We start from the raw sequence: 72,089 nt of genomic DNA, 5'->3' as shown, positions 1-72,089 counted from the left end.
TTAACCTTCTATAACTATCATATACATAATTACTTTTTATAGCTACAATTCAATTGTTACAATAGTGTATTCACATGTATTCGCGATGATGTATTCATGAATACATCAGCACAACGCGCCTAAAATCAGAGTTGTCCAGATGTACGCGCATATATTCACATGTATTCGCGCTGCTGTATTCATCAATACAGCAGTAAAAAGCGCCTAAATCAGGTTAGTCCAGCTGTACGCGCATGTATTCACATGTATTCGCGCCATGTATTCATGAATACAGCAGAAAAAAACGCTTAAAATCAGGGCAGTCCAGCTGTACGCGCATGTATTCACATGTATTCGCGCCATGTATTCATGTATACAGGTGTACGCACATGTATTCACATGTATTCGCGCCATGTATTCATGAATACAGTAACGGCAATCCCTTAAAAATAGGTATGTCCAGCTGTCTAAGAGAGAGGAAAAACATAAATAGCGTATTTCATGCCTCAATGGTAGTATACTAGTATATACCATAAATACTTATTTTTTTATAAAATATAAAAGGTAGCTATAGAAAATAATATTTTAAAATAATTTTGATTTATAATAAATAGGGTATGAGGTAAAATTTCCTTTATTCTTCGCCATCTTAATATCTTTATTTGCACATCTGTAGTAAACAATTTTCCCGAAGGTCGATAATTTTCCCAAAAAGTGTATTTTCACAAGAACGTAAAGTTTTAGTTAACTATGACTATTACTAATAGTTGACTCAGTATTTGCAAAATATTTGAAAACGCAAGAAACATCATCATGGCTCTTGCGTGTTTTAACCGCGAGCATAATTACTTTATGGATCTGTTGAACTGAGACAAAACCTGAATTTTAAGGCTCTAAAGAAAGCATGTGGGAGGGCCAAAAGCGAAAAGAAAAGCTTGAGGTTTTCGTGATTGATTCTGGACTGCCAAGTGCCAAGGCCCTCTTCATTAAGATGAGGGAAACAAACCCATTAAAAAGGGTTAGGGTGTAAAAATGAAACCGATAAATCGCACCAATCCGATAATTCGAGTCAAACCGAGAAAAAAAATTCGATTATGATTTGGTTTGATTGGTCTGGTGTTGGGAAAAAAATCCCGACGATATTTGGTTTGGTTTGGTTTTAACTAAAAAAAGTCGAACCGAAACTAAACCAACCCGACATTATATGTATAAAAGTTTTAAATATATTTAATACATAAAAATATTTATTGTAGTGTAGTTTATAAATATTTCTTAAGCTTTTTCATAATTTTATCATTTAACGTATTATTTCAAGCTTGGACTTATAATTTTTGGATGCTCCAATAAGTTTTATAGTCCATAAATGTTAGTAACTCAAATAAATCTTAAACCAGAATCAAATCAATACTAATGATAATAAAAGACATTCAATTCAATTGTACAATGAATGAAAATAGTGTTTGATATCTATTTTTTAGTTTTTCCATAGTTTAGATAAAATGCATAACTTATTTTTCTTTTAGTGTTTAGTCATGTAAATAATAGTACTTATTAGTCGTACTTATTTTAGCAATTTATTAGTAATTTTAAATTATGTTTGTTTTCATTATGGCTTATAAATAATATTTATTTTATGTGATTTTCTCATCTTTATTGTTGAATATTTTAGTACAATGCCATGAATCGTCTCATATTTATGTTATTTTATTTAAAAAACACCTTATATAGTTCTGTCTTACTAGGATTAAAGAAATATTTGGAGCACAAATTCTATATTTTGTGCTATGAAAACTTTATGAAAAAAAAACTCGAAACAACCCGAAAACCCGAAACACTCGAGATTTAAAAATCCGACTTTTATTGGTTTGGTTTGGTCTTTAGATTTAATAACCCGATATAATTGATTTGATTTGGTAATTAAAAAATCCAAACCAATCCGACCTATGCACACCCCTAAAAAGAGTGAAGTATACAAATAACCCTTAAAGTAGATGGTCTTGAATTTTTGTCTCCGCTTCTCTTATGGGTAGAACTTTAAATTTAACAAGTGTTGCTCTCTCGCTTGCCCCATGGATAATAATTTAAACTTTTAACCTTAAAGTTCTACTCACGAGTCAAATGGGGTCAAAAGTTAAAGATCACGCTACTAAGTGCCATGTCTCAGGATTAAGTGTAATGGAGGCTCGATAGAATTTCCTTAGAATTTCATTTTCTGCACTCACTAGGAAATCTTCTTTGTACCTGTAACATAAAAAGTACAAACGTTATAGTTCAAACTGAAGGAGGTTACACGTATAGAACTGTTAAGCTATGATCTTCACTTTCAAAAACTTCTTTTTTCGAGTGAAATTAATGCCCAAACACTACTAGAACTTTCACAAACTTATCTTTTACTTAAACATCGAATACTTTTTTCCCCCTCAATATCAACTCATACTGTCCAAATGAATGCGTGTGGGAGGGCCTAAACCGAAAAGAATATGTTGACAGAAAGTAAAGTAAAAACTAGTAAATAATTTCAGTTGAATAGACAAAATTAGACATGAAAAAAGTAAAGCTTTGAAGATTAACATTTATTCAATCAACATTGTAGTGGCAACTGGAGGAGAAGGGAGCAAACCCATTCCAAGTAGGACTAACTATTCTTCAAGGCCCAACAGAGTGTTCTTAGGCAATCCATTTATTGTAGTACTACTTATTGATTGATCACTCATTTAGGTCGGACAAAAGAATATCATATGGTGCTTTATGCAACAAAAAACATTTAGTTGCGAATTCCCAAATTATTATTAAGGTTTCACAAAAACAAAAAACCAAAAAAACAAAGCACAAACAAACAAGATTTTGGATAAAGTTTTCAACTTTTCTACTAGGAAAACTTGAAGAGTACCTTTTTCACGATCCAATTTTATAATAGGTCGTGATGGCGCCTAACGCTGCCACTAGGCAAGTCAACTATGAACTAGTCACGTGATTTTCTCTTTTTAACAAGTTCTTTTCCAAGTAATTAAACTTTTCTTAAATTAAAAAGAATTTGAGAAATAACATATTTAAAATAAATAACACGAAAGCAATTGTGTGCAATCATAATCATAGAACAAAACCAAAACCGCAAGTCTACTAATGTGTGTCAAAACTTGGTGTCACAAGTGTATGAGCATCTAGTAGAATGTACAAAAGAATACTAGTCTATTGTCCGAAGTGAAATAGACAGAAAAATACAATCAAAAGAAAGATTCTGGCTGCTGCAGAACGGGCTTAAAAGGCAGCTCACAGTGAAGCCTCAAAGTGGTAATCAAGTGTGCGGCTGGACCGATATCCAGATGCACCTACCTCAGATCCTACACATTTAAGTGCAAGAGTGTAGCGTGAGTACATAAACAACATGTACCCAATAAGTATCCAGTCTAACCTCGAAGAAGTAGTGACGAGGGGTCGACCTTGAAGTAGTGTCAAAATTTTAATTAAGCATGGATTACATGAAAAATACTGAAAATCCAATAACAGGAAACAGTAAATAATCCCTTCGCGAATATTAAGTCCCAAATTTATTTTTCATCATTTAACAATTTATATCTCAAGCCAAAGAAGCAATATCAATTATAATTGGTTCGAGAGATTTATCATGCGCAAATTATGCTGAGGTCGTACGGCCCGATCCAATATAATATTTAAACTGTGCACTGTCGAGGGTCGAACGGCACGAACCATAGATGCATCTATTTGTTACCGAGGCGTTCGGCCCGCTCCACAAATAGAAAATATTTTAAGAAAAACACAAATTCTCAATAACAATCAAGTGTTCCATTCACAATTTCAAGTAAGTGAAATTTAATTCATTTATCAGGTTTCAAAAGACTTAAGCAATTAAGTTAACAAGTAGGGTACAAACATTGTAAGTATAGCATGATATGGGTCCTAGACTACCCGGACAATAGCATAATTAGTAGCTGCGTACGGACTCTCGTCACCTCGTGCGTACGTAGCTCCCATGAATGGAAGCACATTTTAATTCAATTCACCTATTTGGTTAATTCCCTCTTACAAGGTTAGAAAAGAGACTTATCTCGCCTCAAAACCTACTTTTCGGTCCAAGATTACGCTCAAACCCTCAATTTGGTGCCGAAAAATCCAAAACTAATCAAATGGTATATAAACTAATCAATACATGTTCAAAAGTTCATATTCCAACTATTAAAGTGATTACCCAACCTTAAATGTAAGATTCCTAAAATTTACCCCCGGGCCCACGTGCCCGGATTCCGAAAAATTCCAAAGAAAATTGTTACCCGTAACCTTACGAACTCAAATATATAATTTTTATTAAATTCCATAACAAATTTCGTGGTAAAATCTAATTTTTATCAAAAATCTATGTTTTCACCTAAAGCCATGATTTTCACAAATTTACATGTTATAATCTACTCATAAGCTATGTATTTAACTCATGTTGTGTAGAAATTACTTACCTTAAAGTGCTAGGTGAAAAACCTCTTTCAAGAGCTCCAAATATCGCCCAAGAGATGAAAGAAAATGAGCTAAATGGCCTAAGTCCCGCATTTAATAAGGTTGTGTACAGGTCGCACATGTCGCATTTGTGACACCTGGTTCGCAAATGCGACAAACTCATCGCAAATGCGAACTTGGGCTCCCACTGCCAAGGTCGCAAATGCGACCAAAGTGTCGCAAATGCGAACACTGCCCAGCTCAAGCTTCTTCGCAATTGCAAAGCCTTCCTCGCAAATGCAAGATTCGCAAATGCGAATAAATTCTCGCATTTGCGAGACCTGTAACAGCTGCCAAGAAACACCAGAAAAACTGAAGTTTTTCTCATCCTCCCGAACATCCGAAACTCACCCGAGCCCTCGGGACTCCACACCAAACACACACAAAAGTCTAACAACATCATACAAACTCGCTCGAGCGATCGAAACACTAAAATAATATCAAAAACCACGAATCGGACGCCAAAACGCATGGATTAACTCATGAACTCAAAAACTTCTAAAAGTACTTCCGCGCGTCCGATTTCTATCAAATCAACTCGGAATGACACCAATTTTTGCGTGCAGGTCTTAAATCATATTATGTACTTACTCCAACTTCCGGAACCGGAATCCAAATATGATATCAAAAAGTCCACCCTCGGTCAACTTTCCAAAAACTTCAAATTTCTATTTTTTACCATATGACCCCGAAACGACCTACGGACCTGCAAATCCACTTTCGGACGCGCCCCTAAGTCCTGAATCACCATACGGAGATATTCCCATGCTCGGAAACCCAAATGGACGTCTATAATGTAAAGATCCACTTTAACCCAAACTTAAGAAATTCACCCAAAATGCCAACTTTCACTATTAGGCGCTGAAACGCTCCCGAGTCATCCAAAACCCGATACGAGCATACGCCCAAGTTCGAAAACATCATACAAACCTATTGGAACCATCAAATCCCGATTCCGAGGTCGTTTACTTAAAATATTGACCGAAGTCAAACTTAACCTTTTAAGGCCAACTTAAGGAACCAAGTATTTCGATTTCAGCCCGAACCCTTCCAAATCCCGAACTAACTATCCCTGCAAGTCATAAAAGAGTAAAAGCACGTACAGGGAGTCTTATTTAGGAGAACGGGGTTCTAAAAAGCAAAATGACATGTCGGGTCGTTACATTTTCCACCTCTTAAACAAACGTTCGTCCTAGAACGGGTCTAGAATCATACCTGGAGTGCTGAAAAAGTGTGGATATATGCTCTGCATGTCTTCCTCGACCTCTCAAGTCGTTTCCCCGACTGGTTGGCTCCTCTACTGGACTTTTACCGTAGAAATATTCTTGGACCTCAACTAGTGAACATGTCTATCAACAATGGCAACTGGTTCCTCTTTATAACCCAAGCTCTTATCTAGCTGAACTGTGCTGAACTCTAACACATGTGACAAGTCGGCATGATACCTTCGGAGCATAGACACGTGAAAAACGGGATGAACTCCCGATAGACTGGGAGGCAAGGCAAGCTCGTAAGCAATCTCCCCAACTCGTCTCAACACCTTAAATGGGACTATAAACCTTGGGCTCAACTTGCCCTTCTTCCCGAATGTCATGATTCCCTTCATCGGCGAAACATTCAAGAGAACTTTCTCACCCACCATAAATGATAAATAACGCGCTTTCTGATCCACGTAACTCTTCTGTCTGGACTGTGCTGTACGAAGTCGCTCCTGAATCAACTTTAACTTTTCTAAGGCATCCTTCACCAAATCAGTACCATATAACTTAGCCTCACCGGGCTCAAGCCATCCGATGGGCGAACGACATCGCTAACCATACAAAGCCTCAAATGGAGCCATCTCGATACTGGATTGGTAACTATTGTTATAAGCAAACTCGGCCAAAGGCAAGAAATGATCCCACTGACCTCCGAAGTCAATCACACATGTCCTAAGCATATCCTCCAAAATATGAATTGTCCGCTCCGACTGCCCGTCAGTCTGCGGATGAAAGGCTGTGCTGAGCTCTACACGGGTCCCCAATTCACTTTGTATTGCTCTCCAGAAATGTGAAGTAAACTGAGGGCCTCTATCTGATATGATGGAAATTGGCACACTGTGCAACCGAACTATCTCCTGAATATAAATCTGGGCCAACCTCTTTAAAGTATACGTAGTCACAACCGGAATAAAGTGTGCCGACTTGGTCAATCTGTCAACAATGACCCAAACTGCATCGAACTTCCGCAAGGTCCGCGACAACCCAACTACAAAATCCATAGTAATGTGCTCCCACTTCAACTCAGGTATAGTCATCTGCTGGAGTAGGCCACCTGGCCTCTGGTGCTCATACTTAACCTGCTGGCAATTTAGGCACCTAGCTACATACTTGACTATGTATTTCTTCATCCTCCGCCACCAATAATGTTGCCTCAGGTCGCGATACATCTTTGTAGTACCTGGGTGAATGGAATATTGAGAACTGTGTGCCTCATCTAAAATCCTCTCCCTTAAGCCATCGACATTAGGAACATATAGACGACCCTGGAGTCGCAGAACACCATCCTCGCCGATAGTAACCTCTTTGGCACCACCCTGTAGTACCGTCTCTCTGAGGACCAATAAATGCGGATCATCAAGTTGTCGAGGCTTGATCTGTTCCAATAGTGAAGACTGGGCAACGATGCATGCAAGAACTCAGCTGGGCTCTGAAATATCTAACCTCACAAGACTGTTAGCCAAGGACTGAATGTCAAAGCTAGTGGTTGCTCCTCTGCTGAAATGAAGGCCAAGCTACCCATACTCTCTGCCTTTCTGCTCAAGGTATCCGCGACTACATTCGCCTTGCCTGGATGATAAAGAATGATGATATCATAATCCTTCAGTAACTCAAGCCATCTGCGCTGCCTCAAATTGAGATCCTTTTATTTGAACAAATGCTGCAAGCTGTGATGATCAGTGTAAACCTCACAGGACACCCTATAAAGATAATGCCTCCAGATCTTAAGAGCATGAACAATCGCGGCCAACTCCAAATCGTGCACAAGATAATTATTCTCATGGGGCTTCAGCTGACGTGAAGAATATGCAATAACTCGCCCCTCCTGCATCAATACACAACCTAAACCAACGCGTGAAGCGTCGCAATAGTATACATCCCCGAGCCGGAAGGTAACACTAGAATTGGTGTTGTAGTCAAAGCTGTCTTAAGCTTCTGGAAGCTCGCCTCACAATCATCGGACCAACAAAACGGAGCACCCTTCTGGGTCAATCTAGACAAAGGTGCTGCAATAGATGAGAAGCCCTCCACAAATCGGCGATAATAACCTGCTAACCCCAAGAAGCTCCTGATCTCAGTCGCCGTAGTAGGACGAGGCCAACTGTGAACTGGCTCAATCTTCTTCGGATCCACCTTAATACCCTCGCCTGATACAACATGCCCCAAGAATGCTACAGAATCTAGCCAAAACTCACACTTGGAGAACTTAGCATATAGCTTCTGTTCCCGCAAGGTCTGAAGCACCACTCTCAAATGCTGCCCGTGCTCCTCCATGCTACGTGAGTAGATCAACATGTATCAATGAAGACAATGGCAAACGAATCAATATATGGCATGAACACCCTGTTCATCAAATCCATAAATGTCGCTGGGGAGTTAGTCAAGCCGAAGGACATCACTAGAAACTCATAATGGCCATATCTAGTACGGAAAGCAGTCTTCGGAACATCCGAGTCCCGAATCTTCAACTGATGGTACCCTGATCTCAAGTCTATCTTAGAGAATACCCTAGCACCCTGCAACTGGTCAAACAAATCATCAATACGCGACAACAGGTACTTGTTCTTGATGGTGACCTTGTTCAACTGGCGGTAATCAATGCGCATCTACATATGCCCCTCTTTCTTCTTCACAAATAAAACTGGTGCACCCCAAAGAGATACACTTGGTTTGACGAACCCCTTTGCTAGCAACTCCTCAAGTTGTTCTTTCAACTCCTTCAACTCTTTCGGCACCATACGGTACGGTGTGATAGATATAGGCTGGGTACCTAGAGCCAAGTCAATACAAAAATCAATATCACGATCCGGTGGTATGCCTGGAAGATCAGAAGGAAACACATCGGAGAACTCCCGGACTACTGGCACCGAATCAATCGCCGAGGTCTCTGCGGTAGTATCCCGAACATAAGCTAGATAAGCCAAACAAGCCTTCTTGACCATATGTCTAGCCTTCAGAAAAGAGATAACCCGACTAGATATACTGACATACGAACCCTTCCACTCCAATCTAGGCAACTCTAGCATCGCCAAGTTAACAGTCTTGGCATGGCAATCAATGATGGCGTGATATGGGGATAGGCAGTCTATGACCAGGATGACCTCAAAGTCGGTCATATCAAGCAATAGAAGATCCGCTCTAGTCTTATATCCATAGAATGTGACCACACAAGATCGATAGATATGATCCACAATAACAGAATCGCCCACACGAGTAGACATATAAAAAGGAGTGCCCAAGGACTCACGAGGAATATCCAGGAAATGAGCAAACAGAGATAAAACATATGAATAGGTAGACCTTGGATCAAATAATATTGAAGCATCCCTACCACACACAGAAATAATATTTGTGATCATGGTATCTGAGGCAACTGCATCTGGTCTGGCTGGAAAAGCATAGAACCTAGCCGGGGCGCTGACTAGCTGGACCCCACCTGTCTGGGCTGCAGCTGGCTTTCCTCTACCTGCCTGGACCCCACCTCTAGGACTCCCATACCCTCCTATCCTCCGCCTCTGGGCGGCCGGACTACTCGTGCTATAATCATGAGCTGCTGGCCCTGTTGCACTGCCTTGCCCCGAAGCCTAGGGAAGAATCTCCGCACATGACTGAAATCCCCGCACTCGAAACAACCTATCGGTACGGTGATCTGTTGACCTGAAGTCTGACCTTAATGGCCTGAATACCCACTGGAAGAACCTTGAATGGTCGGTGGGCGGTATGAACTCTCCGGCATGGCACTAAAGTAGGCACTAGAAGAACCATGATGGCCTGAGTACCCACTGGAAAAACCCTGAATAGTTGGTGGGCGGTAAGAACTCTCCGGCATGGCACTAAAGTAGGGTCTCGCCGGAGCACCCCGAAGAGGCGGTGGTGCTGGATATGTGGGCCTGCTAGGCTGACCCCTCCCAAACTGGCCTCAACCCCCTGCCGGGGCACCTCTAAACTCCCCAGAATAACGGACCCCCGTGTCCCTCTGCATCTGTTTTCTACCTCTCTGACGGTAACCCTCAATCCTCCGAGCTATCTCCACTACTAGCTGATAAAAAGTTCTCATCTCTACCTCCCGGGCCATAGTAGCCTGAATACCTGTGTGCAACCCCGCAACAAACCTCTGCACTCGCTCCGCCTCAGTAGGAAGTATCATAAGTGCATGGTGACACAACTTAGAGAATCTCGCCTCATAATCGGTCACTGACATCTGACCCAGCTGGAGCTGCTCAAACTGAAACTGCATCACTTCCCTCTGAAAGGGTGGAATATACCTGTCCAAGAATAGGCGTGTAAACTGGTCCCAAGTCATGGTAGGAGAACCTGTTGGCCTGCCAAGAAGATAAGACTGTCACCACCTACGGGGCCCTGCCCTCAAACTAGAGAGTAGTGAAATCTACCCCTTGGGACTTCAATATCCTCATGTTGTGCAGTCTGGCCCTGCACCGATAAATGAGGTCTTAGGGATCCTCATGTCTCTCACCTTCGAAGACAGGAGGGTATAACCTAGTCCATCTATCTAATAGCTTCTGCGGCTCGCCGGCCGCAGCTGGTCTAGGCTCAGGTGCCGCTGCTGTAACTGGCTGGGCATCGCCCACGGGTAGTGCACCCGGGGTCTGATATACGGCAACCGCATGTCCTGGAGCCTGAACAGTAGGGGTCTGTGCTCCCCCTACCTCCTGAGATGTGGCTAGGTCTGCTATAAATAAACAAGCATGTGTCATAGAATCCATGAACCGTAGCACACGGCCCATGACCTCCTGAAAGCCCGGTGCTGACATGAAATCGACCGGAGCTGGCTCTGTTGCGGGCACCTCGCCCTACTCCACAATAATAGGATCCTACATTGGATCCGGTGGTGATACAACTGGGGCAACTCTGGGACGTCCTCGTCCCCTACCTCGGGCAGGTGCCCTTTCCTGACCATTGCCTCGGCCTCTAGCAATATGGGGAGCAGCCCCTCCCGGGTCCGGAACATTTGTCACGCGCGTTCTCACCATATGTGAGAGAGTAAGAGAAGAAACTTAGTACATCATCAACTGCACGATAGGAGATGAATGAAGAGTAGTTTCCTAACACCCTATAGCCTCTCGAAGATAAGTACGGACGTCTCTGCACCGATCCGCAAGACTCTATTAGGCTTGCCGATAACTTGTGAGACCTACATGAACCTAATGCTCTGATACCATGTTGTCACGACCTAATTTTATAATAGGCCGTGATGGCACCTAACGTCGCCGCTAGGAAAGCCAACTGTGAATTGGTCACATGATTTCCTCTTTTTAACAAGTTCTTGTCCAAGTAATTAAACTTTCCTTAAATTAAAAAGAATTCGAGAAATAACAGATCTAAAATAAATAACACGAAAACAATTGTGTGCAATCATAATCATAGAACAAAGCCAAAATCACAAGTCTACTAATGTGTGCCAAGACCTGGTGTCACAAGTATATGAGCATCTAGTAGAATATATAAAATAATACTAGTCTAGTGTCCGAAGTGAAATAGACAGAAAAATACAATTAAAAAAAAGACTCCGGCTGCTGCAGATCGGGCTCAGAAGGCAGCTCACTGTGAAGCCTAGAAGTAGTAATCAAGTGTGCACGCCGGACCGATATCCAGATGCACATGCCTCAGTTCCTACAAATTTAAGTGCAAAAGTGTAGCATAAGTACATAAACAACATGTACCCAGTAAGTATCTAGTCTAACCTCGAAGAAGTAGTGATGAGTGGTCGACTTTGACACTTACTATGGGCTAAAAATAATAAGTCAGAATTTTAATTAAGCATGGATTACATGAAGAATACTGATAAACCCAATAACAGGAAACAGTAAATAATCCCTTCACCAATATTAAGTCCCAAATTTATTTTTCATCATTTAACAATTTATATCTCAAGCCAAAGAAGCAATATCAATTATAATTGGTTCCAGAGATTTATCATGCGCAAATTATGCTGAGGTCGTACGGCCCGATCCAACATAATATTTAAACTGTGCACTGTCGATGGTCGAACGACACGAATCATAGATGCATCTATCTGCTACCGAGGCATTCGACCCGCTCCACAAATAGAAAATATTTTAAGGAAAACAAAAATTCTCAATAACAGTCATGTATTCCATTCACACCTTCAAGTAAGTGAAATTTAATTCTTTTATCAGGTTTCAAAAGACTTAAGCAATTAAGATAACAAGTAGGGTACAAACATTGTAAGTATAGCATGATATGGGTCTTAGACTACCCGGACAATAACATAATTAGTAGCTACGTACGGACTCTCGTCACCTCGTGCGTACGTAGCCCCCACAAATAGAAGCACATTTTAATTCAATTTATCTATTTGGTTAATTCCCTCTTAAAGGTTAGAAAAGAGACTTACCTCGCCTCAAAGCCTATTTTCCGGTCCAAGATTATGCTCAAACCCTCAATTTGGTGCCGAAAAATCCAAAACTAATCAAATGGTATATAAACTAATCAATACAAGTTCAAAAGTTCATATTCCAACTATTAAAGTGATTACCCAACCCTAAATGTAAGATTCCTAAAATTCACCCCCGGGCCCACGTGCCCGAATTCCGAAAAGTTTTGAAGAAAATTGTTACCCATAACCTTACGAACTCAAATATATAATTTTTACTAAATTCCTTAATAAATTTCGTGGTAAAATCTAATATTTATCAAAAACCTATGTTTTTACCTAAACCCATGGCCTAAGTGGCCTAAGTCACGCATTTAATAAGGCTTTTTACATGTCGTAGATGTCACATTTGTGACACCTAGTTCGCAAATGCGACAAACTCATCGCAAATGTGAACCTGGGCTCCCACTCCCAAGGTCGCAAATGCGACCAAAGTGTCGCAAATGCGAACACTGTCCAGCTCAGGCTTCTTCGCAATTGCTAAGACTTCCTTGCAAATGCGAGATTCGCAAATGAGAACAAATTCTCGCATTTTCGAGACATACAACACCTGCCAAGAAACATCAGAAAAACTGAAGTTTTTCTCATCCTCCTGAACGTCCGAAACTCACCCGAACCCTCGTAGCTCCACACCAAACACACACACAAGTCTAAAAACATCATACAAACTCGATCGAGCGATCAAAAGACTGAAATTACATCAAAAACCATGAATCAGACGCCAAAACGCATGGATTAACTCATGAACTCAAAAACTTCTAAAAATACTTTCGCGCGTCCGATTCCTATCAAATCAACTCGGAATGAGGCCAAATTTTGCGTGCAAGTCTTAAATCACATTACATACATACTCCAACTTCCATAACCGAAAACTATACCTGATATCAAAAAGTCCACCCTTGGTCAAACTTTCCAAAAACTTCAAATTTCCATTTTTCGCTAAATGACCCCGAAACGACCTACGGACCTGCAAATCCACTTCCAAACGCCCCCTGTCCAGAATCACCATACGGAGCTATTCCCAGGCTCGGAATCCCAAATGGATGTTTATAATGTAAAGATCTACTTCAACCCAAACTTATGAAATTCACCCAAAAATGCCAACTTTCACTATTAGGCGCTGAAACGCTCCCGGATCATCCAAAACCCGACCCAAGCATACGCCTAAGTCCAAAATCATCATACGAACCTATTGAAAGCGTCAAATCCTGATTTTGAGGTCGTTTACTCAAAACGTTGACCGAAGTCAAACTTAGCCTTTTAAGGACAACTTAAGAAACCAAGTATTCCGATTTCAGCCTGAACCCTTCAAAATCTCGAACTAACCATTCTCGCAAGTCATAAAAGAGTAAAATCATGTACGAGGAGTCTTATTTAGGGAAATGGTGTTCTAAAAAGCAAAATGACATGTCGGGTCGTTACAACCTTCCTTTCGAATTGTCTTATTCCTTTCTTTTTCTTTTTCTTTTTCTTTTGGGTAATAAGACGAGAGTTTGATTGATTATTACATTTCATGTTCTCTAATGTGTCCATCTCTACTAATAAAGGCAGTATAACTCTACATGCTTTCATTGTATATATAGCGTTCGTGTTTATCTGCTGACTGCAAATATAATTCTTCATTCTAGTTTTGACTTCTGAGACATCGAACATCTCAAATTGGTATGTATATAATGGTTTCAAATTCCTAAAAGAATTTACAATGATTTTGAGAATGATAGGTTATGTGTCCTATTATATTTTGATGATCTAACAAACTTAATGATAAGAACCAGATAGAGAACCTGTTCCACATCCTCAACGTGCTCAAGATCAACAAGTCTCAAGTCTAAGACATATTCAAACACTCAGAGTCTAATAAATAACAGAGGGAACAGATGGACAACAGTTCCCTTGCTGACTGTACCAGTCAGCTCTCCACAGTTGTAAAGTGATTGCAATTGTTCCTCTGAACACATGCAACAGTGCAAATAGTGCAGCAGTCACTTTATGGGAAATGCCCTTGTACCAAATATATTTGCATCATTCAAGTAATGTCACTTGTGTAATATTAACATAAATCAAAGGGAAAACAAAACACTTGCACATTCCAAAATTCATCAAGTGTGTCGTGGACTTGCAAGTGATCTCCAGGCTTCAAGAATAAAGAACAACATAACGAAGGACCAGTTTCTAGCATTGTATCATCACATATCCCTAGTTGTGTTGTACCTTTGTTAATGTGATTAAATTATAATTCCTACTTATCTTAGCTAGAAGCATTGTGTAGAAATAAATTGTAAAATCATAAACCTTGTGTTTGTATCTTGGCTAGAATTAGTCGAGTTGTGAACTTTGTAATAGAGTTATTACAAAGAGGCTTGTAATAGAGTTAGTACAAGTGGGTAAGGGATTAAGGTTTTAATTCCTAAGTTACAATAGGTTGTAATTTCAACTTGCTTGGTAAGTGAAGTTGAAATCCTACAAGTGTAGGTCGTGGTTTTTGATCCCGTGAGCTGGGAGTTTTCCACGTAAAACTCTGTTGTGTCATTTACTTATTTCTTTGTGTGTGTTTCTGTGAAAATTGATAGAGAACCTGGTTCTCTATGCAGTTTGGTGGACCCTCAGTTCCTATCAATTGGTATCAGAGCAGGTTCTTTCTATCAGGCTAACAACTAGAAAGGATCCTCATGGTTGCTCCACCAAACTTTGAAGAAGGTCAATCTACCTACAGACCACTAAGATTCAATGGTCAATACTACGGATGGTGGAAGACAGGGATGTATGACTTTATCATGGTTGAAGATTCAGAGCTCTGGGATGCTATTTGCGATGGTCCTTTCGTTCCTATGAAGACCATTGGGGAACCTGCAATGAATGTTCCTAAGACTAGGAAGGAGTACAACGATGCTGACCGCAAGGCTATAGAGAAGAACTTTCGAGCAAAACAAATCCTCGTCTGTGGTATTGGACTAGACGAATACAACAGGATTTCTGCCTGTCAATCTGCCAAGGAGATCTGGGAAGCTCTCCAAACAGCACACGAAGGAACAACTCAAGTCAAGCAGTCGAAGATTGATATGCTAACCACTGAGTATGAACTCTTCAGGATGAAAGATGATGCGTCCATTCAGGACATGCACACTCGCTTCACCTCGATCATCAATGAGCTCCATTATCTGGGAGAAATCATTCCAAGGAACAAACTTGTCAGGAAAATACTCAGCGTATTACCTGGTTCCTGGGAAAGCAAAGTAAATGCTATCACGGAGGCAAAGGATCTACAAAAGCTAACCATTGATAAACTCATTGGTAATCTGAAAACTTATTAAATGAAGAAGAAAAAGGATCATGAGAGAAGAGAGCCCACAAGGGAAAACAACCTGGTCCTCAAGACAGACAACAATGAATCAAGTTGTGAGGATGTTGATATGGCTTACCTGACAAAGAGATTTCAGAAGATGGTTCGCAGAAATGGAGGCATTCCAAAGAGGGGTAGCTCCAGCAAGCCAAGAGGGTGTGACTTATGTCATAAGTGCGGGAAGCCAGGACATTTCATCAAGGATTGTCCCATCCTCGAGCAAGACCAGTACAAGCACAACACAGATAAAATAGCCAAGAGGAACCCGGTACCAGACAAAAGATTTAAGAGAAAAGAAAATGCTGCCAATGTTATGAAACAAGCTCTTGCTGCATAGAGAGATTCTTCCAGCGAATCTGGAGAAGATGATGCACAAAGTAATACCTCTGTGATGTCAGTTGAAAGTGAAGCAACTGATTATGATTCTATCTTTTCCCTGATGGAAAAATCTGATGATGATGAAGACAATAATGATGATGAGGTAAACTTTCTAGATGTTCAAAGAAATCTGAAGTCTTACTCTAAGAAAAAGATTATATCTTTGGCAAATATTTTAATTGATGCTTATCGCAATCTTATAAATGATAAAAATACTTTAACTATAGAGCTAGGAGAGGTAGAAAATGAGAGAGATGATTTGGTAATCGTAGTGGCTGACCTAAAAGAAACCATCGAGGTTTTAATGAAAGAAAAGATTGTTCTGATTAAAAAGGTTGAAGTCCTTGAAAATGAGAGAGATGACTTGTTGGTAGTCGTCATGGACCTAAAAGAAATAATAGAGGAACTAAAAAGGGGAAACAGTTCTAGGACTGTCCAAAAGGGTAAGGAAGTTGCAAGTGAGGCACACATTAATCTTGAAAATGAATTCAAATCTGTGAAACCTAGTCTGTGTGTTGAACTTGAAAGAATCAGACAGATTCAAGAAGATCTAGGCAGAGTTAAAAATGACCTAGAAAAATCTCTAAAATGGAGGCGGTCCTCTAATACAATTGCAGCAATGTATACAAGCAATAGTGGGAACATAGCAAGTATGTTACTGTCCCTGATAATTGGCTTTGCACTCATTGTGGCAATACTGGTCACTTTAAAGAAAACTATAAGGCTTGAATTTAGTCCCAAACGAAAAACAAGGTTTTTATTGAAAAGGTAATTGCTGCTAAGGAACCTGATCCCTCTGTTAAAAAATGTGTATTGCCTGCCTGGCCTAAAAGAAGTTTAATTCGCCCTTTTTCTCACTACAAGGGACCCGAACTTGTTTTGGTTCCTAAGTCTAATCCTTGATTCTCTTGTGCAGGGAGCAGTGAAAGGAAGCAACCAAAAATGGTACATGGATAGTGGTTGTTCTAAGCACATGACTGGAAGCATCGATGATTTCCTTTCACTCAAAGCCCTGCAAGGAGGGAGTGTGTCCTTTGGCAACGGCAAAAAGGGATACATTCTGGGAGTAGGAAGAATTGAGAAGTCACTCACTCACTCAATTGAAAAAGTGTACTATGTGAACGGCTTGAAATATAGCCTACTGAGCGTATCCAAAATCTGCGACACATGAAACAAAGTGGAATTTGTGTCAAAAGTCTGCACAGTCACAAACCTTGTGACTGGTGAAGTGGTCCTGATGGCAAAAAGATACAAAAACATTTATGTTGCTGATTTTGAGTCCTTGCAAAATGGGATCTCACATGTCTTAGTGTTGTTGATGATAATGCTGAACTATGGAACAGAAGATTGGGTCATGCAAGTTTTACTTTGCTGAACAAATTGGTCAAGAAGGACCTCGATCGTGGCCTGCCTAAGTCAAGCTTCAAAGATCACAAGGTGTGTGATGCATGTGTAAAAGGAAAGCAAGTCAGGTCCTCCTTCAAGCCCAAAAAAGAAGTCAACACCTCAAGGCCACTTGATCTTCTCCATATGGATCTGTGTAGACCTATGAGGGTGCCAAGTAGAGGAGGAAAGAAGTACATTTTTTGTTATAGTGGACGACTATTCTAGATTCACCTGGACCTTGTTCCTCAGAAACAAGGATGAAACTTTTCCAATGTTTGTTGCGTTTGTGAAGATGAGCCATAATATTGTGTGTATAAAATCTGATCACGGCATAGAGTTTGACAATGCAAAATTCGATGAATTTTGTGCTGAAAATGGCATAAGCCACAATTTTTCAGCTCCAAGAACACCTCAACAAAATGGTATTGTAGAGAGGAAAAATAGAACTCTTGAAGACATAGCAAGGACAATGTTGATTGATAGTGGTGTTGAAAAAACCTTCTAGGCAGAAGCAGTTAACACTGCTTGCTACTTGGTGAACAGGTGCATGATCATGTCCCTCCTGAACAAAACCCCGTATGAGCTGTTGAACGGGAGGAAACCCAAGCTAACATATTTAAGGACATTTGGATGCAAATGCTTTGTCCTCAAAAATGGCAAAGAAGCACTTGTAAAATTTGATGCCAAAAGTGATGAAGGAATTTTCTGGGATATTCATCACAAAGCAAAGCCTACAAAGTATACAGCAAAAGAACTCAATGTGTTGAGGAAAGAATGCATGTGATCTTTGATAAATCACACCACCTGTGTGGAAAAGATTCACATGATAAGATCGATCAAGACGGAGAGCAGTCAATGGTTCCTGGAGAAGTCATTGATATGGAAAATGGAAAGGCCGATATGATGAGTCACGTCAAGGAATCAAAGGAAAATGGTGCAGTTGTGTCTCCAACAGATGCAGAGGAACATGGTCCCTCAATCATAATAACTAAAGTTGAGAATAGAGTTGTTGATGATGTGAAAGGAACCCCAGATGTTGAGCTGAGAAACGGGACTCATGTCAACAATGGATCACATTCAGAAGAACTTGGATGCTCTCACAATGAGATTCAAGTATCTAACTGGAAGCACAAAATTTCACACCCTCTTCAAAATGTGATCACTCTTCTCAACTCAGGGATTCAAACTAGATCAAAGTCAAGAAACTCACTTGCCTTCTGAGTCTTTCTTTCTCAAATTGAGCATAAAAATATCAAGGAAGCATTGAAAGATGCTGACTGGATTACTACTATGCAAGATGAACATCATCAATTTGAGAGAAACAACGTATGGCACCTGGTTCCTCGACCTGCTGACAGAACTGTTATAGGAACCAGGTGGGCATTCAGAAACAAACTTGATGAATTTGGAAACACAATAAGGAATAAGACAAGCATAGTAGTTCAAGGCTCCAATCAAGAAAAAGGGATTGACTATGATGAAACTTTTTCTCTAGTTGCTCAAATGGAAGCCATCAAAATCCTCATTGCCTTTGCATCTCACATGGAATTCAAATTGTTCCAATTGGATGTTAAAAGTGTATTTCTGAATAGATATTTAAAAGAAGAAGTCTTTGTCAAGCAACCACCTAGCTTTGAATGTCATGAGTATCTTGAGCATGTATTTAAACTTGACAAAGCTTTATATGGGCTGAAACAGGCTTCTCGTGCTTTGTATGAAAGGTTGTCCAAATTCCTCCTAGAAAGTGGCTTTACAAGAGGAAAAATTGACAACACCCTATTTCTGAAGAAACGAGGGAAGAACCTGATCATTGTGCAGGTATATGTTGACAACATCATCTTTAGTGCAACAAATGTTTCACTGTGTGAAGAGTTTGCGAAGCTCATGGGTAGCGAGTTTGAAATGAGTATGATGGGGGAATTGAATTTGTTCTTGGGTCTGCAAGTTAAGCAAACTCCTAAGGGGACAATGATAAGTCAGCAAAAGTATATCAAAGAGCTTCTAAAGAGATTTGAGATGGAAAATTCAAAAATAATTGATATTCCTATTGCCACTGCCACTCGTCTGGACATGGATGAACATGGTTCTCCTGTGAACGAAACCATGTACCGAGGTATCATTGGGTAACTCCGGTATCTCACAAAAAGTAGACCAGATATCGTATTCAGTGTAGGATTATGTGCTAAGTTTCAATCCAATCCAAAGGTATCTCATTTGAAGGCTGCCAAGAAAATTCTAAGATATCTCAAAGGAACACAGGACCTGGTTCTCTACTACCCTTCAGGTGATAATTTTGACTTGATTGGGTATGCTGACGTTGATTATGCTGGCTATCTCGTGGATAGAAAAAGCACCCTGGCATGGCACATTTTCTAGGATCATGTCTAATTTCATGGGGTACGAGGAAACAAAACTCAGTGGCTCTTTCAACTGTAGAAGCTAAATATGTGGCAGTTGCCTCTTGCTGTGCTCAATTGCTGTGGATCAAGCAGCAGTTGGAGGACTTTGGTGTATTTTCTGATTGTGTGCCATTACTATGTGATAACACCAGTACTCTCAACATGGCAAAGAATCCATTCTAGCACAAGAGAACGAAGAACATTGATGTGCGACATTATTTTCTCAAAGACTATGTGCATGAAGTTTTGCAGCATAGAAGACCAAAATTGCATATATATTCACCAAAGCATTGAGTAGAGAGCACTTTGAAAAGAATCGACTCGCTCTTGGGTTGATAAAGTCAAGTTGAGCACCTGGTCCCTCAATGATTGGCTATGAAAGAAATGAATAGGTAAAATAGCTAAAAAGTATTTTCTGGCAAGTTCTAACTCATTTCTATATCGTTATAGGTAGACACGCATGGCAATTACAGAGCAACCAAGAAGCTAATGGTATTGTATTTTGGTAAAAGGATGAGGCTCACATTTACAAAACTTGTCAGGGAACCTGGTTCCCTTGACACAGGTTAGTAGTTCCTTTGTACTCTCATACATAACTTTTTAACGGCTGAGAAAGTGCCACATCATTAAAATGTCAGTTTTTCATTGTAACCGGGTTTTCCCCTTCTTTAGAATCCAAGCGTCGTAACGATTCCTAATCGACCCGACTACCCAGAAAATTAATACCCATTCCTAACTGGTCCCTCGCCCTCTTTAAATAAACCCAGGCGTTGTCTATATCATCATTGTTCACATCAAAGGCCAAAATCTCCCTTTTTCTCTCAACAACCAAATACTCATTTTCTTTAATTTCTTACTACAAATCCCCACCATGTCTGAGAATCTAGAAGACCCAAATGCTCCTGGTATCGTCCCCAATGTGTCTTCATCTCACGAAGCACAGGCGATAGAGCCCAAGTCCCTATGCCACCAAGTCTAAGCCCCACACAAGATTCTCAACCACCCTCTGCTTCTTCTCCAGCCCAATCGAGTTCTGATTCTCATCGGAGTCACAAAACTCCGAACCCAAAGAGGTTTGTGGTTGTAACCTCTCTTTTTTCCTCGCCGGAAAAAATGACTGAGGGAGAAACAGTAGAGGGAGAAGAAAATCAGGAAGTCTCTAATCTGCAAGTAGAAGAAAACTCTAAGGCACAACAGAGTGTGGTTCGTAGTGGTGAAGAATCAATGTCGATTACCCCCAAACCTTGACTTAAATGTTGCTAGTCCTACAGGTAATATTCTTCTGGTGCCTTCTGAATTTACTTTGGGGTTGCATGAACAAGAGGCCATAGAGAATATGTTGTTAATAGTTGTTGATGGGAGATTAGTTGGTGGTTATGAAGGTACTTCTGAAACCATTGGGTCTCAAGGGAGAAGATGATAGTTTACAAGTAAAGGATAGGGAACTGGTGCATGTTGAAAATCTGGCACCTGAAAGTATTACGGGGGAACCACATGAGGGACCTGATCCCTCAGCCCAAGAGGAGCCCTATGCTCCTACTTGGGATGAAACCCCTTGTTCTTCAAAAGAACCCCAGGTCAGTATCGATCCTGCTCCCTCACCTCATTTCGATGTTGAGCCATTAACCATTGTTGTTCCTGAGATGAGATCTCTTTCTGAGGAAGAGAATGAGGATAGTGAGGAAGATTATGACAATATCTCTGTTGCTAGTTTTATTGATGCTAGGAGTGGTAGGGCAAGTCTCAAAAAGCCCACTCCTAAAAGACCTACTACTAGGCTTCAAATAATCGGTTCTTAAGAAAAACAAAGAAGAAAAGAAGAAGAGGAGGTTGGTGAAGGGTGGAAAGATAGTGAATGAAGAGGTAGTACCTCCAGCACTTGTTATTGATGTTAATGACGAGGTGAATGAGGAACCTAGTTCCTTAATTCATAAGTCCTCTAAGAAACATACAGTTCCAAAATCTAGGAAAGAGTCATATGTGAGAATGATGGAGTTTAGCAATGTTGAAGTGGAAAAGTCTGGTGAAAAGGTGGCTGAGGAGTCTGGTAAGAAGGTGTCTGAGAAATCTGCAAAGAAAGGGAAAAGTGTGAGAAAACTGTGAAACGGAAGGCTGGTGCCAATGAGGAACCAGGTTCCTCCAAGAAGGCAAAGGTGGGTGTGGCCAAGGATGAAGGAAGAGAAAATCTGTGAGAAACTGGAAGGTGTTGTGGGGCAGAACATTTGCCCCTGATATTCTTGACATAACAGGGATGCGCCAACTGTTGATATTTGTGAATTTCAACAGTGGACATATTTTTTCACTACTGAGAACCTTAAGGTGTTTGAGGTAGAGGTGTGCAGTTTCTATACTGATATGTTCACTGTAGAAGATGACAACATATGCCTGAAGGTGAATGGTGTTGATTTTGTGATGGATGAGATTGTGCTGGGAACAATTCTGGGAGTGCCTACTGGCGGAATATCATCCATTGAGGGAACTTGCTCTTCAAACTTCAGAAATGTCATTTTGAAGGATGATGCAGTACAGCAGGGGGAACGGGTACACAAGAAGGCCCTCCTTCCAGTGTACCAATTGTTGTTCGAGATGGTGAACAAGGTTTTGCTCCCTCGTGCAGAAAGGCGTTCCATTACGTCACGAGAAGACATGTTCCTCATGGAAGCACTGGATGCCTACTCCACTATATATCTGCCTGGCATTATGATTGAGCACATGAAGAGAGTGGCAGATTTAAGGATGGTAATCATGGGTTGCCTTACGTGTTTTTACTTACTAAGGTATTTGAGTTCTTCAAAGTCCCTTTGGGAAAGGCTACAATGGGTACTCGCAAGCAGACTTTCTCCAAGACCACCTTAGAAGAGTGTGAGTGCATCGATAAGAAAGGAGGGGTTGGCAGCAATTCCACTATCTCTCAACTGATTGAAGCTCAAAACATTGCTAATGAAGAGATAAGGAAGTTGAAGGCACGGAATATCATTCTTGAGGGACAACTTAGTCAGGCACAGAAGGCACCCGGTTCCAGTAGTACACAAGGCGCAGAGGTTGCCCGTCTGACCAAGGAAAATGCTGAACTCAGGAAATAGGTTGCTTAATGAGCAAGTGTCAGCAAATGCTCGAATGGATATTCTCCTTAGAACCCTTGCCTCTTCATCTCTGCCTCCCCCTTCCAGTGCTCCTTAAAAATTGTTCCCTTCCTAGTGTCCAGTTCAAGTTATTTGTCCTCTGTTTTGGTCTTTTGTTTTGATGTGTTTGGTGGCTGGTACTTTTTGTACTATTTTATTTTGTGGATGGTTATGTAACAAATTGTACTTCCAATTATGTTCCCTGTTTATTTCCAAATTAATTGAGGGGGAGCAGGTTCAGGGGGAATACATGAAATATTTATGGTACTCTGGTTCTTAGGGGGAACTTCAATTACAAGTTTGTGATCAAAAAGGGGGAAATTGATAGGTTATGTGTCCTGTTATGTTTTGATGATCTAACAAACTTAATGATAAGAACTAGATATGGAACTCATCCCACATCCTCAACGTGCTCAAGATCAATAAGTCTCAAGTCTGAGACATGTTCCAACACTCAGTCTAAGAGACAACAGAGAGAACAGATATACATCAGTTCCCTTGCTGACTGTACCAGTCAGCTCTCCACTGTTGTAAAGTGGTTGCAATTGTTCCTCTACACACACACACAACAGTGCAAACAATGCAGCAGTCACTTTATGGGGAATGCCCTTGTACCAAATATGCTTGCATCATTCAAGTGATGTCACTTGTGTAAGATTAACATGAAGCAAAGGAAAAACAAAATACTTGCACATTCCAGAATTCATCAAGCTTTCTCCCAAGTGTGTCGTGGACTTGCAAGTGATCTCCGGGCTTCAAGAACAAAGAACAACATAACGAAGGACCAGTTTCCAGCATTGTATCATCACATGTCCCTAGTTGTATTGTACCTTTGTTAGTGTGATTTAATTGTAATTCCTGCTTAGCTTAGCTAGAAGTATTGTGTAGGAAATAAATTGTAAAATCATAAACCTTGTGTTTGTATCTTGGCTAGAATTAGTCTGAGTTGTGAACTTTGTAATAGAGTTATTACAAAGAGGCTTATAATAGAGTTGTTACAAGTGAGGGAAGGATTAAGGTTTTAATTCCTAGGTTACAATAGGTTGTAATCTGATCTTGCTCGGTAAGTGAAGTTGAAATCCTACAAGTGTATGTCATAGTTTTTAATCTCGTGAGTTGGGAGTTTTCGACATAAAACTCTGATGTGTCATTTACTTATATTTTTATGTGTGTTTCCGTGGGAACTGCCTGATTCTCTATACAGTTTGGTGGACCCACAGTTCCTATCATAGAAATAGAACGTTGAATCTTTCTATCAGATTGGACTATTTTGGCATCACAACCGTAAAACAGATGTCCTCTCCCCACTCCTCAGCTTTAATAATCCAGTGCCATTCACGTTAAGTTGTGCCATCGCAATTAAAAGATGGATTATGAAATGCAAAAACTTGGGTAAGTAGCTTTTGGCGGATAACACTTCTTTTCTCCGGATAACAAATTCAACAGTGGAAAAGATTATGATGGGAAATACAGATCTCTAACGCCGAAAGGGTAACTCTGCCCTATTCCTAGGACGCGTGTCGCATGCAAGGCCAAGTATTATACAGTAATGTATTAAAAAGACGAATTATCAATTGCGAAAAACTTGGGCACAGTAGTATTTGACATTTTGACTATATTATATTTATATAATAGAAGGATAAATAAAGCTAACAATAAATCTTTCTCCGGATTAAAAATTTACCAGTGAAAGATTATGACTCGAAATACTCGCAATCGCCAAAAGGGTAACTTCGCCTTTATACAGTATTTTAAAAGGTCTTTTATTCGTACTCTTTTAGGACGCGTGTCCGCATGCAATACCTGCCATAGTAGAGCGGTATGGTCACCTAGTCACCAACAGCCACCTGTAATTAACCACTGACCCATGCCTTGCTGCCACGACCAAGGAAACATTTCATTCGTTAAAGTCTCTCACACAGTTCTTAATATTAATTATTATAATCAAAGATGAAAAGATAACGTTTTAAAAGAACGACATTTAACTTCGAACGAGGAACGAGCAATAAAATCGCTACAACAGCATCTGATTCGCGTTGCCCCACCAACTAGAGACCAACTAGAGTGGCTGACAGTCGATAATAATACCTCTTTGCTTAATCAGTTTTTCAAGGCGAAATATATGGTTTTGATGATAACCCAGTATTTTAAAAGGACTGATTATCATAAGATAAAAAGCAGACTAGATGAGGTCAATATTCAGAAAACGTACTTGTAATTATATGCCAATAGAAGACAGCTGTGTCAGAGTTTAATGGTGTCCAACATTTTCACCGTTCAAAAGCAACAGATTCTGTTAAACTAAACCTGCCTAATTAACCTAATCCATCCACGCTTAACAGCGACATAAAAGTTTTTTCTACCCCCTAAATACCAAAAGAACCGGATTCCCCAACAAGCTGCCCTTAACAAAAAGTACTGAACTACTGATATTCATATCACTCGCACTTCTTGCTGGGAGAGCAGATGAGCCAGAGGTTGCCGTAGGGGTCCTTCAGCTTGCCGACGCGTCCACCGCAACAAGCCCCATCACCCTCGGCTATTTCACCCTCAGAGACAGCACCGGCAGTCACGGCCTTGGCCACAGCACCTTCCACATCCTCTGTCTCCAAGCAAAAAACGCATCCACTTGCAGTCTTGACACTGCCCAAAAATAACGAAACTATCATAACTAGCACAAGAAATCGGTAAACGGCAAAATAAATGATATTTTCCCATTTCTGAGTGGGAGCTATATATACAAATGCACTTAACTTCAACTTTAAAAGATCAAACTCCATAAGAAAACTGCATATTGAATGGGGTTATATGATGAGATTTCAAAATATTAGAAGTACTTTTAGAATGATTTTGACTTTGAATTTTGAATCCAATTTTTCTTAAATACAGACGGCGTAAGTTACTGAAATTGAAAAGCATGGGCATACACAGGATGGAATGGCCAAGTCATATACAGATCTCGAAAACTCAATAACCTAAATCGAAAAGCAGAAAATTATCAAGTAATGATCGGACAAAAAACTTTGCGTCAATAGGCCCTGCCACGGAAAATCCATAAGCTAAAGACTCTAGAGCGTGATAAAACAAAATTCGACTTAAACTAGAACAGGAACAACTTCAGATAGAGAAGAAAAGTACACGGGGAAGACGATCATTGAGAAAAGACCAAAATAAGGAGACAAGTCTCCGGATAGAACAAAAAGAAGGAAAATGATATTATCTGATTCATCGTATACTTGTACGGCAGTATTACTATTTAAAAAGAAAAAAGAGATTTTCAATTTTGTAAATTAAAAATATACCCTAAATTTTTAAAAGATTTTAATTAAATTTTAAATTTACATTAATAATATTACCCAGCTTTTTATATACAAATTTAATTTTAAAAAAAATAAGAAATTAATAACACGTAATGCTTTTTATAATACACACAGTTGACAAATATTTAGCTTAAAAAACCAGATAACATAAAAAGCTTAAATAAAGCAGCAAACAAAGTAGAGGTACTTTACAAAATACCGGACATAAAAGTGAAATAATAGAGAAAATCTCTACAGTGACAACATATTTCGTTGAACGTAAAACTTTTCAAACAACAAATGACGGAAGCATAACATATATAGCAACATCACAAAAAATGTAGATCATAAAAACACAAAAATAAAAATAAAAATCAATGTATCGCATCGTATAGCGTAGATCTAGACATAAAATAAAAAAAGAAAAGCAAGCCATTAACATGCAAAGAGAAAAGTAAAAGTCGAAAAAACGTACGGAGCAGAAGAGTCATCAGTGAGGTCGGAATCGGAAACAAGGAAAGTAGTGGAACCGAGTTTGAGTTCAGCAGAGAGGATGAGAGGAAGCTCCTGCTCGGCCTTCCTTTTTGGATGATTCACACGGTTCACTTCCTCAGCACCAAACGCAGCCTTGTAGAACTGTACGGCATCTCCAGCCTTAGGTGCCTCCACAATCAGCTGAGGCTTCATCGCCGTGAAGGTGACAGTCACATCCTTTGCTGCTCCGTTCTCGGCACCTCCATTCTGAACCTCTTCCGCCATTGAAACAGAAAACCCTAAGAGAGAGAAAGTTAAGAAGAAGAACAGTCGAAAGAAGAGAGAGGAAATACTAAATGGAAAGGAGAAGTGGATAATTGTGCAGGTATGGTGGGGCATATATAGGAAGCGAAGAATCGTTTGTGCGCTTTACAAGGGTAAAGTGGGAATTAAAATAATTTCCTTCAACAAGTTTCACCTTGGTTTTCAAATATATTAACACATTTGCCATTGCCCGTTTTTGAAATTGGTTGGGTGAAAAGGATTAAATGAGAAGAAACTCTTAAATGAATGTAGTGATTTCTTTTTGTCCTTTTACGCAACGGCCATCGCTTAATTTGCTTTTAAGCCTTTTGGTGATTCGGGGTACAGAAAAGGATATATCACGTGTCAGCAACGTTACTGGGTCGTCGGTTTGCAAAAATCAGCGTGCATGCAATTTTCCTCGGCAGAAAATAATTTGCGACTTTTTAGAAACTCAACTTCTTTCCAAATACCATATATGTCCCTGTTCTGCTCGAGTAGAAAATGCCTTTGCTAAAAGGCTGGTTGGACACTTCGCTGCGTCCCTGTTGCACTCTGGCCATATTTCTTTCACAAGCCAAATGGTTGTGCATAAAATTACAGTATTTATTTAGGGGCTATTTATATGATAAATAATTTCTGTGTACCTCCATACTTTGTAGTTGATTTTCGATAGTAACCCCGCATATGAAGAGTTTATTAATACTACCAAATACCACACACACATGTATGTCTGCACGTGAAATTTTTACAAAAATCCAGCTCTCTTTCGCTTGTATTGGTAAACGACACGGGGCTCGTCTGTGCAATGACACGTAGCGGGAATGGTACCTGAAAGCACGGAAGCTAAAGCCGGAAGAGTTGAAGAACCACGACCAGAATTATCCATTTGAATTCAGAACGAGAGTAACCGGAAAGGGGTTCAAGTGATTTGAAGTGCAGGGAGTTTCTGCGGTCCATTCTGCGGTCGCAGAACTGCCGCAGACTGAAGCAGAAGTCTGGGCAAATTTTTGGACCATTATACGGTCACATAATCATTTTGCGAACAGCATAACCCATCGCAGACCCAGCACAAAAATGTCCAGAGAAAAGTTCTGTGGCGCATTATGCGACAGCAGAATAGGTCTGCGGACCGCAGATCGGTCGCAGACCTGCCATTTCCGTTTTTGGGCATCACTTTCGCGGTCCATTCTGCGGACCGCATATCTGTTATGCGGTCCATTCTGCGACCGCAGACCTGAGTTCAGAGGGTCCATTTTCCTATTTTAATAACTCGACCTCATTTTGATAAATAGCCTTTGAGGCTTATTTTGAGTGATTACCTGATGATTTTAGAGATAGGTAAGAGCATTTTAGAGAGAGAAGGAGGAAACCTAACACTTTAATCATCCAATCTTGCACCAACCTTCAAGAATCAAGGAAATCAATCACTAGATTATCATTTATCCGGGTAAGTCTTACTCCTAAGCTTTCATGCAAGAGGTTATGAGTTCTAGTATATTGTGGGGGTTGGAAATAGGCCATGCATATGACAATAGATTGTAGTATGTGGGATTAATGAACCATTTTGGTTAGTTTCTTGTTGAAATTGGTTGAGGGAGGAAGGGATTACCATTATAGAGCCTTGTAGTCTATTTTGCATACTAGGTGTTTGACCAAATTCCTAAGAGAGTTACACCATGTGAATCCTTCTAATTATTATCCGATTTTCGCTATCTTCCTATAGATTATTATTGCTAGAAGTGTTAGGACGTTGTAGTAACTTAAGGAAAGCTCAAACAAGGTATGTTGGCTAAACTCCTCTTTTAGAATTGAACCCCACAATGACCTTGTAAGTCCCGTGTTGCTCATTATAAATTGATTATTCCGAATAAGCCTTGTGTCAAAAGATATATGCATTTAACTTGTATTCCAAACGTTCTTCTTTGTTGAGTTACTATTTGAGAAGGTGATTAAACATGGGATGTGTGTTAATATGTTATGATTTGAAACGTGATTCTAATGAAAACTAGCATGTCGAATTGTGTAAGAAATCACATGTGCCTAAGACCCTTTATTTGATTAGTTGCTCAAATGTGTATTTAAAGTGTTGAGTAGAAAAGCCTTGTTGTTGATAATCTATAAGGATGCTTAAAAGTAAAAGAAGTGGGTTGGAGATATAAAGTGTGGCTAACGTGCCAAGAATAAAAGTTATAATTGTGGCCAATGATGGCGAGGAAATGAAATGATGTGAGAAAGGTTATGAAATAGGCCTTGATTCAACTTCGAAAATGGATTTTTTCTATAGGCTTATGTACCCAAGTTATGCCCAAATGTGATTGTATTAACTAATGTTATGCTTTGTAAGTACTGTCAATGTGTTTTAAGCTCTTATAACTTCATGAGTTGAAATTATGTATTGCCCTTTTGGGGGAAAAGTATTTCAAGAATAAATAATGTGTTACTCATTTATGATTTTAACTTGTGCTTCGATTGCCAACCATTTTACTCCATTTCTTGGAAAGGAATACATTGTGTTTAAAGTCTTCATTACTAATGAACTTATAATTGTGATTTTCGGAATATTCTATATGTTGATGTTTATGTCGATGATCCTTGAAAGTAAAGAAATGAAAGTGTGGAATATAGGATACGGCCATCGTACCCCGGGATGAGGAATCATAAATATGGCCAAGAGAGCCAATGAAATTATAATGATGTTGTGAATGGTTGAAGGTACTAACGAGGCTATATATAGTGTGAAAGGTAACGAGGTGAATATAAAATATATCTGTGCTTTTGTTTCCCTTGTGTACAAACCAAAAATATTTTTGGGAGTATCATTAGCAAACCGAGGAAGGGTGGGTCATAAAGCCCATGCCCGAAACTACTCGTGCCGGTGTAGGGGTGGATTGAGATTATTCCCCTTGTTTGGGATGAGATTGAAGTATTGATGTGATTGTAGTTATTCCCCTTAATTGGGATGAGGTTGATATTAGTTGTGAATTGGAAAGTCAACCCACACGGCACATGTGGGAAGGCGGCCTAGCCGATGGGTGAAGATCGGACGCCAGGTTGCGCACATGGTAGTACTACTCTTGGTAACACCTTTCTTTCGCGCCACATGTCAAACCACATTATTCGTGGGGAGATGGCCTAGACAATCGGGCGTGATCGGATTCCGTGCTAAAAATACTGTGGTATATCGGTGCTACTGATCTCCCAATCAAAAATATATAATAATTTTTCGTATGTTGAAAATTGTTGTGTTGTAAATTGATATTTGAATATCATTGATTGTTATTTGTTGCTCCATGGTGCTTCCCCTTCTGTTATTGGCGTTCTATTTTGAAAGAGAACATTTATCTTTACATATTAGTACTATTCTACATGTACTAACGTTACTTTTGCCGGGGGCGCTGCGTCTTCTATGGATGCAGGTGGTTCATCAGCGGACACCTTTGGTCCTCATTAGCAGTAACTCTCTATTCAGCATGTTTTGGTGAGCCCTACTTTATTCCGGGCTTTATGTCATTTGACGTTGTATTTTGTGCTTTGAGGTATAGCCGGGGCCTTGTCGCCGGGACTTCCATTCTTCACTTCTGTTGTACTTAGAGGCTCCGTAAACAGATTGTAAGTGGTATTCGATGTTAGAAATTAAACTAGAAATGTTGATATTTGGCAAACATATTTTTCATTACATCTATAGACTTGTAATATTTTAGGAATCATAAATGAATATCCTTTGAGTAATGGAAAAAGAATAAGGAATACTTGATTTTTCTCATATCTATCACTTTTATTGATTCTTATATTGTTAATGGGTAAGGTTATGTAGAAGGCATCTAGCAAGCTTGCTCGGTCGGGGTATCTCGGTTGAGCGTCGGACGCGCTCCCGGAGTCAGGGCGTGGCACAACATTCTATTCAATAAGAATTTCTCTCTTATGCTCCTTAATTTCGTTCTAATTACCTTTATCATTTATTATTTCATTCAAGTACTTTATATTATTCTGATTGCTAGAGGCCTAATAATACAAATTTAATTGTTGTCCTAAAATCGATTTTTAGGTTAGATAGCTTGGAGCCTATTATGAGACCCTAACAATTGAGCACTTGATTTAAAGTTTCATCAATTCTTCCAAATTTTTTGTTATTCTTTCTCGTTGATTATTTATTTAAAATATACCATATTTGGAGTCAATAACCAGCTAGTGGACCCAACAACTCAGCTAATTGATCAAACCGAAGGTATATGAATCCCAAATGATCAAACTCTCAAAACTTCACCATCATGTTCAAGGGAAAATTCCCCATCAAGATATGCTAGCATGGGCGGTGAATGAATTGGGTTAGAGGAAACAATGAAAAGTTTTATGACTCAACAATAGCAGTTGAATGCTCAAATCAAAGAGGCGTTAAGGGTTTTAACGGGTGGTGCAACAGCCGCAACACCAACTATACCAATGAGAGCACATCTCGACACAGAAACCCCCAACTCCAAATTGAGGAATATGGGGACATGGGGACTTCCATATGACACTGAAGCTGGAGGCTCAGGTATAATCGAAAACTCCTTATTATAAAATTTAATTCTAACCTTGCAACAACCGGTCAAAGAAGAGAACAGGCGGATTGAAAATTATAGGAGTTCCACCAATTATTAAGGGAATTGATATGAATGAGTATTCTCAATAGCTATGGAAGGTAAGTGCTGCCCTGCTGCCAATTCCAAAAAACATTAAGATCTTGGATGTTCCCGAGTATGACGGAACTTCGGATATGCGTAACCTTGTCAAGGCATACACAACCGGAATCAAGGGGAATGATCTCACGAAATGGTTAATCGAATATGTGCTATTCAAAAAGTTTAGAGAGATCCTAACCAAAGGAGCTTTAATATGGTACGCCTATTTACCTAAAAATTCAATTAGTTTATTTGTCGAAGTTATGTATGCATTTATCAAAGTGCACTCCGAAGCATAAAAGGTGGTGAAATGCAAGAAGGACATTTTTAAAATCCAACAAGAAAGCATGGAATTTCTTCGGAACTTTATAGATCGGTTTCAGAAGGAATGATGTTACTCCATATTGTACCAAATAATGGGAGGCCTTTATAAGGAACTTGAACAAAAAGAGTTCGAAAGCCACAAGGATACTAAAAAATAGACTTCAAGAATCTCCACCAAAGACATGGACCGATGTACCTTAGGTATAGTACCAAAATTTCAAAAATATAAAGTAGACTCCCTTATTCCCAGGTTCGAAAGAAAAGATACAAGGGAGTATGGTCAAAGGTTGGATACGTTTCGTAGATGAGAAGATTCCACACACAAAGATACCAGTTGAAGCCCCATGAGAAGAACTACCACATTCATGATTTAAAGTTGGCAGTCATTATCTATGCATTGAAGATTTAGAGGCATTATCTCTACGACGTTTCTTGTGAGGTGTTTAAAAATTATCAGAGTCTACAGCACTTGTTCAAGCAAAAGAATCTAAACTTGAGGCAGCAGAGATGGTTGGAGTTGTTAAAAAACTATGATATTATAATTTTGTATCATTCCGGGAAGGCCAATATAGTAGTTGATGCCTTGAGTAGAAAGGTGGTGAGTATCGTTAGCCTTGCATATATTCCTGTTGGTGAGAGACTGCTTGCATTATATGTTCAGGCCTTGCCAATCAGTTCGTGAGATTAGATGTTTCAGAGCCTAGACGAGTTCTCACCCAATCAACAAGTCGTGAAGTTCTCTCGTCCGATATTTACCCATAGTTATGGTCATGTACTTTGAGTATTTTTTATTGATACACATGTGTTTGTTGATTGTGAGCATTGTGGCTCGAAGGATATTCCATGCAGATCGGTATGTCTGGATCGGGCTCCTTGATGTATCAGAGTTATGTTAGGATATAATTCTTTGAGCTTATTTCATGTATTTTTCTTCTCCCATTTGGGATGGCAGCATAGCATTATGCCTTGGCGGTTGTAGCTGCAGATCTTGTTGGGTAGTTCTCTTATTTGGTTCTCCTCCTATCTTTGGTTATATTCGAGTTGTTGCATGTTGGGTACGGATTGTATCGTATGCAGCTCTAGGTGGAATTTATTGTGGCTTGTCGGTCGAGCAGCTTGTATTGGGTGAAATGAGGTTATTTGAACTAGAATTAGTACAATCGATTTTGGATAAAGTATGTTGGAGGGAGAATGTCATTAGTCGGTTCAGAATATACCGCAGACAGAAAAAACGCGACTAAGGTGCTATAAACAACTCCACACCCTAAGAGCCATCTCGCTCAAATTTCGCCGCAAGGCCTAAACAGAATCACATCATGCGTATGAATAGTAAAGTAATCTCGCAACCCATCGTAGCATAAAAAAGACACACATGAAATAAATTAGAACATGAATAACATCCATTCTGCCCAATGACACACCCATAGTAATTGCTACGCAAGAGGAAGTAAACCATGTCCGATGTAGAATACACATTCTTATTAGGTTCACCGATGGCCCTCCAAAAATCAATTTTGATCATCCTAAAATAATAAATAACCTTCCAAAAGTCTACAGTACCCTATCCATAACATGTACAATCAAACTGTCCAACCCTTAACATACCTTTATAGTCTGTAACTAAGAAATAGTCTGCCTCTGAGAACGTCCAGTCTCTAAACCATAATAATACACGAATCTCTATATCTAGTCTCCAACTCTCCCGCTCAAATGACTGATATACCACTCATACACAAGTACCTCATGAGAAGTACTCACATACATCTTCCATACCATGCATCAAAAGCTAATCATCAACAATCACCAACCACGCGATTTTTATAGTACGATTCAAGCATCGGCAAATCTATACACAATGCGTGTTCTACGATATACAATAACTATCTAGAACATAAAATAGACAAAATATAGTAATGGATAGGGAGAGGGTTCCGTGTACTGCAAATCGTAACATAGAGCAGCTCACCACAAAGTCTCCTTAGCAGCTCCACATACGCGCCTGTATGACAATCAATTATACTTGTCATAATACCTGCACAATTAGTGCAGAGTTATAGTATGAGTACGTAATCAATGCGTACCCAGTAAGTATCTAGCCTAAACTTGAAGAAGTAGCGGTGAGGAGTCTATATCGACACTTATTAGTGGTCCAATAATCAAAGTACAATAAATTTAGACAAGTATGAAGCATAGCAAATAAAAGCAATTAAAACAGATATATGCGTACAGTACAATCCTCAACAGAAGAGTCAATACGAAATCCTCAAATACCGAATACTACATCGAATGGAATATAAATGACCAATATCAGGAGTAAAGGGCAGCCCGGTGTACTAAGTTCCCGTTATGTACGGTGTCCTGAAAAGAGTAAACGTCAAAAAATCTGAGTCAGGATACTCAATTATGCATTGACTCCCTATCGAAATATTATGCACAATTCTGCCGAGGCGAACGACCCGATCCCATAAGAGTGTTTCATATAACTGGCAAGACAACCGGCCCGGTACCCTCATTTGTTGCCTTTGTGGTTGATTTTCATGGAATGGAACCCCTCTTTGTGCATAAGCAGCTCGAGCATGGATCCCTTGTTGCATCAGATTAGGGTCCAAAGGAGTAGAAGGAGTTGATGGAGAAGCACTAGTTCCAACACCTTATTGATGTGGGAGAGTTCCACTCACTAAGGAGTTCACTTTTTCCTCTTGAACTTGCATCCTATTATCCATGTTTGTGAACCTTCCATCAATCATATCAAATCTCTTCATCATGGCCTCGAAAATAAATTCCATGTTGTTGGAAGATCCCTCACCCATATTGAACTTTCCTACAGAATAAACAAACAAGTTAGTGATAAAAGTCCTCACCAAGTCACTCCCTTAGTGTATACACTCAAGTTTTATGTCTTCAATTGCTCGTGTTTTACTCTTGAAAGTTGACTTTTAATTCTCTCTTTTAATCTCACTCGCTCTAGTATTTTTCTAATCAAAAGGTAAAACTCAAAGTTGCCTCTAAACTATTGTCCTAGTCTTTACAACAAGTCCCTTCCGTCTTCGGGATAGAGTGGAGTTGATGTTTAAACAAAAATGGATAATTTTAGCAAATTTGGACTTGAGCCAAGAAAAATCACAAGGTAAATAAAGAAAAAATTCATGAAACAAGTGAAGAATACAAAAGACGGGATATTACTTAATATAAACTACTATTAATCTAATCTAGCCAAGAATGAACAAAGAAATGAAGCTAGAACACTTAAAATGTAATTGCAAAGTTGCTGCAATTTTCAGCAGGTTTCAAGGCTCCCAATCTGGTGCACGATAGCTTTCAAATAATTGAAATAGGTCCAACAATTGCCGCTCTGTTCCACATCTCATAACCTATTCAAGTTCAAATTTAAGCATGTAAAAGAACAAAGCTTTTGATTTTCCATTCTTGATTCTCTTTTTTTCTTCTTCTTCAATCTCCAACTCAATGATTTATCGGAGTGAACTTTCAAGTTTGTTTCACTTTAAGTCAACAAAATCACCAAATCAATAGCCATGAAGTTTTCCCAGCAGCTACAATGAATTTCAGATTTCACAACTCTCAAAATGTTACCTAAATATCCAAGTGAAGAACTTTAATAATTTTTTTTTTCAATTTTTGTTCATCCCAAACAGAGAGTTTGAATCCTTCACCCAAACTTACTTCCAAATCTGTGAAACAACAACTAGACAATCAAGTTTACAAACTTTAAAAATCCTTTCATCAAATGGGTGTTCAAAATATTCCGAGCATTCAAGAACGAGAACAGTGAAAACAAATGGAATATCTCTTCTTTTTACTGATGGTTCAAAATTAGTGAAATATTATATATTAGAATACCCAATTACCTAAAGTTATGATACCAAATGATAACAATCAAATTGCAAGAAGAAAAATTGAAACTTAGAAAGCAGATAAAAAGGGAAAAGCAAGACACAACTATTGATGATATATTGGCAATAATTAGAATTAAATCCTAATTACCCCTAATACCATCAATAAAAGCACATATACTAATAGGATCCTCAAGAGGAAGACAAACATCTTGCAAATTCTAGGACTAGTTCAAAGGCAACCACAAGTCTACCTTCAAGCTCATAAAATACGTAACAATATTCAATATAGTCTAAGAAATGAAAGATGACCTAATATTTTTTTATTTATACTAAGGTCTACATAATGACTAAAAAAACCCTTAGGTGCTTGGGCTCTCCACTTGTAATTGGGCCTCTTCACATGAACTTGTGCTATCATCCTTGAATATCATTTACACAATGACTATTGATGATAACAAACTAATATTAGCTTTAATAAAAGAACATTTACTTGTGATAAATTTATTTTGATACATGTTTATTTGACGAAGAAGGATTTGATGAAGATCCAAACAGATATAAAAAGGAAGATATTGTGAGATGGAATTACGGGAGAAGATATGGAAAAGAAAATATAGTTGGTGTCACTCCAATCAAATATTGGTGTCACTCCAATCAAATATGTTAATAAAGATTATTTCTAAAGAATTGATCTGCAAGTTTAATGGAAGGAATAACATTTGAAGTTCAAAGTTTCAAATGTTGAATGTTTTACTAAAGTTCTGGAAAAATTTACTAGGAACATTATGGAAGAATGCTCCCTAAAGTTTTGGACAAGATCTACTACGTATGGAAGAAAGAAATGTTCTTTCTATAATATTATGGTAAGAAATTATATTTCAAGAACAAAGGAGAAAATATTTTCTATATTGAAGATCTACTACGTTATGAGAGGAAGACTGGACAGAAAAATGGTATTGCTAAAAAGGAAGAAGTTTGAAGTGGAAAGAAGATTGGTACTACACTCAAAAAGGAAAAGTATTAATATAGGCTTGGTACTGCTATTAAGGAGGAATATGATCTTGAAAGATTTTTGCTATACATCTGGATGCCATAATATAAGGAAGTGTTTAAGACAAATTTTGGAGACAATCAAGCAAGATGATCAAGAAGCACATGCACATGAACACAACCAAATTCAAATAAGATCAAGCCAAAATCCTTAGGATGGACAATCAGTACTATTCATTACATGCTTTCCACAAGTAGCTAAACTCTCTCACCGAATAGCTATTGTTATGTAGCAATTTCAAATCTCTTGGGTCTTGCATAAATTAAAATAGCAATGAGTACAACAACAAAAAAGAACAAGCCACTTCAATTATGCGACAAATCAAGGAACCAAATCAAGGAAGATTTATACCAAATATGGAGCAACGATCAGAATAATTCCAAGCAAGAGGAACAACTATTTAAAGAGGATCTGAAGACACTTCTCAGCACCAGCTTCACAAATAACTTTCCTACTCTTTCTATACTTTAGTCAAGCAATATATTCTTAAGTTTACAAGTGTCATAAAATATAGAGAGAAAGGGAAAAATACTGAAAGGTTGTGTCATTATTCGTTTCTTTGGTGAGCGAGCGAAAACCAAAGTGTCGTTGTTGGTGAGCGAGTGAAAACCAACTCTTGTAAACGTTGGTGGTGAATGCTAGAAACCACAAAAGTTGTACTCAACCCAATTTACAAAGAGCTCTAAAAGATAACACTCTTGCAACCCAAGAGGACTGGATTAAGATACCACATTGGTTCCGAACCAGTATAAAAATTACTGGTGTCATTTACTTTATCACTCTCATATTATATTCTGTGCCTTTAATATTTGTTGTGATTTACACTTATTTAAATCGAAAGGACTAACAGTTTTGTGCAGTCTGTCTCCGTATCAGTCGACTAAGCCTATACCATAGTCGATTAGTTTTTAATAGGCGTACAATTCACCCCTCCCCTCTTGTACTTTCAGTTCGGCTGTAGGGAAAAGATTGTTCAAAATTCAGCTAATTCTAGCAGTGTTTTTTTCAGAAAAAATAACTACATATATTTAAACACATTTTTCTTTTGCACAAGGAATTTTTTCCCCAAAGGTTGTTCAAATAATTTTAAACTTGTAAGTTCATTTATTTTACTACTTTTTTACGAACACTATGTATAAGCACACAAGCTTGATTTCAAAATTGAATTTCATTTATAGATAGTATGCATTATTTTTGGTCGGACTGATTTTTTATTATTCATCTAGTATTATTATGTACATCAATTAGTTCTTTTTGACTCTCTAACTAGTTCTCCAAGACTATTCCTTAGCTATCTATATTTGAAGAAGACTATATATTTTGGCGTATTACATCAAGATAAGGAAACTATTCAAATTATTTAACAGCTTTCTCCAGTGTCGATTGTGTTGTCCTCTGGTGTGTAGCTGTAGGACAATCTCTCCAGCTCTATGACTTATCTCTCTTTTGTGACTTTGAAACCGCTGCAAATAAGAAGCTTAGAAGTCCAGCTCTAGCTTTGCTATTTTTTATTCGCTCGGCCATCCAGTTGACTTTGTTTTCCCAGTTGCCCACTTGCCTCTTTTCCCCATCCACGTTAATAGGGACTTCCACATGCACTTAAGAGTTGGCACAAGAGTAGAAGAGGTGTGCAGTGTGCTGAAGTTTCCTCCAGCCCAGAATCACATAACACACATGCGCTTGGCACCTGTATTCCCCATTTTTGTAATCTATCTACTGTAGCAAGCCTTTTGTGAACAGCTATCCATAGATAAACTGATGCCTTGGTAATAGACAAGGTTCAAGGACAAAGCTTACTTTTTGATACAGTGGGAGAAGGGCCAGATAATTAGCTTTCTTAATGGAAAAGCTCCCATTTGTACAGTCCTTTTGCAATTCTAATCTAGGATCCATATTTGGAAACCATTTTCTAGCTTCAATTATTTTTCTAACAATCTAGCTGGACTGCCTAGGAATAGCTGTTAAAGCCAATTCATTGCTTTTTACGTAGAAACTATGCACCCATTGAATCAGTAAAGTATCTTTCTTTTCATCTCCAACCCAAAGTAGTTCATATGATGTTCAGTTCTCCCGCAGATTGTATATAGTTAAATCTAGTATGCATTATTTGTATATAGTTAAATCTAAGTGCAAATTATACCTATAACTCATGTAGGAATAATAATCATAAATTTGAAATACAATTCAACACACTCATATCCAAGCAATATTTTCCCTTCCTCGACTTTAAGGTTAGCGGTCAAGTTTCTTCCATTCTGAATTCTCTATGGGAAAATGATAGGAGGAGTTGAGTCTTCCTAGTTCAATAAATTTTTAGCATTGATTTATGATTATGAAAACATGTTTGACACGTGCCGTCTTAGCTCAGCCGGTAGAGCGCATGGCTTTTAACCATGTGGTCGTGGGTTCGATTCCCACAGACGGCGTCACAGGAAGTCCTGTTGTTTTATCTTTTTGGATATTTTTGCTTCACCATAATTTTCATAGTTCCAGAAAAAAGAAAAAATAAACTTTCACAGCTCCATCATTAGCTTCTTCTTTCTTTCACCCCCTCAAAATTCTTATCCATGGCGTTTCTGTCAATTCCTAGCATCTTTTCTTGGGCTGGTCCTGCAATTCCATCTCTTTACTCGACTCCACAAGCATGTCATTTTCTTCAACCCTCCATCCATAATCAGTACTCATTGCAGCTGAAGCCATCCAGCAGACTAAATCTCTCCGCACTATGCACGAGTTACGAGGTCGGCGCAGGATTTTTGGCGGAGGAATTTGGAGCTCAAAATGGAAATGATAAAAGTCGTGAACCTGAAAATAGCAATTGGGATAGTTCTCAGTACGACGCTCTGCTTAAAGGCGGTGAACAAGTTACCTCTGTCCTTGAAGAAATGGCCAAGCTAGTACGTTGCCCTTTATTGTATACTAACATTCTTCGTTTTTTCTTCCATTGCGGTGGCATATATGTTTTAATAACTACGACATCTTCGGTATTGTTGATTCCTGGAAAACTTAAACCCTAAACCCTGTTGATAGGAAAATGGAAATTCTGAAGAGTAGAGTTAAAATTAGTGGTAGTGGAAACCCTGGAAACTCTGTTCATCATATTTGGTCGTGTTGAATTGTTAAAGATGTTAAAATCAGAGGTAATAGGATTTCGCAATCCATGTGAATGTGCGGAATATCTGCGGCCTTTAGGAATAATCTGAAGTCTCTGTATTGTCATCTGAAGGGTGTGGATATTGCAATGGCACGGCTTAATTCTTAATAGCTAGCATCCCTAGAAATGAATCCTATTCCACCTACACTATTTAGCAATTATACGGTGATGTTCAAACGGATAATTGGTAGGTGTAGAAATATGAAAGTAGTAATAACTTGATATAACTATGTGCTTGCCAATACATTTGGGAAGTGCATTATGGTGTCAATAACCAAGAACAACTAAAAGCATCAAATAAGTGTTATATGTATGTGACAGGATACCTGATTATGTAGTTCAGTCAAGTTGTTTACACAGTTAGTCCAGTATGTCAGCTGGATTAGTTGTTCATCCATTTAATGTCGTTTGTTGGATACATATATATGAAACAGTTAGAAGATATGAAGGTGGACGAAGCATCTGAGGAGGTAGCAGTGCAATTGGCTGCACAAGGAGTGATTGGGAAGAGAGTTGATGAAATGGAGTCCGGGTTCATGATGGCCCTTGATTACATGATCCAAATTGCTGAAAAGGACCAGGATGACAAGGTATTATTTATATGTTCCTGATCTGTTTTCATTATTTTTTCTTAAGGACTGCTGTTCGTTGAAGTATATTTTTTTACTCCGTATCTGTGATTTATGGTCTCATGTTTCATTGTTTTTCCATGAGCAATTCACTTGTTAGTTTTATATGCTTCTCACACCGTTGACACATCTGGTGCATTTCTGTGTGGTAAGATAATTTGTATGCTGGCTTTAGAGATCAATTAGTGACAAATAGTTGTCCTTGATGCTCATTATTTTAGCTTTTGCCTGGTGCAAGATGTAGTGAAGTAAAAGGAGTCTCATTCAGAAGATTAGTGATACTGATAGTCCTACTACAACTTAGTAGGCCTGTGTGCATGATATGTTGTTTTCTCTCATCTTGGGTCTTTTCATCGTATAGGTATTTACTTCTAAATTAAAAAAATAAATTAACGAAAGTTATCGGGAATGAAGAGCGATAAGCAAAGAATCTGAAGGACAAAAGAAGCCTTCTAGTGTAATCAATTCTCCTTCATGTTGGAAGACCACTATATGATTTATATAGCAAACTGTATATCTGCTCATATTTTATCTTCTGCTATGTTTTGTGTTTCTTTTTGTTCTCTGTCCATATCCATTCATTTTCTCTGAGTATTGCATTTATATAAGCAATATTCTTGGCGGGTATGTTAACAACTGAATGTTTCTTTTAGCGCAAATCAATCTTGGAGGTGATTAAGGAGACTGTATTATCACATCTTACCAAGAAATGCCCCCCTCATGTGAGTATCATCATTGACTAAATTATTAGCAGCATTGTTGCTCTAGTCTTTCTTTTTACATTGGATTGAGCTTATATGCTTTCTAGGTTCAAGTCGTAGGCCTGCTCTGTAGAACCCCCCAAAAAGAAAGCCGTCATGAATTGCTGAGGCGAGTAGCTGCCGGTGGTGGAGTATTCCAAAGTGAGAATGGCACAAAAGTTCATCTTCCTGGCGCAAATTTGAATGATATTGCTAACCAGGCTGATGATATTCTGGAGGTAGGCTCTCAATGTACATGCATAGTCAAGAGACAGTTGAGCTGTTGGGATCTAAGTGCATAGTTTGTCTGTGTCAGTTTCATTCGGCTACAGGTCCCTTAGGACACAGCTTACTAGAAACCACAAACTTTTACAGGGGGTGGAACATGCTGATAGTGGAGACTATCAGGCTTGGTTAGGTCAATATTTTGACATAGTGATATTAAACAACTATGCTCAGCCAACTTGTTTTAAAATTTATAGTGTTAATGCTGGTTATTTTTAAGGCACTTGTGCCGGATGCATATTTCATTATCTATTTGTTGTTCTCGAGTTGCAGATTTATTTATGTTAATATACAGAAAAAAAAGGAAACTTGTGGTAATTTCAAGTCTTAACAAAACCATCTTAGTTAACAGATCCAAAGAATGAGGTACATTGTTCCCAGTTAGTAACCTAACCTGCAAACTGTATCAGTGAAGTTTATTTGACCAGAAATCAAGTCGTTTAGACTTCGATTTTGTCAAGTTATTCTGATTTTATTCATGCACTTAAGAGTTGTTAGTTGTTGGTCATCAATAATTTAAAATTTTCTCAACTACGTGCTGTAAGGCTGTAGTATTTCTCAAAATACTTTTTCTGTCCTACTCCCTTTTGACTTCTATTTTGTGTTTTGAAATTCAATACATGTGATACATTTGATTCTTCGCAATCAGTTTTGACCCCTTTTCCTGATTTAAATATAACATCCATGTATCATCTTATACAAAGAAATTGAGATATTTGGGAATCGCGCCTCTTATGCAATGTTGCATAGTAATAATTTGGTCCGGATATTCCTTTTACTCTTATGTTCAACTGTAGCTTTCATGCCCAAGAAGCATCTGATGTTCCGTACGAACCAAATTATAACTATTTCATGCATGCTTATCTATATGCATTTTTTCGCTTTTTTGAGATTACAAGTTACTGATGGTACTTAAGTTTAAATATGTGACATCATGTAGTGTGTTTTCTGAACCCTAAAAGTAATTTATCAGATTAATGCAGATTGCAATATTATTAGATTAGAAGGATTCCTTTACCCTTGCTTCGCTAAACAATACTGGTTTGCCTTTGCCACAGACAATGGAATCTCGTCCTGTTGTACCTAATAGGAAGTTACTAGCAAGATTAGTTTTAATCAGAGAAGAAGCTAGGAACATGATGGGAGGTGGAATACTTGACGAAAGAAATGATCGTGGCCTGAATACACTGCCTGAATCAGAGGTTTGTTCTTGAACATTCGATATCCGGTCACGTTTTATTGGTCAACTGCTCAGGAGGTTTCCTAAAATGTAGTTAACCTGTGAGAAATGAACCAGTGTTTTAAAAGGCGTGGGCGTAAGGCGAGGCGTAAGCCCCGAGGCACGGGGCGTAAGCCCCATGGATATTTAATTTTTAATATTTTATAAAATAATATAATTATAAAAAATATTATTAAACAGATAAAATTGCATAGAAATTTTAAAAAAACTATAAATAAGTGAAATATATATATCCCCACAAAAAACTAGTTAAATCAATCCATTAATATTATGCGCTACTTACAAGTTACAACTTAGAAGCACACGTTTGTTTAAAAAAATTTCTTCCTGATTTGAGATTGTATACTTCCACGCAAGATCTTTTTTGCTCACATCTTCAGACTCCCTTTCATCCATTTTCTGCAAGTTTTAACAGAAATGAGTTAAAAATCTTAATTTTGTCATTTTTATTTTGTAAAGCAAAGTAAAGATTTAGACATGAAAAAAAGATCTTTTATTTTGTATAATGTGGACTACTCATGAAGATAAATAATTAAACATTAATTGAAAAAGATTCCATGTTTTCCTCGACAACAATCAAATTCCAATTTCCATATACAAAAATCAAAGTTATTCAACAATCAACATACCCACTTGCTCATAAATCTAATCAATACATATAGAAGCACGCACACATATAATCCCATATTATATTTTGAAAGAGCAAGAGAAACACTGAACTTGAAAAACTAATTACATACATATTTACAAACTAATAGTGAAATATAAAAAGAGAGGAAAGTAATGAGTTCAAAATAATAAAGATTTTACATGGAGGAAGGAACAAACCCGTTGAATTTGATGTACGGAGGAGAATGAAGTTTTTACTTTTTTGTTGCAAAAAAAGTGATAAATCTTGCTCTTGGCAGAGGCAGACTAGCGGAAAGAATTGGATAAGACTTCTAATTTAGGGCTTTTAGCAATATTAAAAAGTTTACTTTTAAATTTAATATTTTTAATTCCTTTTTAAAAAGATGTCTCTTGGGCTAACGCCTCAACCAAAAAACTCGCCCGGGCGTACGCCTTACGAGACTTTCGCCCCCCATCTTCGCCTCGGGGCGTTTTTGATACGCCTCGCCCCGGGGCTCGCCCCAGAAACGCCTTTTAAAACACTGAAATGAACTACCTGGATGGTCTTTGTGTTGCTGCTTGTGCTTTTCTTTCTGATGTTAGCTTTTTATGTTCATGCAGGTGAACTTTTTAACTAAACTTGTTTCCTTAAGACCAGGGAAAACTGTACGCGACATGATAAAAAATGTGATGCTGGGTAAAGACGAAGGTGCAGAAAGCTCGGATGATGAAGTTAGTGATGCTGGTGGAATTGCAGGAAGGGTGAGATTCTGTTCCGTGATGATCTCATTACTTTTTAAGATATCCAAAAGTTTTTCAACCAAAATTATAGTCTGCATTATGATAATTTTACTTTTGCTCCCAGGCAAGTGTAAGTGGGCGTAAACCATTACCTGTGCGCCCTGGCATGTTTCTTGAGACAGTTTCTAAGGTAAGAGTTGCCAGTGCATATGGTTGTTGTTATAGGATGTAGAGTTGGTGGTTATGGTTTCTGCCTTTCTGGTGAGCTAGTCATGAAAAAAAGTACATTAAGTTTGACTATGTGGTAGTCAGTTTCCAGATACAAATTTCTCTGCAAAGTGTCTTACGAAAGAAAAGTATGAGGCAATTATGGATTATTTACACTGTATAGCCTTTTTGAGGCCACTGTTTAAATTCTGTTCCCTAATCACAGTGGGCTAAATTTCGCCAGTAAAAGTTGTTGGATGAACTTCTCGTTTTGCAGACAAATTTAGCCCACTGGGTTGGTGGGGACATAATTTAAATAGTGGCCTAAAAATAGGCCATTTCTGCAAATGCCCCGGGCGGTTATGATGTCTAACCACATCTTATTGGGACTTTTTAGGTGTTAGGTGGCATATATGGAGGAAATGTCTCTGGAGTCACAGCACAGCATCTTGAATGGGTATGCTATTGTTAATCTCTGCCTTTGTGTGTGGTAGCATTTTATTTAGAAAGTCGCTTTGCAATATGTCTACCCTTCTAGTTGACTTTCATAGCCATTTTCTAAGGTAGAAGGGTCGTAAATTTCCTCTACTGGTGAAAGTTACTTGAGAGTCCTCCAAGTTTAACTTCCGTTCAGTAAATCATGTATATCAAGATTGGAGCGTGTATATCGTGTACTCCCTTTGTTTCAATTTATGTAACCTATTTGACTAGGCATGAAGTTTAAGAAAAGAGCTAAGACTTTTGAACTTGTGGCGTAAAATGAATCACATATATTTTGTGTGGCTATAAATCATTGCATAAAGTTAAATTGTTTCCAAATAATGAAATGAGTCTTTCTTTTTGGCACGGACTAAAAAAAAAATAGTTTCACATAAATTGAAACGGATGGAGTAATTAACTTGGCTGTCTTTTAAATTTTTGATTCTTAGCTTATAACACTTGAGAGTAGACTTCCTAAAGTTTGGTAGTAGGGAGTCTATCTATGACAGGTTGCTAAACGGCTGATTGTTTTTGACGTTGTTTCTTGAGAAGCAGCAACTTATTAAGTTTTTAATTGTGGTTTCAGGTTCACCAGAACACACTTCAAATACTTCAAGAGATAGCATTCTAGTTGTTCCTTGCACGAATTTCTAGGAATACTCATAGAAGAAAGCCGATCTATCCTGTCTAAATATCTAGTAAGCTTCATAAAATTTGGGTGTCTGAATATTTGTTGTCATAATCCATGTGTAAATTGAGGGGCCCAAAGAAGAATACGAGTAGGAAAATGTAGGCGCTTTACCAGTTTTAAGACATTTTCCCAGAAGTAGTATCGCAAAAAGTTGAAAGAGGAAAGGAGAAAAAGGAAAGTTATGAGATAAGGAGCCAGCATGTTTCCGGAGGTATGATATGCAAATCCAATGATACAGCAAACAAACCCAAACATGGGTAGAATAATACCTTTAGCCATGTTCAATCACTAGCAATGATGATAATTCGGGACTCTAAGATCAATCGAATCACAAAATTGAAGCAAGATAAAGTGTGTGTGGGGAAACCCATGTGTGGTTTGGGCCTACTTGTCCTTCAATTCTCATTTCAAGAACCTGTTCCGCACTCCAGACACAGCGATGCTCCAATATTCAAGTTTTGTATATGCCCCAAATGATATTTTAAAAATTAAAACCCCTTTCTTCCATGCTTCTGCTTTTTCCTAATACTCATATTTTATTTTGCTTAAAGAAGATATCTTGTGCTGAATTTTGCCAAGGGAGTGTCTAAGCTGCCGTTTGGCCATAGATTCCCAAATTTGTTCTGAAAAATCTGATTTGGGTGAAGTTTGGTTTGAAGATGAAAATGTGTTTGGACATCAGTTTTCAAAACATATTTTCCAAATTTATTTTGAAAAAAATATGAAACATGACTTATATCCACAAGTTCTAAAAACTATCACAAATACCTAACAGTACTATTATCAATAACATTCATTATATTATTGCAAACCATAGTCCTGAACATAAATAAATTTGATACAAAATTATCATTTTTATAATGAACTACATGATATACTATCAAGTGACCGAGAAGACGAAGCAATATTGTTACAAAATAATAAATGGTGAGCTCTTTTATAAAATACAAAAGTTTGGGGCAATTTTAAAAAAATGTAATAGTGATATTTTGAGCTGGCTTTGGGTTTTGAGATTTAGGATTTGGGATTTTGCCAAAATGTAGGTAAAATCTATGGCCAAACATGTGTTTGCCAAATAAAACCCAAATTTATTTTGGCAAAATTTATGGCCAAACAAGTCCTTAGCAGTTGATGAATATGTTTGAATTCTAACAGGTTTTTTTTTTATCTGCCTAAACTTTGGTGATAGAATTACTTGGTGCCTAGTGAAAAATAACAGATACAATGAGGAGTTAGTTTGAATACCATCATTATTGGAAAAACCTTGTACGTTATTTTCATTTATTTGGTCAACTAGGGGTGTATATGGATCGGGTTGGTTCGATTTTTATCAAAACCAAACCAAACCAACTATATCGGTTTGGATTGGTTCTGTTTTGGAGGGTTTTTCGGGTTTTTTGTTACTTTGTTAAATTTTTGATAAGTGAATATATGTTTAGTAAAAAATTAAACAATTGACAAACATATTATCTATTAAATATTCTTATGGGAGAATTTACTTAGTAACACATGATAGTTATTTTTATAGTCGTCTGACAATAACTTTTCGTTGATGTACACTTTCAAGTTTAACCGAATTTAGTAATTAAACATAAAAATTAATATGATACCTAAATAATAATAGCCATTTCAAATCCAAAAAAGATATAACAATTTAATAGATTTTGACATATGAATATGGAGGAATAAAGGGATTGACGCATTTCAGTAACACTTGATAAGGAAGTGATCATACAACTTATTATTTAAGGTTAATAAATATGGAGCACTTCATATTTTATTAAATATTATATCCCTTAAGAAAATCCCAAATATTTCTAGACAATTTTTAAAGAAAATTTTATATAAAATCTTAAAAGTATATATAAAAATTATATATTTATATATCGGGTTGGTTTGAGTTTTTTTACTCAATACCAAACTAAATCAAACCAAACCTAGTCGGGTTTTTTAATCGGTTTGGTTTGACTTTTCGGTTTGGTGCGGTTTGTGCACCCATGTTGTCAACCATAACCACTAGTGGACTCCTGGATATTGCATAAATTGGGAGAGTACGAGCTTCAATTGAACAAGTTCAACCTTGAAAAAAAAAGGTGGTAGGCCGACGTTGAACGCTTCAACTTGGCCATTGTAGAAGTCGCATCACAACTGAGCTATTGTTGATGCCTCGAGGGTTGGGGAGAAGTGATGAGTAGTCCATGAATAACGGAGCTCAAATTCGACTTGTTTTATCTTGTGCTGTGAACCTGTTAATCCTCAGGTGAAAAGTAAATATGATTTGCAATTCATATTGTAGTTCTTTAACTTAAGAGTAGCAGGAAATTATAGGTAGTGGCGCTTTTTGGGATGTTAATATAAAAAAATAATGAGATACCCCTGATCTTCAAGTTAGAGTGCCCCATGCAAATACTTGTTCCCCATCTCTTTTCCATCCTTTAGAACAAAAGCACTGGAAATGGCCACACAGCTTTCATTAATTAGAAAAGTATGGCAGGTGGTTTGTGTTTTTTTCCTCCTAATCCTTCACGCATCCTTTATTTATCGTTTTCAAATTAATTTTAAGCTTTATTTCAATGACTATACATTTTTTGCAATAAAATTTTGATCAGTTACTTTTTCAACATTTTTTGCACTTGGTGTTTAAGTGTTAATGGTGTAAATATTTTTACCCCGGCAGCAGTGTATAAAATTAGAAATAAGTTTGCATTGTAGCTCTGGAAATCTATGGAAATGAAGATAGTATTGATAGTGATATAGAGTTGTGTAGGTGTACCAAAAAGCCACATCTTTATTTTATTGCTAAGGTACTCTATGCATTATGCAGAGTCGACCGGACAAGACATTATGATTAGCTATAGAATAAGAGTGAAGAAATCTACAAGAGGTTAAATTTAAGAAGTCGTTTGAGCTAATGTTTTAGTTTTCTAATACGAAGAATTTTTTTACCAATAGTTAGTGTTTAAATTAGATTAGAATTGTTTTATACCAAATTTTGACTTCGCGGGTTGAGAGCGACAGCTAAAGTTTGGTTCCTTCTGAATTCTGAAATGACCGCGTTTGGTTTAATTCAAAATCTTTCTAGTCTCGAGAAAGCATCAGAAGAGCCGTTATGTTATCTATTCAAACTTTTCTTAAAGCAAGCCCTACTTCTGTGGGGCTCACAATTTGAAAGGTGCTCAACTAATCTTTCTTCTATGAAATGACAAGAAGGACCATACGTTCTGATAAAAGTCATTTGTGAAGGAACATGAAGTGCTGAAATTGGGCCAATTAAGATACATAGAGTTCACTTGGCTTTACTATTTTCTACCTAAAACTTGTTCTGGAAATTGTGTTCCTCAACTTGAGCAATTTCTGCACATGGATTGTGTATGAAGGAAAAAAGAACAAATGATAATTCTCCTGCCATCGAGGATTAATTAGACCTGAAATCTCAGTTATGTCACTTCGTGAAAATTAGCCGGAAGTTAAATAAAGAGTGCAAAATTCAGAAACATGGCATGAGGGTACCTTCACTTTTGAAGCTATGTGCTTTATCAGCGTTTGAAGAATCACAGCTGGTAACTTCTTTAATTCGGTGCTTTCAATAACTACAGTAACCACCTCTAGTCTCAAGCAATACATAAACTTACTTCAATTTAAGTGAAATGGATCTTTAGACCAAGAATTTGTTTTCATTGTTTACCCGTAAAATGGTACAGTCGAATTTATACGTGGTTTATAGTCAAGTGAATCGATTTGATCCTAAAATGATAAATAAATTAGACGAAAATGTAAGACTTAGCCTTGAAATTGAGATAAAACAGCAGATATCTTAGTCCCGGGCGCAGACCTTCCGGAGGTAGTAAGAACAATAAAAATAAGCAAGAAAGTAAAATGTTATTGAGCTTTTGATAGGATATAGTGTATGCTTGTTAGAAAATTCCTCTCTTACAATTATGGTAGAGCTCACTATTTATAATTGTACCTAGGGAACAATGTTCTAGGATCAAGTCTCTCTTAAATGACAATTATGAGGGCCATTGAAGAGTGTGTAACGGTAGGCAATAAATGCCTTATTCTCTACAACGGACCGTGCACTTAATACTACAGAATATTCTTCATTAAATGCTACCAGGTGGTAGGCAGTTACTTCGCCTTTATGAATATCATTCTCTCTGATAACAAGCGAGATCATTGCCTTCGGGACCGATTGTCTTTTGTCTTCGGTTCCACATGTCACTTTCTCATGCGAACATTAAATATGAACATATTTTATCCCATACAGATAGCCCCTCTGCTTTCCAGTGGCATAACTTTGTGTCACCGGGAAGTTGGTAGAGATACCGTTTTTGACGGAAAATTCTCTGACCCCCTCTGAAAAGTTTCTGACGGTTGATTAGACGCACGTCTCTTCGCATTTAATGTCCGAACACGCGTCATCCCACGATTTAATATTACTTTTGCCGGTTATCGAGGTAATTATGGTCACGATTTTAGGTGCCTATTCCTTTACTTATACGCATCAAACTTCTTCATTTACACTTCATAATTGTTAAAACTTTCTCAAGCTCTCTTTACTCAACTCGTACTTTGTCTTCAACCTTTTTTTAACCTTCTTCTTTAGAGAAATTCTTCCTTCCTTTCTAATAAAAATGGCTTCTTCTTCCAGAAACTCTAGTTCTTCAAAAAATAAAGGTAAAGCTGATGATGCCCCCCTCCTACGGTGAGCACCATCATCTCAAGAAGTCTTGTCACAACTAAAGACTTCGAAGAGAAGTATCCTTCCGCTAACCTTCGTACGTGGGCCGTTGGCATGTACCCTTCTTCCATCTGTCCTTCCAATTTTCCTATTGCCAAGATTTAGACATTATCGCTCCTAATCTGGCAGAGCAGATAACCTTGCCCAAGAAGGGTTTCAGGTATTTTTATACGTATCCCTTCACTTTGAGGCCGTTCTCTTTGAGTGGGGAGCTTGACTCCGTTATTGTGGAGTTATGCATCGGTTACCAGGTATGCCTGGCATAAGTAAGTCCTTCTGTGTGGAGGACAGTCGTTTGTCTTCGGCGTCTATACCAGGAGACGGGAGAGGAGCTAACCCTAGCTCGATTAATGAACCTCTATTCCCCCAAGACTTTTCTCGAAGGAATGATAAATTTCAGCAAACGTGGCTACCATGCTTTGCTAGCCAGCATGGATGATGACAGGGACCGTGGGTGGAGGAACGGTTTGTTGCAGTTGTCACCGGGGACATCATTCCGTCCACGGATTCATCCTTTCTGGAATTATGGAACCGTACTCATTAGTTCATCGTTTGTTTCTTCTTCTAGCCAAAGATTATCACATGCTGTTATTGATTCTTCTTCTTTCACTTGTTTCAACAAATCGGTGGGTTCCACCGAGGGTCAAAGGCTTGGACCAGTAGGTCCAAAAGATTTTGGATGTTACTACGCCCGAGACCCGTACATGGAAAGAACTAGCCCTTAAATATGGGTGGAAGGCCAAAAATCATGGTAGGTTACACTCATCTTGTTTTTCCCTTTCGTATAAGAAAGATGATAACCCTTTTTCTCTTGTTGAATTTAGGTCTACCCCAGGGCTCAGTTTTCGTCTCCGAGGAGGACGTTTTGGCTAATCCTGCTGACGCGACGAGGTTGCTGCAGGAAAATTTTACCCGAACAGGTGTTTTTGAGCCTGCTTCTGGTGCAAGTGCTTCTTCTCGAAGTCCCCGACCAGAGAAAAAGAAACCAAAAAGACGACGCTCCTCCATCGCCGGAGGAAAGAACAAAAAAGCAAAGAATGCAGCGCCTGAGCCATCCCCGGATGTCGTGGAGATGATCGCCGCGCCCGAGCCGGTTCCAGAAATCATGGTGATCGATGATGGAGAAGCCAGTGATGAGGGGGTTTCTCTATATAGAAGACGACGACCTTCATCAGCTCAACAGAATGCTCAATCTACTGAGCTAGTTACACCAATCGAGGACGATGCCTCAGCACTCTAGGGGGAGTTCTATATGGTGGAAGATGCTAACTCTCGCTTCCGAGTCCCAGTTGCCATGCCTGGTACTGTGAGGCTGAGCATTGGGTCCCTTCCATCTTCGGTTGACGAGCAACTAACAACCAGCACTGCATTTACCGCAGCCGCTTCTCATCCTACAATGCCATCTGCTTCATCTCCCTCTTCTCCAACTCTGTCTTCGCCACCAGCAACTGCAACATCATCTCCAACATCTGCAGCTACCCGAGAGGAGGATGTCCCTTTTTCCCAGTCCCCAGTTCATGGGAACTTGGGGCAAAATTATGATGTCCCCTCCGAAGATCCCCAAAGTAGGAGGAATGTTACCATCTCGGTCTCTACCGGATGCCATCTATTATCCCGGCTGGTGGAGCGTGCTAACTATTTGAAGCCTTTGGCTTCAGAAAAAGATAGGGATAAGATACAAACTTTCTCAGGATAGTGTTTTGTTGAACAACGCCATGCACAACACAACATCAGTAGATTCTTTATTTCCTCTGTTATTTCTTCTATCTTTGTTATGGTAGGATTTTGAATTTGCATTTTTGTTTTGTAGGACAATTTCCTTGCTTCCGAGGGCCTTCAAAGGCTGATTCGTGATAAAGAGGAACTTACCTTCGAACGGGATCAATTTTTGCCCGAGCGAGATCAATGTTGCTCGCCTTTTAGAACTGGAAACACGAGCTGCTGAGGCCGTTGAATTGGAGGCTCGATTGTAACAAAGTGAGCAAGAAGTGGTAACTCTTAGCCAGGAGGTCGCCCCGTTAAGGGCACAATTTGAAGAAACTAAGGCCAAATATGCTTAAGTCCATAATGTCGTTCTTGCTGCATCCGATCGTGAGGCTGCCTCTGGTGAAAGATTGAGTAACTTGGAGGCAGCCTTAAACTCCAAAGCTGAAGAGCTTGTTGCTGCCGAGGAAAAGTATGCCCGGTTAGAGGATAAGCATAAGAGGAACATAGAGCATAATAAAATTTATAGCACCACTGTCTATGACTTTGATGTCAGCCTCTGATCCATAGATTCGCGCGGGAAAACCTTTATGCTGAGGTTGGCCAGCTTAAAGAAGAACTTCAGCACCAAGCGGGTTCCCTAATGGTTAAAACATTATATGCTATGTACAACATGAGGAGAAAAACCTTGGTAGTGTCCAAAGAAGGTGTCATTGACTTTGATGCCGAAATCGCTAAGGCCCATGAGTTGGAGTCAGCTGCCAAAAAGGGTCTTCCGGCTCGAACTGACGCTACCGACTCTTCTGGTTCTGGTTATGAGTTCTCGAGAACTGAAGAAGAGCAGGAAGGTGATGATGCTGAAGGTCAAAATGATAAAGGCCAAGGTATTGAGCCGGCGGCGGATCCTCCCACTTCCCCTAGGGCTGCAAATGCTTCTCTTCCTCTAGTTTTCGGAGATGCAGTAGCTTAGTTTTTGTTTTCTTTCTCATATTTATGTACTTGTGCTGTTTGACACGTTTATTGTGAATAGAAACACTTTTTCGTTCAAGTATCATGTAAGTTTTTCTCTTTGCGTACTTTTTGTTTAAGTATTTTCGCAAATTTTGCTCTTTGCGTCCTTTTCATCTAAGTATTCTCGTAAGTTTTACGCGCCGAGATATGCGAGGCTTCAGCTGTATTTTTCCCTGGTAGTATTTGAATTCCGGGCATAGGTTCTTCCGAAATCAACCCTTTAACGTGAGGGTTTCTTAAGAGAGGGCGCTCTTATGTTTACGGTGCTCTTGAAGAGGACGTCTTATGTTCATTACGGCACTAGCATTTGAAGTACTTGTTTAACTTTCAAATGATAAAATCAATTCATTGTTCAGACAATAAACAAGATAGAAATAAAAGGACTTTACTTTATTCTTTCCATTTTCGAAAGTACATAAGCATTGTGCTAAAAAGAAAGTGCCATTTATTGTGGCTAACTTGTACAACTTATTTCTATGGGGCTAGCCGCGCAGTCCCCGATCCCGATGATACAACTATGTTTTCGGGTTTCGTATTCCGGTCGTTGTGGCAGTCATTGTTGCCGTATCCTCATATCATTCCCCCCAGTGTTCGAATGCGAAGAATGCGAATTTGAACACTGGACGTTTTACACTTTCGAGGATTCCACTAGTGAATTGCTAGATAATCTTCAGTTCGATAGCAAACTTCACTTCCCCTTAGGAATTTATGCTATCGAGCCAAAGATTATCTAAAAATCCCCAGTGGCTTGCACTTATGAACGGTCGGGTAATCTCTGTTCGACAGCAAACTTTACTTCCCGGTAGGAACTTTGCTATCGAGCAAAAGACTATCTAACCGCTCCGTAGTGGTTCTTTGCTTGTATACCTTGTCATTTAAAGGTGTTATTGCTACTGCTGAAGCTTTCTTTGTAGTATGTTTTCCATTGCTGCCTCGTTAAAAACCTTGCCAGAAAAATTTAATTGGGACAAAAACTGGACGAAGGAAAAAAGAGTGCAGCACATACTTTCAGTACAAGCGAGGTTCGTCAGCAATAGTATCTTTTGAGGTGTGCCACATTCCAGTTGCTTGGCAAATTTTCTTTATCTTGATTTTCTAACTCGTATGACCCTTTTCTGGTGACAACTGAAACCCGGTAGGGGCCTTCCCATGTTGGACCTAACTTCCCCGCATTGATCTCCCGGGTATTCTGAGTTACTTTCCTTAAAACCATGTCTCCTACTTTGAAATAACGGAGGTTGGATTTTCGATTGTAATATCTCTCTATTCTCTGCTTTTCGGCTGCCATCCTTATATGCGCCAAGTCCCTGCGTTCATCGAGCAGCTCCAAATTGACTAACATTGCTTCATTGTTTGCTTCTTCGTTTGCACGGAAACATCTCATGGTAGGCTCTCCTACTTCTACCGGGATCAGGGCTTCTGCCCCGTACACAAGAGAGAAAGGAGTCTCTCTCGTGCTTGATTTGGCCGTTGTTCGGTACGCCCATAATATACCTGGAAGCTTTTCGGGCCATTTACCTTCAACTGCTTCCAATCTCTTTTTTAGATTTTGTAGAATCACTTTGTTTGTTGATTCTGCTTGACCGTTTGCGCTCGGATGATAGGTGATGATGTGATCCTTTTGATTTTCAAGTATTCAAGGAACTTTGTGACCTTTGCGCCTATAAATTACGGCCCGTTGTCGCAGGTTATCTCTTTTGGTATCCCGAATCTTCAAATTCTATTCTCCCAGAAGAAATTTACCACTTGATGCTCGCCGATCTTCTGATAAGGACATACTTTAACCCACTTAGAAAAATAGTCAGTTAAAATCAAAAGAAATCTTACGTTACCGGTAGCCTGCGACAGTGGTCCGTGGTCCGATGATGTCCATTCCCCATTTTATGAACGGCCATGGTGACAAAACTGAGTGCAATGGCTCTGCCGGTTGATGTACCAACGGTGCGTAGCATTGACATTTATCACATTTTTGAACATAAGCTTTGGCGTCTTGTTCCATCCGGGGCCAGTAGTATCCTGCGCTAATTAGTTTTATAACTAAGGAATCCGCGCCCGAGTGATTTTCACATATCCCTTCGTGGACTTCTCGCATAACATAATTAGCTTTGGAGGCTCCCAAACATCGGGCCAACGGGCCTTGGAAAGATTTTTTGCACAATTGACCCCCCTTGAAGCTGTATCGAGCTGCTTTAGTGTGCAGTGCCCGAGATGCCTTAGGATCTTCAGGCAATTTTCTGTGCTCGAGATAGTCAATAATCTCGTTTCTCTAGTACTAGACCAAATTGGTCGCGTTTACCTCGTAATAGCTATTCGCTTCCAATAACGAATGCATAAGCTGTACTACTGTACCGGAGTCCGATCCCTTCATCTCTGTGGATGATCCAAGGTTGGCTAGCGCATCTACTTCCGCATTCTCTTCCCTCGGGATGTTTGTAATTGACCATTCCCGGAACCGAGCGAGCAGAGCCTGGACTTTCAATACGTATTGTTGCATGCGTTCCTCTTTGGCTTCGAAGATCCTGTAGACCTAATTTACTACCAATTGGGAGTCGCATTTGATTTCTATGACCTCAGAGTCCAATTCTTTCATGCCCCAAACTCAGAGAGCGCGACAGACGCTCAACCGAGTGAACCCGGCCGAGCAAGCCTGCTAGATACTTTCTACCCCAAACTCACTCATGGAAAAAGAGGTGACATATATTCATTAATTAGACAATAGGGAGATCATAGGGAGATCATGAATACAATACCAAAACCTTTCTATTGATTACTTCACTTTTAAGTCTCAAAATACACACCTTTTTATAGTCTAAAGTGAAACAAGAGATCAAAACACAACATAATCTGTTTGACTTTTCTAGCACCCATGTACAACCCACATAGTGTCTACGGAGCCTCTAAGAGATACAAAAGAGAGTTATGATAGTACTGGCAATAAGGCCGCTATACCTTAAAACATGATAACAAAATGTACAAAAGATACATGACCCCGGAATGAGGTGGGGCTTACCAAGTCTGTTAGGAGGAAGGTGTACTGCTATCGCTGATCAATATTGCATGCTATGCAACCACCTGCATCCATTTAAAGATGCAGCGCTCCCAGGCAAAAGGAACGTTAGTACTGTCGAATAGTACTAGTATGTAAAGCTAAACACTATCTCAATAGAATGAATAATAATACAAGGGGAAAACAGTCATGAGTTCAATAAGGGCTTCAAATAATACTAAAACATCAAATAAGGATCACATAAGTTCTCAAGTCAATCTCCATGTTATTAGGTTGTGTGATCTTTAGTGCCGATATACCACAATTCACAATACCTCCGTATTCTTATACGGAGTCCGATCTCGACCCGATCGGCTAGGTCGTCCCATTTGAGACATCAACCATAACCACAATTGGCACTAATGATCACGATTACAAAGTCATTCTTGGCACTTGGCCGTATTTCATAGTTCCAGTTCCCTTTTCCACATTCAAATATCATTATCATTATCAACAACAATAGAGCTTCCCATTCAAGACATTAAATTCACATATGAGCAATTTGGAAAAAACTTAGGCACATAGAGGCTTTTCATACAATTTGGCATAACAATCTTTATTTCGATCTTGACATGAAGTCTTAACATTTCTAACACATATTCCACATTTTGAACACATCCTCAAATGACAAGATGACATGATGAAGCATTTAGAATAAGTATTGAACATACATCCTTCAACACAACCACATTAGGAATAGCCAATTCAATAATGATCAAGGACTTACTCCAATTACATGAACACCGTGGGATTCGATTCTAAGAAGAAGGAATTTTAGCCAACATACCTCAATTGAGCTTTCTTAAACTTTACAACATTCCGGAATTCTTAGCAACTTCGATCTTTTTTAGAAATATAACAAGTTGGACTAAAATTAGGAAGATTATCATGATTCTAGCTCATTTGAGCACATTATCAAACTCTAGGTGGGCATTAATATTTTAAGGCCCTTTTTGTGGATGATTACACCATTTTCCAACCCATTCTCTACCATTTTTAGCTCACAACCTTCCCACATACTTCAAGGATACATGCATGCAAGACAACAACCCCCACACCCAAGAATTTTCTTTCTATTTATCCCCATTTTTAGAAAATTTTCGAAATTAAGAGCTAGGGCATAGATTCTTACCTTTAGGATGAAGACTTAGGGTGTTTCTCTTGATAATCTTCAAAGGTTTATGTAAGAGTTAAAGAGTAACTTGATGAAGATCACTTTCTCCCTCTAGGACTCTCTCTCTCACTCTAAAGTATCAGGTTTTGTTAAAAAATGGCCCCTTACACCTATTTTAACAAAGTAGGGTCGGGTTTTAAAAACCAAAAAATAAAGCTCCGGAACATATTCTGCGGTCACATATATGACCGCATAATGGTTGTGCGGTCCGCGAAATGACCGCAAAATTGGGGTGCCAAAACTAGAAAGGAACTGATCAGGTCTGCGGTCATTATGCAGCCTGCAGACCTATTATGTGGTCGCATAATGTACCGCAGAACGGTTCCGCAGTCGCATAGTGCAACGCAGAACCTCCATCTAAAAAATCTCAAAGTGGGATATGCGACAAGAGTGCGGCCCGCAAAATGGTTATGCGGTCACATAATGGGCCGTAAAAATGACATTAAAAATGACCCAAAAGATTGTTCCACTCTGCGGCCATTCTGCGGTCGCAGAACGAACCGCAGAAATGCCTACTTCTGCCCAACATTTTTCTTCAACTCCCCAGCGCACCGTTCTATCCAAAAATTCCGAACCCCTACTTCGGCATCACGGAACCCCGGTTTGTAGGAAAATTTTTACGGGGCCTTACAAATTTTCGGGCCAATTCGAGCCCTGCAATCAAAGCTTTATACTCCGCTTCATTGTTAGTCAGAGGAACAGTTCTTATGGCCTGCCTTAGTGTTTCTCCCTGGGCCGTGGTTAACACTATGTCCAGCCCGGACCCTTTCACATTGGAAGCTCCGTCCATGAACAAGGTCCAAACTCCTGATGTCGATTCCGACACCATTACTGCTTCTTTGGTTGCCAAAGGTAAGAGTCCCGGACTGAAATCGGCCACAAAATCGGCCAAATCTTGTGACTTAATTGCAGTCCTGGTTTGTATTCTATGTCAAATTCGCTCATTTCGACGGCCCACTTGGCAAGCCTACCTGAGAGTTTAGGTTTATAAAGAATATTCCGCTGGAGAAAAGTGGTCACCACAGCTATCCGGTGACATTGGAAATAAGGCCTTAGCTTTCGGGCGGCGACTACGAGGGCTAAGGTCAATTTTTCCAGATGTGGGTAGCGAGCTTCTGCTTTCGTCAAAATTTTACTTACATAATAAATAGGAGATTACATACCTTCGTCCTCGCGGACTAAAACAACACTTACCGCTACCTCCGAGATCGCTAAGTAGATCAGTAGTTGTTCGCCTTCCTCCGATTTTGACACTAACGGAGGACTTGACAAATACCTTTTCAGATCCTTCAAAGCATGCTCGCATTCCGGAGTCCATTCAAAGTTATTCTTCTTTTTGAGAAGTGTGAAGAAATGATGGCATTTTTTTCGAAGACCGAAAAATGAATCTGCTCAAAGCGGACAGTCTCCCCGTTAGCCTTTGAACCTCTTTTACGCTTGATAGCTGGTCCGGGATGTCTTCGATGGCTTTAATTTTATCGGGGTTAACCTCGATCCCCTTTTGCGACATGAGAAAACCCAGGAACTTACTGGAGCTGACCCCGAATGCACACTTCTCGGGGTTAAGTTTCATATTGTATTTCCTTAAGATGTCAAAGGTCTCTTGCATGTGTTTCAGATGGTCACTTGCGTTTAAAGACTTAACCATCATATCATCTATGTAAACTTCCATAGTTTTCCCTATTTGTTTCTCAAACATTTTGTTTACGAGCCGTTGATAAGTGGCTCTGGCGTTCTTTAACCCGAAAGGCATCACATTTTAATAATATGTGCTAAAGTTTGTTATGAACAAAGTTTTTTCCTGATCCTTCGGGTTCTTCTTGATTAGGTTGTACCCGGAGTAAGCGTCGAGGAAACTCATTAACTCGTGTCCGGCCGTCGCATCAATCATTTGATCAATGTTTGACAATGGAAACGAGTCTTTTAGGCACGCCTTATTTAAATCCTTATAGTCTACGTACATACGAAACTTATTATTCTTCTTTGGAACTACTACTATGTTAGCTAGCCAGTCAGGATACTTTACCTCTCGGATTGAACCAATATCAAGCAAGCGAGTTACCTCTTCTTTGACGAATTTATTCCTGACCTCGACAATAAGACATTTTTTCTGTCTTACCAGAGGGATGTTGGGATCCAGGCTTAGTTTATGCACGACCACTTCTGGCTGGATACTTGTCATATCCGCATGCGACCACGCAAAACAATCGACATTAATTTTAAGAAATTCAATAAATCCAAACTTGAGCTCGGGGTGTAATCCTGTCCCCAAGTGGAACTTCCTCTCCAAGAACTTTTTGAACAATGCGGCTTGTTCAAGTTCTTCCGCCGTGGATTTTGTTACGTCCGTTTCTTCTAGTAGCTGAAAATATCTTAATACCTGATAGGATTCCGACGACTCCTCCCCCTGGTTGGCTTCACTCGGCTTGGGAGCAGGCGTCAGTTCCTGTAATTGCTATGCCGCATGCTCCTTCCCTTTACTACTGGAAATTAATATTGTATTCATCTCCCTTATTGCCGGTTGGTTGCCTCTTATTTGTTTAATTCCCTCGGGAGTTGGGAATTTCAGCAACTGGTAATATGTTGATGGCACAACCTTCATCTCATGCAACCACGGTCTCCCCAGGATAATATTATAGCCCATATCGCCGTCTATCACCCCGAAAAGGGTTGTCTTCATCACCCCTTCGACATTCGTGGGTAGCAAGATCTCTCCTCGCGTTGTCACACTTGCTAGGTTGAACCCGACGAGGAGTTCTGTAGCCGGAATGATGCTTCCGGTGAGCTTGGATTGCTCCAGAACGCTCCATTGGATGATGTTGGCCGAACTTCCTGGGTCCACCAAAATACGTTTAATTTTAAAATCTAAGACGTTTAAAGAGATTACCAATGCATCGTTGTGCGGCAGCAGCAACCCATCTGCGTCTTCCTCTATGGAAGTGATGTCGTCCTCAGCGACTTCCCAGAATCTCTTCCTGTGAGTCACCTACACCTTCGTCTTTTTTGCCGCCGAAAATATCACACCATTAATCTCGTCCCCCTCCCCACCGAAAATTATGTTGATTGTCAAGCGTGGGGGATCTTCTCCTACTTTTGAAGGTTTTGCATTGTCACGATTATGGCCGTAGTTATTTTTAGCCTGGTTGCTTAAAAACTCTCTGAGATGACCGCTTTTAGTAATGTTGCCACCTCCTCGCGCAGATGCCGACAGTCCCATGTTCGGTGACCATTGGTCCCATGATATTCGCACCATAAATTAGGATCTCTTTGGCTGGGATCAGCTCACATTGGCTTCAGAAACCGCGCCTCTTTGATGTTCCTCATAGCCGACACCAGCTCCACCACACTGACGTTAAAGTTATACTCAGAAAGCCTGGGATAGGAGGAATCTCGGGAACCCGACGTCTCCTCATCATGCAATGATCTATTATTCCGACCGCGATCGGTTCTCCTATCGGTAGCGAATCTATCCGCCGACCGAAAACTTCTGCCGCGTCCTTCGGCCCGTTCATAGGGCAGGAACCGACCCCTTGAAGACCGTCGATCTGAGTCGAAATCATCTCTTGTCTTTTCTTTATTCTTCTCCCGGTCTCGAACCTTGGTTGATGTTAGGAAACCGAGTTGATCATCCTCAATTCTTATCTTTGATTCGTACCGATTGTGAACATCTGCCCATGTTATTGCCTGGAACTCGAGCAGACTTTTCTTGAATTTTCGGGAAGCATCGAAACTCCTCGAATTCAGACCTTTAGTGAATGCTTCAGCTGCCCATTTGTCTCGTACGACCGGTAACAGCATCCTTTCCTTCTAGAATCTAGTCACGGACTCCCGCAACAATTCAGACTCTCCTTGTGCAATCCAGAATATGTCGGTCTTTCGGGCCTGTACCTTCCTGGCTTCGGCATGGGCCTTAATGAAAGAATCCGCGAGCATCTTGAAGGAATCTATGGAATGCTCGGGCAAAAGTGAATACCATATTAGGGCCCCCTTCGTGAGGGTCTCCCCGAATTTCTTCAATAAAACTGACACAACCTCGTGCGGAGCCAAATCGTTTCCCTTCACCGCCGTTGTATAGGTGATGATATGTTCCTGGGGATCTGAAGTCCCATCATACTTCGACATATCTGGCATTTTGAACCGCTTCGGGATCAACTCTGGTGCCGCGCTCGATTTGAATGGCAGCTGGGTGTACTTCTTTGAATCCGGTCATTTCAGTACTGGTGGTGCGCCAAGAATTTGATCCATTCGGGTATTTATTTCCCTCATAAACTGCATGAGTTCGGTTTAAAAGGGATCGTTCTCATTCTTGTTGCTGGAACAACTACTGTTCCCCCCGGCCCTATCAAAGCCAACTTTGCCCCTCAGGGTGTTGTTATCGACCCTTTGCGTTATTTGATTTGCGGGAACACCGGGAGAAATTGGACCTCGTCCATTCGCGTTGTTGGAAGCACCCAATAATGCCTGCCTTAATTCCGTCATGACCTGATCCTACCGCGAGAGATGACCCATAATGGCCTTTTGTTGTTCCCTCGGAATCCTTACCGTTTCAACGACGTGTTCATCTACAGCATCATCAGGAGTTGCCTCTCGAACGTGTCGCGGATATTGCCCGCAGTGAAACGGCGTGGCCTCATCCCCCTCGTTGCGGGTATCACCGATAGAATCTTCGTGCTGAGGCTGATTTCTTTGGGTCTCAACATTGTGTGTGATGTTGACATCGTTATATGCCATTTTAAATAATTTTTGCTAAGAACAAAGAATCAAACAAGTTAGTAATAGATGTAGGGATCAATTCAATTACACAACTGTCTAAGCCCCACGGTGGGCGCCAAACTGTTTACCTATAAAATAGTAAAGTTGAATTTATACGTGGTTTATAGACAAGTGAATCGATTTGATCCTAAAATGATAAATAAATTAGACGAAAATGTAAGACTTAGCCTTGAATTGAGATAAAACAACAGATATCTTAGTCTCGGACATAGAGCTTCCGGAGGTAGTATGATTAATAAAAATAAGCAAGAAAGTAAATTGTTATTGAGCTTTTGATAGAATTTAGTGTATGCTTGTAAGAAAATTCCTCTTACAATTATGGTAGAGCTCACTATTTATAATTGTACCTAGGGAACAAGGTCCTAGGATCAAGCCCCTCTTAAATGATAATTATGAAGGCCATTGAAGAGTGTGTAACGGTAGACAGTAAATGCCTTATTCTCTGCAACGGATCGTGCACTTAATACTATAGAATATTCTTCATTAAATGCTTCCAGGTGGTAGGCATTTACTTCGCCTTTATAAATATCATTCTCTTCGATAACAAGCGATATCCTTGCCCTCGGGCCCGACTGTCTTCTGTCTTTGGTTTCACGTATTACTTTTTCATGCAAACATTAAATATGAACATATTTTATCCATACAACCATTAAGTTTTAGAATTTAAAATTTAGGACCGACCTTTAATGAGTATCAACAGTTTACACTTATGAGAGGAGGGTTTCCTGGGAAGGGGGTCAAGCCACATTAATAAAGTCAAGTGATAAATTACCTAGGGTCAAACAATACAAGTGTATATAAAATAGAATTGACCGTTAATTCATTATTTTGATGTGAATATGTCTGAATAAGTATTAGTGGTGTTGATAGCAAGCAATCGCATTAAATTTAGCAAGTAAGGTAAATATTAAAGTCACAGGTAAAGGCCCAGGTTTAGGTGAGTGTCATGTGACAGTAATTATATCCTCCAACACATTTGGCGGAGTTCACAAAATTAAAAAGTGACCGTTAATGCTTTTTCTCCACAGTTTCACATTCTTCTCGTTCCCTGTTGACTAGTAAACCATATCAAATAGTAGTACTATAGTTTAATTAATACCGTAAACAAACTGGGGGGGTTTAATTATTCGGCACTGTACTATATTTCTCTCTCTCTCTCTCTCTCTCTCTCTCTCTCTCTCTCTCTCTCTCTCTCTCTCTCTCTCTCTCTCTCTCTCTCTCTCTCTCTCTCTCTCTCTCTCTCTCTCTCTCTCTCTCTCTCTCTCTCTCTCTCTCTCTCTCTCTCTCTCTCTCTCTCTCTCTCTCTCTCTCTCTCTCTCTCTCTCTCTCTCTCTCTCTCTCTCTCTCTCTCTCTCTCTCTCTCTCTCTCTCTCTCTCTCTCTCTCTCTCTCTCTCTCTCTCTCTCTCTCTCTCTCTCTCTCTCTCTCTCTCTCTCTCTCTCTCTCTCTCTCTCTCTCTCTCTCTCTCTCTCTCTCTCTCTCTCTCTCTCTCTCTCTCTCTCTCTCTCTCTCTCTCTCTCTCTCTCTCTCTCTCTCTCTCTCTCTCTCTCTCTCTCTCTCTCGAGAATTGAAGAATGGCTGGATATGTAGGTGTACTGGTATCGGATCCATGGCTGCAAAATCAGTTCACTCAGGTGGAGCTTCGGAGTTTAAAATCTCACGTAAGTGTTTTCTCTGATCAATATCTATTTTTTTTTCTTTTTCAGTTTTGAAATTCTATCTGCGGATCTCCATTATTGAGGATTACGTTTTATTTATTTCTGGGCAGTTTAACACGATGAAGAAAGAGAACGGAGGTCTGACGCTCGCCGACTTGCCTTCACAAATGGCGAAACTGAAACACGTCGGAGAGAATCTTACTGAGCAAGACAGAGAGTTGTTTCTCAGAGATTCCTATAAATGTTTGGATGAAGACGTTGATTTCGAACTATTTCTTCGGGTATATATTCCGCGCTCATGCAGTTGAAATGTTGTTAGATGCAGTAGATTCATATCCACAGATGGCATTTTTTGAAGTGGTTGTTTGGATCATTCTTAAAAGGAGACACTTGATCTGGAAATCGGCCTAATGAGATCATATCAGGAAACAATATTCTTAATTCATTCACTAGACTGAATTTTTAGCTTATTTCTAGTACAGTATATTTTTCTAAATAAAAAACTAAACAAAATCAAGAAAAAAATAGATTCATAAGCTCATTCCTGGTATAGTCCTTTTTGTACTTAATTGGAGCTTTGAGCTATCAGGAATATCACTAAGAAGAGAAGGAAATTTGGATTTGACTTTGAAAATTTCGAGTATGCAGAATTATCTTGTAAGAGTAGCATAAGAAATGTTTCTACTAAAATCCAGAACATAACTTCCATCACATTCGGAAACTAATAAAGAGCAGTTTGAAAAAGAAAGATGATAAATGGAATTCATACATATGATAAAATCTCTCTAATCTTTGTGACAGAAAGAAACTTAAGATTTTGATGTCGCTGGAATATTAGTTTATAGACATATCCATGGATAAACAGACATGCATATTCAAAACAATACTCCTTCCTTGTGAATATAGAGTTAGAAATTTTCTTTAAATAACAGAAGTGAATGAATAATATACTTAACTGAACCATCAATTTCCAGGAGCTAATTCTCCTCTTTGCACAAGGAAACTGAAATCTTGTTACATTTTCTGCTTTTTTAGATAGTTAGAGTAGATTTACACAGTCATTTTGTTTGAATTATTCCACTCTGTTTCTAGAGCTTTTCAGAACATACACGTCAAGAGTCACTAGTGGATGTATCTAAAAAGTGCAAAAATTTGTTGAACTTGTAACAGGTTTATTTGAAACTCCAAGCACATGCCACAGCAAGAATGGGAAATAGCGCCAAGAATTCATCAGCTTTCCTAAAGTCTCCAACTTCTACGCTACTCCACACAATTAGTGAATCCGAGAAGGCGTCATATGTTGCCCATATTAACAACTATCTTGCAGAAGATGAATTTTTGAAAAAATTCCTTCCTATTGATCCTTCTACTAACGATCTCTTTGAGGTTGCCAAGGACGGAGTTCTTATCTGGTTAGTATCAACTATTGCTCTTTCTGTACTCATGTGCATATTGTTTATAAGCCTCATAGTCTAGATTGTCAACAATATTGTTTTTTATGCAGCAAGCTTATCAATGTGGCCGTACCTGGAACAATTGATGAACGAGCAGTAAATATGAAGAGAATGCTTAATCCATGGGAAAGGAATGAAAATCATACATTGTGCCTAAACTCTGCCAAGGCAATTGGATGTACTGTGGTCAATATTGGGACTCAAGACTTCATTGAAGGGAGGGTGCGTGTCCCCTTATGAATTCCCTCTCCCGCTTGCAATCAGTTCTCCATTAAATTATCATCTTGACTCTGTTTCCTTTTGAAACTCTTTGAAACATTGTTTGGAAAGCGTCTTTCTCATCAGATGGAGTATCAGTTATATCTCGGGTTTTGAGCAGTGTTAGGGTGATATCATCTGGTCATTTTGGATGGTCAATTAATATTTACGTAGTCTAAATAGCTTGATCAATAGCATTCTTCTAACAAAAGAACCAATAATTCTTTAGACCATATGTTTCTCTTTTCATTTGGATTTGTTTCATAGGAGAGGTCCACTCTCTTCTAGTTTTAGAATGTACAAAGACATCCAATTATCTATATCATTATCCTTGCTTCCTCTTTATCATCTTGTTCTCTGGTCTGCGGCTGGATTATAGTGACTTTTTTCGTCTACCGGAGGCTCAGGGATTTTCTAGTCAATATGTTACTGGAAAACGTGTTGTATGTTTACCAGTATTCCCCAACACAATATTTACTGTGACTCTTAACATGATGAGCATTTTGCCATGCGGTTTTTATGAGTGACATTCTTTTGATTGCTTTCACTTTTTGCAGTAACAGATACACTGTACTAATACTTTGTTGTTTCATTTGTTTCCAGAGGCATCTTGTTCTTGGAGTAATATCTCAAATTATTAAAGTAAGTCTTCTGAATGTATACTTATTGAATACTTGAGATGATTTTCAATTTTGAAGTAATGGAGCAACTTGTTATAGGACTAGATTACCTTACAAATAACAGGTGGTCGGCATTAAGATGCAAAATGATACCACCATATATTTTATATCTTAGGACACAAATTGTAATCTGAAACTTCTGTGGAGATCGATTGGCTAAGTCATACTATTTCAGATTCAACTATTGGCAGACCTCAATCTAAAGAAAACACCTCAATTGGTCGAGTTAGTTGACGATAGCCAGGTAGAGAAATACCCTTATTGGATGCTTTCTTCGTATGATTATCTTGCAAGAAAGCTTGTGTTGTATGCTTCAGTTTCTCAAATTTGTGATGTCAGGAAGTAGAGGAGCTGATGAGCCTTCCTCCAGAAAAGATCCTGCTTAGATGGATGAATTTTCAATTGAAGAAATCTGGATACAAGAAAATCGTGACAAACTTCTCTTCTGACATAAAGGTGGATGGGAATGAATTGGACTGTATCAATCAAGCGTGACAGATTTTTTTTAATATCTGCCACCTTTTATTTAATCCTCTTCAAGACTTTGGTGCTGATGACTCTATTATCTCTTCCCTATTTGGGCAACATGAACTACCGAGTAATGGTTTTAGACATATTTAACAACTCTAGTTTCTGGAACTTCCTCTGTATGTTGACTCTATAAACAGTAGAAACTATTTCAGTTTATTAATCTTTTGAAGTTCTGTGATATGTGATGTTTTCTGCATAATCTTAGATTTATCTAAAAGGTACTCGATTTAGACTTTCTTGTCCTTTACTCAGTAATAACAGAAAAGAGCTCTCAGTTTCATCTCTTATATGTGGTTTGCCATTTTAGAGATATAATGCTAATTCTTAAGTTATCAAATTGCTTATGTAGGATGGAGAAGCTTATGCTCACCTCCTAAATGTACTAGCCCCTGAGTATACCAATCCTTCAACGCTCACTGTGAGAGACCCTTTAGGAAGAGCAAAATTGGTTCTGGAACATGCAGATATGATGGGCTGCAAAAGATATTTAACAGCGAAAGATATTGTGGAAGGTTCCCCAAATCTTAACCTTGCATTTGTGGCACATATCTTTCAGCATAGGTGAGAATAGTTAAATGCTTCTTTCCATTCTAATTACGAACTTTCAAATTGTTCCTTGTGTTGTTTTTCTATTTGCATTTTACACTTAACTATAAGAAGACAGCTTTAGCTGGTTGTTCCAAGTTCTAGAAGAACTTTAGTTGCTTTCAAGCTATTTTTTCCCATTAAAAAGCTCTTGAATAGCAATACATAGAAAGTACCTCATGGCCACATTTGCTTGGAGAAATCTTTGCTACTTTTCAAAGCTACGCGCTTTATAATTTGTAATGTTCTTTTCTGGCATGCTGCTTAGATAATTTGTAATGCTGCTTAGCTTCACCAGTATATGTCAGCATAGACACTTGAATAGACATAACGTTGATTCCGCCACAGTTGTCGGTTGACCTGAAATCTGTTATAGATTTTCCCATAATCTAACGCACTTGTAAGATACACCAATTTTTCTGTATAAATCTGAGATATTATCTGCATAGGAGTTACGGTGAAACTTGTGTTTTACACTTAACTGGAGTTGCATTCTGTACAATTCAGTTTATTTGATCATTTCTGTTTCGATTATAAACTGATCATAAATCTCCCATCTATAGGAATGGTCTTTCAATCCAAACAAAGCAGATATCCTTTGTTGAGATATCACCAGATGAAGCTCAGATGTCCAGGGAAGAAAGATCATTTCGCTTTTGGATCAATAGTCTTGGAAATTCATCATACATAGACAATGTTTTCGAAGATCTGAGAGATGGGTGAGTGCTACCTTGATACCTAGTGTAGAAAATTCTCCCCATGGTAGTGCAATCATGCTCCAGAGTTAGTTCAATTTCCTTTTGATCCAGTGAAAATAAAGAACTCCAACTCTGCTCTGATCTTATTTGGCTTTTCTAGAAGTTCTTTCAAAAACATTTATGTGAAGAGCACTTCTGCTGCCTAGGTTTCATTCTGCGTCTATGTTTGTCTTTTGCAGATGGGTGCTTTTGGAGACACTTGACAAGGTCTCCCCAGGAATTGTTAATTGGAAAATTGCCACTAAACCTCCAATTAAGATGCCTTTTAGAAAAGTAGAAAACTGCAACCAAGTAGTCAAGATTGGCAAACAATTGAAGTTTTCCTTAGTAAATATTGCTGGAAATGACGTTGTGCAGGGAAACAAGAAGTTAATATTGGGTAAGCCTGCTTTTTTATTTTCCCCACTGAATCAGGAATCAAAAAAGCACAAATTGTTATGGACCAACCACTTTATTTCGTGTTTCAGCTTACTTGTGGCAGTTAATGAGATGTAACATGCTTCAGCTCTTAAAGAATTTGAGATTTCACTCCCATGGGAAGGAAATTACCGACGCCCACATTTTAGAGTGGGCTAACAGCAAAGTAAGAAACTCAGGAAGCCAGAGTCATATGGCAAGTTTTAAGGTATCATCTCCACAGACATATCTCTTTACTTAAATCCCAATAGTTTTGAGGTATCATCTCCTGTTATTTCAACTTCCCGAAATCAGAATAATGGAGTTGGCAGACCTTTGAGGGGCTATTTCTGTAAATCAATGGGTTTGCATAGCAGTCATTAAATATTGTCTGTTTCAAGTACAATCAAGCTAGGTAAAGATTGGGTTCTCAGTTGAAAAGTTTGAAGCTTGTGATGGAGAAACAGTTAAAAGTTTATATTGGTCTTAGAACCGTGTCACGTTAAATTGAACAAGCTATGCATGTGTGTACTCCTTTACCCATGGAATAGGGCGAATAAATATGAGAACCAAGTTTTGAAGAAACAAGTAAATTCTATAGTAAACCATTCATTAATTTTCGGTGGAATATCAGCTTCTGATGAGTTGAATACTTTATTGCATTATTATCGGTCTGAGGCATATTTAGAATTAGAATATCGCAATCACGTATTCTGCCTCAGCATAAATGTCCCATGTTGGAGAATGGAGATATAGTTGTTGGAGAAGGCATGAGTTGCATAATGTGCTACAAGATGGGCCATATATATCTTGAATTTTCTAGTATTTTACCTCTTGTCACCTCGATGAAGAAGGTGAAGACTTTGTTTTATTTGCAGGATAAGAGTTTGTCAACTGGAATCTTTTTCCTTGAACTGCTAAGTTCTGTTCACCCTCGAGCTGTTAACTGGAGTCTTGTTACAAAAGGGGAAACTGGTAATTTTCTTTCAGAAACAGGTTCCATCTTTCAATTGTTTAAGTCAATAAACTTGCTTGCTGGTATTAACACAAAAGAATTTTTCCTTCTTCTTTCCTCGGAGTATATTTTTTTGCATTAGATACTGAATTATCAAATGCAGTTGGATGGAAATGTTCTGGGATGCCCTACTGAATGATATGAGCTAGGATCTAAACATAGGTGCTGGAAAATAGTGTATGATTGGATATGGTGATATTTGATACAAATATTTTTCCCTAGGTAACAGAGGTACCAAGGTTTTAATAGTTTTTCTATTTAAAAAGGGTACCAAGGTTTTCATATACAGGAGGTTCACCCTCCTATCAGCAAAAGTTTTAGGAAACCTAAGCACAACAGCCAAACTTTTGTGTCACATTTTGCATGTGAAAGATTTTTCTGCATTTGCCTAACTATACTATCTGTTTGGGGGCAATGAATCATACTGCATAAGTTTGATGTCCGGACCTTTTGAAAGGGTCATTTGAAAGGAAAAGAAAAAGATATAGTTGAAATTACTGAAGATTTTCTGTTTCGATCAATTCTTTTGACTTCCAACAACAGTCGCAATGATATAGTTTCCTTCCCCTTGACTCACTATGCGGGAGCGAAAAACCATACCTTTATGACTCACTATGCGGGAGCGAAAAACCATACCTTTATGAATCTGTACCTTTTAGTGCTCCTATGCTTTCAGAGTTCATGGCTACCGTTAGTATGTTTGAGGTTGACTCTTCGATTATGCAAAATTTTGGATGATGCAGATGAGCAGAAGAAAATGAACGCGACCTACATAATCAGTATCGCGAGAAAGCTCGGATGTTCAATATTTTTGTTACCTGAAGATTTAATTGAGGTAACTTCTCATTTGTATGTAGTCGTCAATTTTGCACTTTCTTTTACTTTTGTTTATGCCACTGAGACATCATAATAATTGATGCGTCCTTCATTTATAGAGGTTTCCATATCACATTTCGGAAATTTTTTTTACCTTCATTTGGTTTTTTGATGTCCATGTTACCTCTTGTTAACGACCAAAAAGGAACTGTTTGCTTTAAGCGTGAATTATTCAAATAATTCCCTGAATAATATCAAAACTACTGTTTTTTTTTGTCTGATGTAAGATTTTACAATAATATTTTTCATATATCTAGAACTGTTATGTTTAATCAGGTAAATCAAAAGATGATCCTTACGCTGACAGCAAGTATAATGTATTGGCATTTGAAACAACCATTGGAGGACCAAACTTTTGCATCATCGGATAGTGATAGTAGCTCGGTGGACACAGCCTCAACCTCAACGTTGGACGATACAGCTTCTGAGTCTTCAGCGGATGATATTAGTAACAGATAACTCGGTGATTTTTCCAGATATTTCATGGTGCTGAATTTTCTTCTCTTCTTCTTCCTGCTGCTTTTATTGAAAATTTTCCAAAAATTGATAGTGTTATCGCTTTGTAGAAATCACTCATTCTGAAAGCAATTTTCCAAAAAAGAATCACATAATGTGGATATTGTAAGTAAGTTGTAATTGTATTTTTGGACAAGAAGGCATTGTAATAATGTAATGTAGGTTGTCTTCACCTCCCTTCTAATTACATATTATGTAAGTTTTGCTTAGAACTAAGGACCGAACTAGACATTTGCAAGTAATAGAATATAGTTACTTATCTCTTTATTGTTTGCTTAGCAGTTGCATATATTTTAAAAAATAAAGGTAAAAGGTATTAACTTGTACACACTGACATCATAAAGAATTTTTTAACATGTCTATTTTAATATGTTAAAGCAAGTAATTTATTTAAATTTTTAAGTTACCATATCAAACTTGTTAACTTGTCGTTGGAAACTTGACCTGATGATATTAAATAGAGACATTTACAAAATGTACCCAAGAATAAAATGTTTACGGCCACTTAGCCATAGAACCATTTACCCTTTTGGTCAACAAAAAGTTGCCAATGATATACAATATTAAAAAGAAGAATTAACTCAAATAAACTCTCAGTTAATCTCTTAAACTAAAAATAGCTGGCGGATTGATAATTTATGTATCATTCATGTATAATATATCGACTAGAAAAAATAAACATTGAATCTGGCCGACTATTTGTGCAACAATTCCTATTAAAAAGGAATTTTTTTTTTAATGTGGTTGAAATTCGCTGAGAACATATAAACGAAGCAATATACGAAATTGGAGAAAGATCGAATGTGATATAGACTTGTTTGGAGTCAAATACTCAGTTGATCTAGTTGGAAAAGTGTTTTGCAGCACATGTATGTTATATATCACACACAGGTTTACATGGATATATAAATTAAGATATACATGATATACATCGTAGATATGCGGGGATATGCACTTACACACGGAAGATATACTCAGTTATACATACTAGAAACTTCATCTTCTTCCGTAGCTCAAATTCAACTAAAATCACTTCATATCTCCATCAAATCGTTCCAAAATTGAGATTCAAAATCCTCAAGATGTTTCCAGTATAATCCAATTTTGGAACCATCTCCTCGTCCCAAAATTGACATGGTCAAGAATGGAAATATTCGGGACAAGGTAGTTGTAGCCTCCGTCACAGACAAATGCGGGAAGCGAGGTTGAGATGGTTTGGACACGTGAAGAGGAGGTGTCCGGACGCCCTAGTAAGGAGGTGTGAGAGATTGACGATGGTGGGTTTGAAGAAAGGCAGAGGTAGGACAAAGAAGTAATGGGGTGAGGTGATTAGGCAGGACATGGTGCATCTTCAGCTCATCGAGGACATGAACCTTGATAGGCGG

The 72,089-nt window shown here is 38.8% G+C and overlaps 4 protein-coding genes and 1 non-coding gene across 6 annotated transcripts; 4 read left to right on the top strand and 1 right to left on the bottom strand.

Moving 5' to 3' along the window:
- Positions 1–14,918: 14,918 nt before the first annotated feature.
- On the top strand, positions 14,919–15,470 carry LOC142173439 (uncharacterized). The gene has a single exon (XM_075239029.1). It carries the CDS (start codon positions 14,919–14,921, stop codon positions 15,468–15,470), a length of 552 nt encoding a protein of 183 aa, XP_075095130.1.
- Positions 15,471–24,982: 9,512 nt separating this feature from the next.
- On the bottom strand, positions 24,983–26,939 carry LOC107813997 (uncharacterized protein At5g48480). Its single transcript, XM_016639318.2, has 2 exons — positions 26,559–26,939; positions 24,983–25,427 (listed from the first exon to the last, which is right to left on the bottom strand). The coding sequence occupies exons 1-2, from the start codon at positions 26,840–26,842 to the stop codon at positions 25,223–25,225; spliced, it is 489 nt and encodes a 162-aa protein (XP_016494804.1). The 5' UTR covers positions 26,843–26,939; the 3' UTR covers positions 24,983–25,222.
- Positions 26,940–39,106: 12,167 nt separating this feature from the next.
- TRNAK-UUU (transfer RNA lysine (anticodon UUU)) lies at positions 39,107–39,179 on the top strand. The gene has a single exon. It is a non-coding gene; the product is annotated as a tRNA-Lys (tRNA).
- LOC107813996 (protein PEP-RELATED DEVELOPMENT ARRESTED 1, chloroplastic) lies at positions 39,175–46,036 on the top strand. The gene is made up of 9 exons (XM_016639317.2): positions 39,175–39,650; positions 40,342–40,497; positions 41,190–41,258; positions 41,345–41,515; positions 42,620–42,763; positions 44,032–44,172; positions 44,276–44,341; positions 44,756–44,815; positions 45,425–46,036. Exons 1-9 carry the CDS (start codon positions 39,321–39,323, stop codon positions 45,467–45,469), a joined length of 1,182 nt encoding a protein of 393 aa, XP_016494803.1. The 5' UTR covers positions 39,175–39,320; the 3' UTR covers positions 45,470–46,036.
- Positions 46,037–63,266: 17,230 nt separating this feature from the next.
- On the top strand, positions 63,267–70,971 carry LOC107759696 (fimbrin-2-like). 2 transcript variants are annotated; one of them, XM_016577687.2, is made up of 14 exons: positions 63,267–63,638; positions 63,746–63,916; positions 64,806–65,047; positions 65,140–65,311; positions 65,951–65,989; positions 66,203–66,271; positions 66,367–66,483; positions 66,908–67,119; positions 67,707–67,862; positions 68,081–68,280; positions 68,369–68,526; positions 69,176–69,272; positions 70,056–70,147; positions 70,465–70,971. In XM_016577687.2, exons 1-14 carry the CDS (start codon positions 63,552–63,554, stop codon positions 70,645–70,647), a joined length of 1,995 nt encoding a protein of 664 aa, XP_016433173.2. In that variant the 5' UTR covers positions 63,267–63,551; the 3' UTR covers positions 70,648–70,971. The 2 variants fall into 2 exon arrangements, with proteins under 2 accessions (XP_016433173.2, XP_075093759.1); XM_075237658.1 differs by lacking the exons at positions 66,203–66,271; positions 66,367–66,483 and having other exon boundaries at positions 63,540–63,638.
- The last annotated feature ends 1,118 nt before the right edge of the window (positions 70,972–72,089 follow it).

This window comes from Nicotiana tabacum, chromosome 19 (assembly GCF_000715075.1).
Source record: "Nicotiana tabacum cultivar K326 chromosome 19, ASM71507v2, whole genome shotgun sequence".
Classification (NCBI taxonomy): Eukaryota; Viridiplantae; Streptophyta; class Magnoliopsida; order Solanales; family Solanaceae; genus Nicotiana; species Nicotiana tabacum.
This window is presented reverse-complemented; position numbering and strand designations above follow the sequence as displayed.

Bases quoted from the DNA above. Each gene is read 5' to 3' on its own strand.
- LOC107813997 (XM_016639318.2), bottom strand. From the start codon at position 26,842: ATGGCGGAAGAGGTTCAGAATGGAGGTGCCGAGAACGGAGCAGCAAAG. The intron at 25,428-26,558 runs GTACGTTTTTTC...ATTTTTGGGCAG, and splicing joins ACTGATGACTCTTCTGCTCC to TGTCAAGACTGCAAGTGGAT.
- LOC107759696 (XM_016577687.2), top strand. From the start codon at position 63,552: ATGGCTGGATATGTAGGTGTACTGGTATCGGATCCATGGCTGCAAAAT. The intron at 63,917-64,805 runs GTATATATTCCG...AACTTGTAACAG, and splicing joins ATTTCGAACTATTTCTTCGG to GTTTATTTGAAACTCCAAGC. The intron at 67,120-67,706 runs GTGAGAATAGTT...TCCCATCTATAG, and splicing joins GCACATATCTTTCAGCATAG to GAATGGTCTTTCAATCCAAA.
- LOC142173439 (XM_075239029.1), top strand. From the start codon at position 14,919: ATGTATGACTTTATCATGGTTGAAGATTCAGAGCTCTGGGATGCTATT.
- LOC107813996 (XM_016639317.2), top strand. From the start codon at position 39,321: ATGGCGTTTCTGTCAATTCCTAGCATCTTTTCTTGGGCTGGTCCTGCA. The intron at 41,516-42,619 runs GTAGGCTCTCAA...CCTTTGCCACAG, and splicing joins AGGCTGATGATATTCTGGAG to ACAATGGAATCTCGTCCTGT. The intron at 44,342-44,755 runs GTAAGAGTTGCC...GGGACTTTTTAG, and splicing joins TTCTTGAGACAGTTTCTAAG to GTGTTAGGTGGCATATATGG.